Source organism: Lactuca serriola, chromosome 9 (genome assembly GCF_051521515.1).
Source record: "Lactuca serriola cultivar US96UC23 chromosome 9, Lser_US96UC23_V15, whole genome shotgun sequence".
NCBI lineage: Eukaryota > Viridiplantae > Streptophyta > Magnoliopsida > Asterales > Asteraceae > Lactuca > Lactuca serriola.
This window is the reverse complement of record NC_136416.1, coordinates 157,158,392-157,230,480: the sequence shown is the minus strand read 5'-3', so window position 1 is coordinate 157,230,480 and position 72,089 is coordinate 157,158,392. Positions and strand designations below refer to the sequence as shown.

The following is a 72,089-nucleotide window of genomic DNA, read 5'->3' as shown; positions in this document are numbered from 1 at the left end:
TTGCCTTAAATGCTTTTTTCGCCTCATATGTACTACTGTACATTTCGTTTCCTTCTGGTAACATGTTTTTTTTATCAAAACTAATAATTCTGTAAAGCACTTATCTGATACTCCATACTTACTCTTCAAGTTGAGTAGTTGAATGATTGCAGATAACTTTGTGAAATTATGACACCATGTGTATAGGGGCTTCTCGACATCCTCTATCAGTTCTCTAAACTTATCAGGGTTCCCAATAAAATTTTCTTCTACAGCTTCAACCATCTCTACAGTTTCTGCAGCATCTGTTGGCATTTCTGTGTTCATGTTCGTGGAATCTACATCGTTTGACGTATCCGTGTCAAAATTATGTTCATATACATAACTTCTTGGTGGTTCTTCTGTTTCTCCATGCTTATTCCAATTTGTGTATGTTTGATCAATTCCATTCCTGAATAGATGATCATCTACCATATCCACCGAATGACGTATGTGGTTTACACACTTAACACATGGACAGGGAATTATTATCTTTTTTTTGGTATCTGCATGATCCATATGTTTAGAAATCTTGTAATTGTGCACTGCATATTTGATAAATTCTGCAACACCTTTTACGTAGCTTTCCGATGTTCTGTATGCTCCCATCCAAGACTTATCCACATTCAGCTTACAACAGTGTCAACAAGCAATATATGTTTCCTGTTTATTGACCCATTTTAACAAACAGTTGGTGTGCATAAACAAAATAGATCACATTACTAATAAATCCAATATCTTGAAAGAAAAATAATTGTAATTTCCTGTATTAATTAAATGTAGTATTTGTACCTGTATGAATTTGATTTTGACGCATCAATTTCTGGTTGAAGAATAAACGTAGTTGCAGTGCCTTTGTAGTTATCAGAGATTGAATCGATAGGAATTCATATTGTCTAATTTGGGATATTTACGCAATGAGTCTGGATGATCAGGGGCATGTGGGGAAGTGATAAAAAAGTTGATGATCAGGGACGTATCGAGACCTTAAAAAAAAGAAAAAAAAAGTGTTGGTAATTGGTTTCGAACCCATGACACTCCTAAATATACCAATAACTACATTGACACTTACCAAGTGGGGTATCTGGTTATTTGCAAATAATTTTTTTACCAAAAAAACAAAAACATTAACCAAAAGAGAAAGGAATCCAATAAAACTGATCTAATACAAAACACAGTTAGCAAGAAGTTATATAATTTTGTTTGTTTTATCATAATAACAATTAATGGACAGATATACCCTTGCTAAAACAATCTTAATTAACATATAAAACATATAATATATAAATGGCTGTTATACCCCTATGTTAGCATAAATACATGTTACAACTAAGTTTCAAAGTACATTGCCATTTTAATAAAATATTATCTAAAACAGGGACAAAATGCAAGACATGGACATAATTAACATATAAAATATAGAATGATAAGTAATTACCATTTTGCCCATAAGACAATTACATTAAAAATAACATCAAATCTGGACATATAATATATAAATGATTGTTATAACCCTGTGTTAGCATAAATACAGGTTACAACTAAGTTTCAAAGTACATTGCCATTTTAATAAAATATTATCTAAAACAGGGACAAAAATGCAAGACATAGACATAATTAACATATAAAATATGGAATGATAAGTAATTACCATTTTGCCCACAAGACAATTACATTAAAAACAACATCAAATCTGGACATATAATGTATAAATGACTGTTATACCCCTGTGTTAACATAAATATAGGTTACAACTAAGTTTCAAAGTACATTGCCATTTTAATAAAATATTATCTAAAACAGCGACAAAAATGCAAGACATGGACATAATTAACATATAAAATATAGAATGATAAGTAATTACCTTTTTGCCCATAAGATAATTACATTAAAAACAACATCAAATTTGGACATATAATATATAAATGACTGTTATACCCCTGTGTTAGCATAAATATAGGTTACAACTAATTTTGAAAGTAAATTGCCATCTTAATAAAAAAAAATTTAACTATATCAGGGACAAAAATGCATGACAAGGACATAATTAACATATAAAATATAGAATGATAAGTAATTACCATTTTGCCCACAAGACACTTACATTAAAAACAACATCAAATCTGGACATATAATATATAAATGACTGTTATACCCCTATGTTAGCATAAATACAGGTTACAACTAAGTTTCAAAGTACATTGCCATCTTAATAAAAAATTAACTATATTAGGGACAAAAATGCAGGACATAATTAACATATAAAATATAGAATGATAAGTAATTATCATTTTGCCCACAAGACAGTTACATCAGAAACAACATCAAATCTAGACATATAATATATAAATGACTGTTATACCCCTGTGTTAGCATAAATACAGGTTATAACTAATTTTGAAAGTAAATTGACATCTTAATAAAAAATTAACTATATCAGGGACAAAAATGCAAGACATGGACATAATTAACATATAAAATATAGAATGATAAGTAATTACCATTTTGCCCACAAGACAATTACGTTAAAAACAACATCAAATCTGGACATATAATATATAAATGACTGTTATACCCCTGTGTTAGCATAAATATAGGTTACAACTAATTTTGAAAGTAAATTGCCATCTTAATAAAAAAAAATTAACTATATCAGGGACAAAAATGCATGACACGGACATAATTAACATATAAAATATAGAATGATAAGTAATCACCATTTTGCCTACAAGACAATTACATTAAAAAACAACATCAAATCTGGACATATAATATATAAATGACTATTATACCCATGTGTTAGCATAAATACAGGTTACAACTAAGTTTCAAAGTACATTGCCATCTTAATAAAAAAATTAACTATATCAGGGTCAAAAATGCAAGAGATGGACATAATTAACATATAAAATATAGAATGATAAGTAATTACCATTTTGCCCACAAGACAGTTACATCAGAAACAACATCAAATTTAGGCATATAATATATAAATGATTGTTATATCCCTGTGCTAGCATAAATACAGGTTACAACTATGTTTCAAAGTACATTGTCATCTTAATAAAATATTATCTAAAACAGGGATAAATATGACTCAGTTACAAGTTATGCAAAACATGGATATAATTAACATATAAAATTATTATGATAACTAATTTCGATTTTGCCCCTAAGACATTTATATTGCAAACACCATCAAATTTGGGCATATAACATGTAATAGATTGTTAAACCCCTGTGTTAGCAAACAACATTGCCTTTTTCACAACATAATATATCAAAACATAGACATAATGTAAAACATCAAATGTAGACTTACTATATAATCAAAACAATATGACCTATAGACATAATATATAACAATTTGTTAAATAAAAGAGTTTCATATTAAGTACAAAAGTAGAGTATCATATTCACTCTATATTAATCACAAAAAAGATTACAACATAGTTCACCTAGGCTATGTTTTTCCATGCTACGACATTTTCTTTCACCATGTCCATAGCATCCTCCATTTTTTCTCTTGGAATTGTCATGTTTAGCATATGTTGGATGTATGCTATTCCATCATCAACCCAAGCCATTAGATGTTCTATTACAAACATATGAATAAGCTTCTCAACATGTTTGGCTGGAGAGTTCATCAAAAAGTGTGGGAAATTGTTTGGAACAAACACAGGCCTGTGTTCAATATAGAGATGTTCAATCTCTTTGAATTCGTAGGCCCTAACTAACATCTTGAATGGTTCTAAACATTCATCATTTAGTATTGGAACCATTGACAACCCATTGTGTTCTCCGATGGGCATATGATACCAGTTCCCCAAACTGGTATACCCAAGGCTTCTAGAAAAATGCCCAAGCAACTCCATGCCTAACAAATCAATGTTCACATGAGAAGTGAAGTGAACCTTGTTCTGTTGATACGCCTTGCCTGGGTAGTCTGTAAAGAACCCACCATGGACAACACGAATGGTGAAATGTTTGTCGTTTGGCTTCCTGTATTCAACCACCAGCAGGGGCGGAACACAAGCATTCCGACCAAGTGGGCCGAAACCAATGTTTTAAACACCGATTTGAACTGGCCGGTCGGACCAAAAACCAGAGAAGTGAGCTGTTCACACCAGTTTTATGTATATTTCTAAATCAGAACAAACCGCCAGTTTGTACAAAAACTCATTTGAACCGATTTTTAAAACATTGTCCAGAGCCATAACTTCGAATTATAGTTAATTACCTCATGATTGTTACTAACTTCTTACTGTTAAAGATTTATTTAAGCAAATATACTTTAAGGTGGTCTTTCAACAATAAACTAATTATGTTTGTGACTCAGTCTTATAACTATAAAATATATTAATTTTTTGTGATATTATTACCTATAACTAATAAATAAATAAAACATACAAATGTATAAACAATATGTTATATAGAGATACAAAGAGATAAAAGAACGTTTTATAGTTTCAAGGCACTTGACAGTATGATACAAGGACTTGAAGACACTTTATATTTCCTAAGCAAAGTAGGGGTCTATATCACTAAACAAAGGCTGTCAATTTAAAGACATAAAAACAAAATGAAATTGAAATTCTATCAATGTTCAAATGAATATCTAAAAGAAGAGAAGGAGAGGCAAGCTGACTTGTGAAGGAGATCTCTAGATCGGAGAGACTGCCGTAAAACCGAGATGATGAGAGGCAGGATCGTCAACATGAGAACATGGGAAACCTTGAGGAACGGTTTATGAGAATGAGATGGTGACCAGAGGCGGCATCTGGCGTGAGGGTTTAGGAGTTTTTACTTTTTTTTGGAGATTTGTTTGCTTAAGTTTTTGTGTGTTCTATATAAGTTAAATATAGATTTTGAAGATGATTAGAATTTGTTAGTTTATTTGGATAGATAGGGTGGATTTTTCATGGTCCGGTTAGTTATGAATTAAATACTTGGATAATCATCATGAATATATTTTCTGATCAAATATTTTATAAATTGTATATTTTCATCTAATCTCCTCTCGATGTTGTTGATCATCCTCTTATATTTTCTGTTTAAATTCAATTTTAGGTATGAACTAATGAGATCCTTACTATATTAAGGCTGAAAACCTAGGGGGCCATGGCCTCCCCTGGCCCCTTAAAGGTTCCGCCCATGACCACCGGTGTGATTTTTGGTGGTTCTGCGCTTACACTCCAGAGATTGAAGTTTGGATGGGCCCACAGATCAGCATTCATCTTCTTTTCTGAAAATCGACGTATTTTTTTTCAAAGAGGAAGAAGGAGTAATCGAAGTTATCGTAACGTAATGAATATGTGAGAATGACGAAATTGACATAAGCGAATGGTTTATAAGGATCATCAGTCGGAGGTGAAGGGACCTCGAATGAGGCCATCACTTCTCCGATTAATTGCAGTCTATAGAGGTGGATTTTGAACGACAGCTATTCGGCTACGATAATGATTACACATTTTTGTATTACACATTAATATACATATATATATATATATATATAGTATTTACATTAATATGTATTATACTCATGTAAAAAACTATCTACAATATTAATTAAATATAATATCCATACTAGCATTATTTTTTTATCAAACAAAAAAATAAATTCATATATAAATTTTGAATTAATATGTAAAATTAATTTTTTACTTCAATTGATCATGTATGGGTGTTGGTTGTGGGTTTGGACCTCATTTGGTCATGTCCATAGTGTTGGTTATGGGTTTGGACCTCATTTGGTCATGTATGGGTGTTGGTTGTGGGTTTGAACCTCATTTGGTCATGTCCATAGTGTTGGTTGTGGGTTTGGACCTCATTTGGTCATGTATGGGTGTTGGTTGTGGGTTTGGACCTCATTTGGTAATATCCATAATGTTGGTTGTGGGTTTCGACCTCATTTGGTCATGTCCATAATGTTCGTTGTGGGTTTGGACCTCATTAGGTCATGTATGGGTGTTGGTTGTGGGTTTAGACCTCATTTGGTCATGTCGATAGTTTTGGTTGTGGGATTGGACCTCATTAGGTCATGCCCATAGTGTTGGTTGTGGGTTAGGACCTCATTAGGTCATGTATGGGTGTTAGTTGTGGGTTTGGACCTCATTTGGTCATGTCCATAGTGTTGGTTGTGGGTTTGGACCTCATTAGGTCATGTCCATAGTGTTGGTTGTGGGTATGGACCTCATTAGGTCATGTATGGGTGTTGGTTGTGGGTTTAGACCTCATTTGGTCATGTCCATAGTGTTGGTTGTGGGTTTGGACCTCATTTGGTCATATCCATAGTGTTGGTTGTGGGTTTGGACCTCATTTGGTCATGTATGGGTGTTGGTTGTGGGTTTGGACCTCATTTGGTAATGTCTATAGTGTTGGTTGTGGGTTTGGACCTCATTTGGTCATGTCCATAGTGTTGGTTGTGGGTGTGGACCTCATTAGGTCATGTACGGGTGTTGGTTTTGGGTTTGGACCTCATTAGATAATGTACATGTGTTGGTTGTGGGTTTGAACCTCATTAGGTCATTTGGACCTCATTTGGTCATGTATGGGTGTTGGTTGTGGGTTTGGACCTCATTTGGTAATGTCCACAATGTTGGTTGTGGGTTGGACCTCATTTGGTCATGTATGGGTGTTGGTTGTGGGTTTGGACACCATTTGGTCATGTTTGGGTGTTGGTTGTGGGTTTGGACCACATTAGGTCATGTTCATAGTGTTGGTTGTGGGTTTGGACCTCATTAGGTCATGTATGGGTGTTGGTTGTGGGTTTGGACCTCATTTGGTCATGTCCATAGTGTTGGTTGTGGTTTTGGACCTCATTTGGTCATGTATGGCTGTTGGTTGTGGGTTTGGACCTCATTTAGTAATGTCCATAGTGTTGGTTGTGGGTTTGGACCTTATTTGGTCATGTCCATATTGTTGGTTGTGGGTTTGGACCTCATTAGGTAATGTACGGGTGTTGGTTGTGGGTTTAGACCTGATTAGCTAATGTATAGGTGTTGGTTGTGGGTTTGGACCTCATTAGGTCATGTCCATAGTGTTGGTTGTGGGTTTGGACCTCATTTGGTCATGTCCATAGTGTTGGTTGTGGGTTTGGACCTCATCTGGTCATGTATGGGTGTTGGTTGTAGGTTTAGACCTCGTTAGGTCATGTCCATAGTGTTGGTTGTGGGTCTGGACGTCATTAGGTCATTTCCATAGTGTTGGTTGTGGGTTTGGACCTCATTTGGTCATGTATGGGTATTGGTTGTGGGTTTAGACCTCATTTGGTATTGTCCATAGTGTTGGTTGTGGGTTTGGACATCATTTGGTCATGTCCATAGTGTTGGTTGTGGGTTTGGACCTCATTACGTAATGCACGGGTGTTGGTTGTGGGTTTGGACCTCATTAGGTAATGTACAGGTGTTGGTTGTGGTTTTGGAGCTCATTAGCTCATGTCTATAGTATTGGTTATGGGTTTGGACCTCATTTGGTAATGTATGGGTGTTGGTTGTGAGTTTGGACCTCATTTGGTCATGTCCATAGTGTTGGTTGTAGGTTTGGACCTCATTAGGTAATGTCCATAGTGTTGGTTGTGGGTTTGGACCTCATTAGGTCATGTTCATAGTGTTGGTTGTGGGTTTGGACCTCTTTTGGTCTTGTATGGGTGTTGGTTGTGGGTTTGGACCTCATTTGGTAATGTCCATAGTGTTGGTTGTGGGTTTGGACCTCATTTGGTAATGCCCATTGTGTTGGTTGTGGGTTTGGACCTTATTTTGTCATGTCCATAGTGTTGGTTGTGGGTTTGGACCTCATTAGGTCATGTACGGGTGTTGGCTGTGGGTTTGGACCTCATTAGGTAATTTACGGGTGTTGGTTGTGGGTTTGGACCTCATTAGGTCATGTCCATAGTGTTGGTTGTGGGTTTGGACCTCAGTTGGTCATGTATGGGTTTTGGTTGTGGGTTTGGACCTCATTTGGTCATGTCCATAGTGTTGGTTGTGGGTTTGGACCTCGTTAGGTCATGTCCATAGTGTTGCTTGTGGGTTTGGACCTTATTTGGTCATGTATGGGTGTTGGTCGTGGGTTTGGACCTCATTTGGTCATGTTTGGGTGTTGGTTGTGGGTTTGGACCTCATTTAGTCATGTCCATAGTGTTGGTTGTGGGTTTGGACCTCATTAGGTCATGTCTCTAGTGTTGGTTGTGGGTTTGGACCTCATTAGGTCATGTATGGGTGTTGGTTGTGGGTTTCGACCTCATTTGGTCATGTTCATAGTGTTGGTTGTGGTTTTGGACCTCATTTGGTCATGCCCATAGTGTTGGTTGTGGGTTTGGACCTCATTTGGTCATATATGGGTGTTGGTTGTGGGTTTAGACCTCATTTGCTAATGTCCATAGTGTTGGTTGTGGGTTTGGACCTCATTTGGTCATGTCCATAGTGTTGGTTGTGGGTTTGGACCTCATTAGGTCATGTACGGGTGTTGGTTGCGGGTTTGGACCTCATTAGGTAATGTACGGGTGTTGGTTGTGGGTTTGGACCTTATTAGGTCATGTTTATTGTGTTGGTTATGGGTTTGGACCTCATTTGGTCATGTCTATAGTGTTGGTTGTGGGTTTGGACCTCATTTGGTAATGTCTATAGTGTTGGTTGTGGGTTTGGACCTCATTTGGTCATGTATGGGTGTTGGTTGTGAGTTTGGACCTCATTTGGTCATGTTTTGGTGTTGGTTGTGGGTTTAGACCTCATTAGGTCATGTTCATAGTGTTGGTTGTGGGTTTGGACCATATTAGGTCATGTATGGGTGTTGGTTGTGGGTTTGGACCTCATTTGGTCATGTCCATAGTGTTAGTTGTGGTTTTGGACCTCATTTGGTCTTGTCCATAGTGTTGGTTATGGGTTTAGACCTCATTTGGTCATGTATGGGTGTTGGTTGTGAGTTTGGACCTCATTTGGTAATGTCCATAGTGTTGGTTGTGGGTTTGGACCTCATTTGGTCATGTCCATAGTGTTGGTTGTGGGTTTGGACCTCATTAGGTCATGTACGGGTGTTGGTTGTGGGTTTGGACCTCATTAGTTAATGTATGGGTGTTGGTTGTGGGTTTGGACCTCATTAGGTCATGTACATAGTGTTGGTTGTGGGTTTGGACCTCATTTGGTCATGTATGGGTGTTGGTTGTTGGTTTGGACCTCATTTGGTCATGTCCATAGTGTTGGTTGTGGGTTTGGACCTCATTAGGTCATGTCCATAGTGTTGGTTGTGGGTTTGGACCTCATTTGGTCATGTATGGGTGTTGGTTGTGGGTTTGGACCTCATTTGGTCATGTCCATAGTGTTAGTTGTGGGTTTGGACCTCATTTGGTCATGTATGGGTCTTGGTTGTGGGTTTGGACCTCATTTGGTCATGTTTGAATGTTGGTTGTGGGTTTGGATCTCATTAGGTCATGTACGGGTGTTGGTTGTGGGTTTGGATCTCATTATGTAATGTACGGGTGTTGGTTGTGGGTTTGGACCTCATTTGGTCATGTATGGGTGTTGGTTGTGGGTTTGGACCTCATTTGGTCATGTCCATAGTGTTGGTTGTGGGTTTGGACCTGATTAGGTCATGTCCATAGTGTTGGTTGTGGGTTTGGACCTCATTTGGTCATGTATGGATGTTGGTTGTGGGTTTGGACCTCATTTGGTCATGTTTGGGTGTTGGTTGTGGGTTTGGACCTCTTTAGGTCATGTATGGGTCTTGGTTGTGGGTTTGGACCTCATTATGTCATGTACGGGTTGTAAGTGTGTAATACCATAGGATAGTCATTCGTTTATGGAGTTATGACATATAAATTATTATTATAAATAATTACGCCTACTAGACCATATTATTATTTTTGTTACATAAAAATATTTTTCCCTTGTATATATAATTTTTTAACTTTATATATTTTTTATTTCAAATAGTCATAAATGTTTGTCCAAAAAATAAATTGTTAACTTAGAAGGACCGTATATGTAATGTTTATATTCTTACCAAATAAATCATACTAATTTTTGAAAAGGCAGGACATGTTTCCAAACCACAGTTTTTTCTTCTAATCGTGTGGGATTACTATGAGATCAAAATTTGAAACACATTTGAATCTGTCAAACGAATTTAAACAAAAACTAATGAGAGGCAAATATTTTTTTGTATGGTTTTTGGGCTCCAAATCAAAGCGGGAAATCTTCATCTATCACACCGCCAAAACTATGAAGATCAATCCATCGGATGAAGGAAATCCCGATAATTTTTGGTAACCTCCATCAATTTAGGACGTGTTAAATCATTTTAATATTTAATAGACTGTCATTTATTCCACCATTGTTTTGTTTAGCATTTGGTTATATCCCAGAAGGATCATACTTTAGTTCATCATTCATCAAGCTTTCTAGTGTAAGTATATTGTTTGTGTACGTATAGTTTCAATGTTATTAATTGTATTGATCACGAATCATGCGTAACCAAAAGAATTTTTATTCTTCATATTGGTGTGCTTCTTGCACACCAACTGTTCGATGAAATGTATATGTGAGCAATTGTCTGTAATATTATTTATTCATACATTATCATTAAACTTATAAATAATCAAACTTATTTTCAATATGTTTTGTCAACAGAAGAATCATGGAGGTTGACAAGGAACAACATGAGGATATCCCTGACTATAATACAAAATATGAGCTAGATGATGGAAACCAAGAATATGATTCGCATACAGAGAATGGTGAAAATAAAGACATTCACTACAATAGCCAATCAGATTCGGAAGAAGAAATCCACAAAACAGTTCCTACAAAATCAGATAGGAAGAGGGGCATGACTCGATTGCCAAAACTGAAGACTGAATATGTCAATTCTGGTGGAAAAAAACGTGTTAGGTTTGATGAATTTGTTAAGTTTACAGGGAAGAATAATGCAGTCTTTGTTAGCTATTTGGGTGATCTTGTCCGCGAGAAGGTGGGATTAAGTGCTCTTTGCTGGAAAAAAGTTAAACCGGAAATGAAGGACAAACTATGGGAAGAGATAACAGTAAATATTTTCTTCAATTTTTCAATCTGTATAACATAATATATGTAAAAATCAAGTTTTAAATACTAACATTCTCATTGTTTTTTTTAGCGCTATTTTGAGGTTCATGAAAGTGGAAAACAATTTGTGATGAATAGACTTGGTATTCTTCTACGGAATTTCAGAAGAAAGTTGTATGCAGATTACATCAAACCACATCTAGGCGATACCGATATGCTTGAAAAAATCCTAGTTCGTTATCGTGCACTAATCACTGAACAAGATGATTGGAACAAATTTGTGACTTATACACAATCTCAAGAGTTTAATGTTAAAATCTTTTTTCAAAACTTATTCATTTATTTATCATAATCTGGGTTCTAAAAGTTCGTGACAAATATGTTACTTTTAATTCACATAATGTGTCACAAAAGACTATCAAAGCGAGAAAATGTCAAAGTATGATCATCGGATGGGACCCGGGGGGGGGGGGGTATACAACTCTTAGGAGGAAGTTGGTAAGCTACATTAACTTCATATCATTTTATTTAACATGCTTTTTTTCATATTCTTTATAATTTAATTTTTTTATCAAGATTGAAGAGAATGTGATTTCGAAGGAGGAAATTCCCCCAAGGTCAGTTATGTGGTGTAAAGGGCGTGAAAGTAAAGGAGAATTTAAGGATCAAGATGTTAAAATCATGGCTGATAAACTAGTAACTTCAATACACTTTTCTTTTTCTTTTACTTTAAATATTTTAATCATTGATATTAAGACAATAATTATTAATTTTTTGTTTGGTAGATGGAACATGAGAAGCAGATAAAAGAAGGACAAGTAAATGTTGAACCAGGAACGGATGTCATGACCTTAGTTTTTGGAAAGGAAAAGGACGGATTTTTAAAGGGTGTCGGCACGGGAGTCACTTACAACAGATATTTCAATGTTCCTCGCAACAAAGGGTCATCTAAGGAAGAAATTAGAGATCTTAAAGTTGCACTGCATAATGGAAAACTTGAGCTTGAGAAAAAAGATGTTGAACTCAATCTACAAAGGTGAATGAACAAGATCAAACACTAAAGCTAGTTTTGGCTCATCTTAATGCAAAAGGAGCTGACTTTCCAAATCTGTCTCATACAATTGTAAGTAATCTTATTGAAAATATCTGTTGTCAATGTTAGTTCTAAATTGCATTTCTTTTAAACATTTTTCCTATTTCTTTATAATTTCTAGGGTATTTCAAGTGAGAAGATTGTACAGAGTAATGAAACGTCTCCTGTTAATCTCAAAACCAATGAACCTTCAGAACCTGTAACACCAGTATGTTATCGTCTTATTAGGTCATCGTTGATATATATATATATATATATATATATATATATATATATATATATATATATATATATATATATTGATACTGATTTCTAATTTTTCATGTTGGACTTTATATTATGTAGGTTATTCCAAAACCCAACAAAAAACCTGTTCAAACGAAATCTGCAACTGCAACACCCGATGCAATATTGATTTCTATGAAATCTGCAACAGTAGTATATACTAACTTTACAGTTTTCAATACTTTTATTTAATCTTTTTTATTAAAATATATGTTTAAATATGTCTTAAATCTTGATATCAGGCAAATATAAAAACCACCAACAAAACTGTTGAGTCTAAGACTACCACTATCAATCATGACATACCAAAAGTTTCACCAAATAATCCCATTCACCAGGTCAGTGTTTGTTTACATGATGAATATACATTTCTATTTTTTTTCCAGATTATAACATTACTTGTCATTGTAGCCAATCAAGTGTAGTCTATCATATCCGTATAAAATGAACATCATTGCCCGCGGTACCATTCACTTATCATCAAAAAGACAATTGATTCATGGAGTTCCTCTACAATATGATTGCTATAAAGTTTCCATTGATGAAGTGGTTGTAAAAACTGCATTTCTACCCCCATCAAACTGGAGAATTCAAATTAGTTGAGGATGTATATAAAAGTTTTGTTCCATGACCAAAATACCTTGTGCAAACCGAGTCAGAGGTTTGTTTCAATATGTCCAATACTTTTTGCATTAAACTTTATTTTCTTCATAAAGTATTATACTAAGTTTATGATGAATTAATTTTATCGGTTTCAATGTTGTTGTTATAGGTACTGGAAATTATATCACATCAAAAATCAACAAAAAGGAAACCAACTTACATATCATCTGATGTCTTTCTGAAGAAGACAAGGAGAAATACAAACAAAAAGAATGCCTAGCTAGTTATGTTTAGGTTTTGATTTATAATGTGTTTAATTTTTTAACCGTTATATAAATTCTTTAAATTACGCAAATTTTCCTTTCTTTGATATTTTAATTAGGAATGTAATGTATATATGGATTCCGATTTCAATTATTATTAATATAAAATTATGAATTTTGTTTGTGTTTCATATTGTTGTGTTTCGTTACTTTAATTTAAAGTATTTTCATGTGTCTAAAATGTATAAAAAGTAACAGTATATAGTAAGTTATAGTGGATGTATGATTTTTGCCATGTTATATACGTTTTTAATGTCTCTAAAAATACACAATGGTTACTTTACATCAATTTGTAACGTGTGGCTAAATGGTTAACAATAGTCATAATATACAAGAATTATGAGACTACAATTGATTTAAAGTGATGTTTATTAAAAAAATTGTCACTAAGTTAAACAATAACAACATGGAAAACAATATATGTGGCAAATAAATACCATAATTGATTGTTATTGAGACTAAATACTAGGAAATCGTCACATACATCATTAACTATATGTGTCCATTTACAGAACACGGACATGTTTACCGTAAATTATATGTGTCTAAAATATACCCAATAGTCTTAATACGATACCGAATTGTCCTTAATTTTAACAAAATGTGTGACTTTATAATACTTATGATTTTAAGTCACTTCTTCGTTTGTCTCTATACGTTAGGTTATAGTCACAAACGTTGATTGTTTTTGTGACTAATAATTAGCAATTCGTCACATATGAAAGTAAAGTACTTGTGGTCATTTAGCAAACATGGTCACGCTCACCATAATTAAAAGTTTACAAAAGATACACAATAGTCTTACTAAAATTTAAATTGTGTGACCATATGTAAGAAAACAACTACACTAAAACATCATGAATGTCGCATTTTGGTGATATACAGTCACAACGTTAAATAAATATGTGTGACTAATAACTGTTTAACGCTACAATATTAGATATTTAAGGAACAAAATTCCGTACACATTTGCCACACTTTTATACTACGGCCACATATTTTCATAGCATACAGACACTACATTTTAAAGTGACCATAAGACCCATACGATGACGTCACCTTCCGTCACACTTTCAGTGAAAAAAAATGTCACTATACGCATATAGTCACACTTTTTTGGTGTGACTGTAAGTCATTTTTCTTGTAGTGTTATGATCCAACAATTGATTTGGATTATCACTTAATGGACTTTCACATAAGCTTAGTCCAACACAAACCAATCATGGATCATTAGCCCAAACCATATGTCTCACTGATTTACATAATTAGTCCTTGTATATTTAATCAGTCTCTTTTGATCACTAAATTAATTCCAAATTAACTCTTGATTAATACTAATTAAATAATATGATTTCTCAATTAATATATTATTCTTATAATATATTAATAAATCACAAATAACCTCTTTCTCGTATATCCATATTATCAAATTGTTCTGTTGAAGGCAACCCGAGATGGATTATGCTACTAGCGGGTCAAGTACATACCAATTATAGTTATGAGCTTAGACACCTAATCTGACAGTCTCCCACTTGGATAAGCCTAATAACTATAACTGCCAATGTAACTTCAAAATCCGATTAGCAATCATAGCTCTCAAAAAGCCTTTGTCGAACTCTAACGCGTCCATTAGATAAGGGATCATATAATCCTCTGCTCTTCAAGATATCGTGCGGACAAATACATGGAACATAGTCATACTCATTTTCCTACAGTTTGTTTCCCGATTTCTGATTTGTTTGACATAGAACTTAACTGAATACATCAATTTAGCTCTGACCAGGCCCAACACATAAGTCAAAACAAAATGATCGATGGGCCCAAGATATCGCTTTTAATCCTCTTAGGATAAAAGGAACATATAAACTTCGACTTATATGCTTGTACTAACTACTCGTTAAATCATACACAATAATATGTTTTATAATATCAAGTTACTGATGTGGTTTCGTACTATCAATGCACAACTAACTCATATATCTTTTTTTGAAGATTATACGATTTTATCGTCTCACAATCACTCGTGATAAATTCCATGAAGTGATTCATGTGAGCGTGAGTTTAGTCCAATACTCAAATCTTACTTCAAGAGCACTCATGAATGTTTGTAGCAAACTTTTGCAATGTCTAACACCTTTGACAATCTTACGAAAACCCATTCATGACAGTCTACTTTCTTAACCTACTTCCAAAGTATGATCGACTGTGGATAGTTTGAATAATCTTATTATTCTAGAAGTCAAAACATGCAAAAATGAAACAATAGTAAATAATTGACATAAGATAGTATCTTCACTTATAAATAAAAATCCTTTTATTCAATCATCGAATATCAGTTACATTTTAGCTATTACAAGTTTCTAAATGTCTATATAATCATTAAAATTAATATCATCCTTCAGCCCGATAATCCAAGCGTGCTGCAAGTGCTTAACCCTACTCAGTCCCTTTGTAAGGGGATTTGTTGGGTTCTCCTCTGACGATACCCCCTTCATTACAAGGAGTCATTCTTCTACTCGATGTTTTATGAAGTGACATTTTCTATCGATGTGCCTGGATCTGCCATGATCCCTTAATTCCTTGGCTAAGGCGACCGCACTCTCGTTGTCACAAAAAATCTCCATAGGCTCCTTTATAGCTGGTACAACTCCAGGGTCTCAAATGAAGTTCTTTAGCTATATTTCCTCATTCGACGCTTCATTTGCTGCTATGTATTCTGGTTCACACGTTGAATCAACTACAGTCTCCTATTTGGAACTTTTCCAAGTTACTACTCCTCCATTTAAGGTAATATGCAGCCCGACTGAGAGCGGAATTATCTCTGTCGGTCTGAAAGCTGGCGTCACTATATGTGACATCCCCATTTTCACGGCCAAAAAAGACCGATGTTGTTTATGCTTTATAAAAATCAGAGTACTTCATTTTATAAAAATGTTGCGGAATTTGTTCCTAGAAAAACATGGTAAATACGTTATTAAAACATTTTCAAAGAAACGTATTTATTTCATTTTAAAACGTTTGGGATGTCATCGTTAATACAGAAACATAAGCATAAACAGAACTTACAATTATTTACACTAGTGATCTGCATCTCTTTAAATCTCTCAGTGTAGTGTCACTTCATATCAACACCTGTGATATAAATAAACTGAGTGGGTCAGGTTGGGAAACCTGGTGAGTACATAGGGTTTTCAACCCACAATAATATAATTATTATGTTTAAACAATCAAATAATCAACCCAATTACCCATCCCCATTATCTTCTTTATTCTTAAGGATCTACCCTAAGAATCAGCTATTTCTCATTCATTCATTCCTAAGGATCATCCTAAGGAAACAACATGAAGTCCATTGTTGCCAATGACACTTTGGTCAAGCGCAGCTGCTAATCTTGTCACTTAGGCACAGCTGCCAGAATTGGGACATTTCCTATGAGGCGCTTATGCCGGTATTGACCCTTTTAACGCCACTGTCATGGTCATAAGGCTCCCTATTAGGCACAGCTGTTGATATTGTCCTTAGAGCGCAGCTGCTAGGACGTTTACCGTAGATCTAAAACATCTACGGGTTGTGGCGCAGCTGCCAGTGCTCATCTATAGGGTACTTGGTCCACTGCTGCCAATGTATTACCTATAGGGCACTAGGTCCGTACTACTAATGTTCATCTATTTCAGCTTTTATCCCTCATCATTCATCTACCCATGTTTTACGCAACATATTTTGTAGATATAAAATACTTTATACAGTTTAAATCATTTAAAACATGTATAAAAATCTTTCACCAGCATAGACAGCAAGTATTAAGACAATATGCACACATAACACGTAATTTATATTAAAATACTTCATATCTATGTGTAAGATGAAAGGGACCATGCACTCACTTGAGAAGGTGGTGACTCGGTACTCGGACAGCGCTTCGTTTACTTTAAAATAATTTCCTTCGACGAAACCTAGTATTATTACCACTAGATTTTAGTCTAAGATTTACCGTGACTAATTATTAGTCTTATTATTATTATTATATAAGCGTTTAAACAATACTTTCCAACCACTATGTACAGACAGGGGCCAGACATAAAACACCGGAGGGCATGACCATTTTGGCATATAGCACTTCTGAAATCCAACAACCCTATGCGGCCCTTTAAACCAGATTCCCCGTACCGCGAGTAGTTAAAAAGATATTATAACGACACTTATATAAGTCATAATAATAGCTCAAATATTTATTATAAATTTATAATAACAATACTAATTTTAAATATAAACTATATTTAAAATAGGGTAAGCATAACTTACTTACAAGGGGATTTTAGCTAGGAGTCGGGCTCTGTAGGGGCAGAACTTCGTCGCTGAATCTTTCTAAGAAAGATTCGTGCAGCGCTTCAGCGCTCACCTTACTATACTAAAACTACAGAAAGAGAAGTCGAATCACGAGGGACCGAAATGCTCGGGGGATAAGGAGAGAAAGACTCTTGAATCAAGAGAATGGTGCAAGAAATATGAGAGCCCAAGCCTCTTATTTATAGTAATTGAATTTACAAAAACTACCCTCCATAATTACTTAATGACCTTATAGTTATATAAACAACTAAACACCCCTTTATAATACTATTTTAAATAGATTTAATGATATTTGCACTAAACTAATGTCGAAAGAACTCAACATTAGTCTTATAATGACCGCATCGTCGATACCTTTCTAATGATATATACATATGTATATATATGTGTACGTATATATGATTTATACTTTATTTTAATACGTAAATATGCTATTATAATTTGTAACTCGTTCATACGAACTCCGTTTTTGACGTTATTTATATCCACGCGTAGGTGGAGACGTACTCTACAACTTTCGTTTAGACTCCGTCGGCTAATTTTGACTTTATTTTTAAAGTTATATTTTTAACAGATCGGGACAGGATTGGTCCGTTAAAATCTCATAACTTCTTCATCCGATGTCCATTTTCGTCTGTCTTTTTATTGTTACACTACTAATAATGAGATCTTCAATTCTCGTTTAGGTTGTGTCGGCTAAAAATCGCTCGATCTAATATTCGAATTTCGGACTGTACACTGCTAATCCGAAACTTCGAAAAATCGTAACTTCTTCATACGAAGTCAGATTTGGGCGTTCTTTTTATCGAAGTTCTTAGTTTAACATATTCTACGACTTTCGTTTAGATCGCTAAGGCTAAATCTCGCTCTATCATAAATTTACTATTTACGCTTCTCGGCGCCGTGCCGGTTCCGACACGAAACTTCGACGGGTCATAACTTCTTCGTTATAACTCGGATTTCGGCGTTCTTTATATGTACGGAAACCCTATGACATATTCTACAACTTGGTTAAGATTATTTATTCTAAATAATCTTTTTGTCGAAAAGTCGTTTTCGACCCTTATTGCCTCTAAATTGACTAGCCCGGATCTGCATGCGTTACAATTATCTCCCCCTTTGGATGATTACGTCCCGGAATCATCAACGAAATAGGGTCATATAATGACTCCATACGTCATCTCTTCATCCTAGGTAATAATTATAACTTCTACATTCCTTCAATTCTATCTCTTAAACTCATTGACTGTAAGAGTACTCGATCGTGCACCTGCTCTCTACCTCAGGTTAGACTCCAAATTATGACCTTCAAGTCACAATCTCGATCCTTGCTGGATACGGACTTGAGATAAGTTCTTTTATTACTACTATAGATCGATGTGTCATATTCTAATGACCTATCATCGTATGTTGCAACACTTAGACTTAGGTCTCTTAGAGTTAAATTCTAAAACAGACTATGCATTCCTTCATGTTCTAATGTGATATAATCACACTTTAACATTAGGCATTTCTAGCCACCAACTTCCTTAACAACGAGTGTGATACTTCTATTGATCGCTTTGATTTCAACCGTTTGGTTTAAGTCGGACGCTACATCAAACTTGGTTCTCTGAACCACACAACATACTCATCGTAGTCGGACTCGATTCGATACGACCACTAGGGTCGGAATATCAACAATCTTCTTAGTCATTACCGAAACGATGGTAACAACACACACGAAACCAATTACTAGCTTCTTGGTAACCTTGTGACTTTCCCTGATCCAAGTGTGAGTCCTGTGCTTCCGGTAGTATAGGCCTCTACTACCATTCACACCTACTCATACTCGTCTCAGGTATTGTCCCACAGTTTTCCAAGTCACCACACAAGAAAATCATATAACAGCTTAACACATCAGATATCAAAACGAAGGTTTTTATTATTCCTTGAAACTATTACATAGGTGTTCAAGTTCACCCTAGAATATGCCTCTAACAGGCTACATCATACGATTCTATGGCTACCTCATAACTCGATCTTTGGATGTCAAGTTGTCACTCCTGAATCCTCGCATTGTTATCTGCTTCGTCAAGGATCATTTGAAATGCTCTCGCCTTTGGCTTTGGCGGCACATTTGGCTTTGTAGCCCCCTCTCTCTTTGGGCAATCTTGCTTGAAGTGTCCTTCCTCATTACATTCGTAACACACCCTTTTATTGAATTTACACTCGTTGGCATAATGCCCATGCTTCCCACACTTGAAACAAGTTACTTCCTCACTGCATTTTCCAGAGTGTTTCTTTTTGCACTTCTCGCACCATCTTTCTTCACTCCCTCCTCCTCTAAACTTCCTGGTACTTGATTTGCTTCTCTCATCGGGCTTCGCAGACCCCTCAAACTTCCTCTTTTCGCCAACCTCGGTCTTGTTGGCGGCTCTTCCCTTGATCATCTCCTCAACCGACTTGGCAGCCCAGATAGCTGCCTCCAAAGTAGGTGCCTGACGCACTGGCACCGCATATTCCCATGGAAGTCCTTTTGCGTACTTGTCAATTTTTGTCAGCTCATCCGGAACAAGACGTAAGGCGAACTCCATCTTCTCTGTGAAGTTGTTGGTGTATTCATCAATAGACATGCTTCCTTTCTTTAAGGTAAGGAATTGGTTTTCTAGCTCGAGCAGATTTTGGGCTGAGCAGTACCTACGTTTGAAATGCACCAAAAATTCTGCCCATGTCAGTTGTAGGGGCTCATTGGGGCTCAGCGTCTTTCCCAAGGTATTCCACCATCGTACAGCGCCTCCTCGAAACTGACGCACTGCAAACGTGGTCTGTTGTTTTCCCTTGCAACCGCACGTCATGAAAGCTAATTCCATCTCCGAGATCCAATCCATGACCCCGATCGGATCCTCCTTTCCAGTGAAATTCGATGGCTTGCAAGTCAGAAAATCCTTGTACTTGCATCCATTCCTCTCGACTTCGTCATCTTGGTTGTTTTGTCGAACTATTGGTGGGTTGACTTGACCAACAGTCCCACTGTAGTTTCCTTCCTCAGTCTGCCCTTCGTTCAACTTGGGCTGTTAGATCTGAATAGTCGCTTCCTCACGATTTTGCTGGAGCAAACGTCTGGTTTCCTCCATTTGACGATCCAACATTGCTTGGATCATCGCTTGCACTCCTGCCATCGTTATTGGCTCAGCAGCGGCTACCACAACCGGTATTTGCTCAATCGCTGGGGGTTGATCTCGGTTCCCATTTGCATTCACGTTTCCGCTACGGGTTCTCGCCATCTTGATCTATACGCTGAATAAGGTGAATCTAGACCTTTACTTAGGATTGACGTTTAAATCATTCTTATCACTCCGAAACGTTTATATGCTAGTTCTAATATCGTAGTTAAACGCTTAGAATCCTAAACACATAAGGTTTCCAGATCCGGTCGGCAACAAACCATAGATCCGAACAAATAACAGCATATCAGGCACAAACATTTAGCACATAAAAGCATTTTAGGCACAATTCCTAAAATAAGCTAGTGCTCACACCTCACAATCATCGCTTAGCATTCTAAGTTTAAGTCTAGAAATAAATCCATATTCCTAGTTCGCTTAAACTAATGCTCTGATACCAACTGTGACATCCCCATTTTCACGGCCAAAAAAGACCGATGTTGTTTATGCTTTATAAAAATCAGAGTACTTCATTTTATAAAAATGTTGCGGAATTTGTTCCTAGAAAAACATGGTAAATACGTTATTAAAACATTTTCAAAGAAACGTATTTATTTCATTTTAAAACGTTTGGGATGTCATCGTTAATACAGAAACATAAGCATAAACAGAACTTACAATTATTTACACTAGTGATCTACATCTCTTTAAATCTCTCAGTGTAGTGTCACTTCATATCAACACCTGTGATATAAATAAACTGAGTGGGTCAGGTTGGGAAACCTGGTGAGTACATAGGGTTTTCAACCCACAATAATATAATTATTATGTTTAAACAATCAAATAATCAACCCAATTACCCATCCCCATTATCTTCTTTATTCTTAAGGATCTACCCTAAGAATCAGCTATTTCTCATTCATTCATTCCTAAGGATCATCCTAAGGAAACAACATGAAGTCCATTGTTGCCAATGACACTTTGGTCAAGCGCAGCTGCTAATCTTGTCACTTAGGCACAGCTGCCAGAATTGGGACATTTCCTATGAGGCGCTTATGCCGGTATTGACCCTTTTAACGCCACTGTCATGGTCATAAGGCTCCCTATTAGGCACAGCTGTTGATATTGTCCTTAGAGCGCAGCTGCTAGGACGTTTACCGTAGATCTAAAACATCTACGGGTTGTGGCGCAGCTGCCAGTGCTCATCTATAGGGTACTTGGTCCACTGCTGCCAATGTATTACCTATAGGGCACTAGGTCCGTACTACTAATGTTCATCTATTTCAGCTTTTATCCCTCATCATTCATCTACCCATGTTTTACGCAACATATTTTGTAGATATAAAATACTTTATACAGTTTAAATCATTTAAAACATGTATAAAAATCTTTCACCAGCATAGACAGCAAGTATTAAGACAATATGCACACATAACACGTAATTTATATTAAAATACTTCATATCTATGTGTAAGATGAAAGGGACCATGCACTCACTTGAGAAGGTGGTGACTCGGTACTCGGACAGCGCTTCGTTTACTTTAAAATAATTTCCTTCGACGAAACCTAGTATTATTACCACTAGATTTTAGTCTAAGATTTACCGTGACTAATTATTAGTCTTATTATTATTATTATATAAGCGTTTAAACAATACTTTCCAACCACTATGTACAGACAGGGGCCAGACATAAAACACCGGAGGGCATGACCATTTTGGCATATAGCACTTCTGAAATCCAACAACCCTATGCGGCCCTTTAAACCAGATTCCCCGTACCGCGAGTAGTTAAAAAGATATTATAACGACACTTATATAAGTCATAATAATAGCTCAAATATTTATTATAAATTTATAATAACAATACTAATTTTAAATATAAACTATATTTAAAATAGGGTAAGCATAACTTACTTACAAGGGGATTTTAGCTAGGAGTCGGGCTCTGTAGGGGCAGAACTTCGTCGCTGAATCTTTCTAAGAAAGATTCGTGCAGCGCTTCAGCGCTCACCTTACTATACTAAAACTACAGAAAGAGAAGTCGAATCACGAGGGACCGAAATGCTCGGGGGATAAGGAGAGAAAGACTCTTGAATCAAGAGAATGGTGCAAGAAATATGAGAGCCCAAGCCTCTTATTTATAGTAATTGAATTTACAAAAACTACCCTCCATAATTACTTAATGACCTTATAGTTATATAAACAACTAAACACCCCTTTATAATACTATTTTAAATAGATTTAATGATATTTGCACTAAACTAATGTCGAAAGAACTCAACATTAGTCTTATAATGACCGCATCGTCGATACCTTTCTAATGATATATACATATGTATATATATGTGTACGTATATATGATTTATACTTTATTTTAATACGTAAATATGCTATTATAATTTGTAACTCGTTCATACGAACTCCGTTTTTGACGTTATTTATATCCACGCGTAGGTGGAGACGTACTCTACAACTTTCGTTTAGACTCCGTCGGCTAATTTTGACTTTATTTTTAAAGTTATATTTTTAACAGATCGGGACAGGATTGGTCCGTTAAAATCTCATAACTTCTTCATCCGATGTCCATTTTCGTCTGTCTTTTTATTGTTACACTACTAATAATGAGATCTTCAATTCTCGTTTAGGTTGTGTCGGCTAAAAATCGCTCGATCTAATATTCGAATTTCGGACTGTACACTGCTAATCCGAAACTTCGAAAAATCGTAACTTCTTCATACGAAGTCAGATTTGGGCGTTCTTTTTATCGAAGTTCTTAGTTTAACATATTCTACGACTTTCGTTTAGATCGCTAAGGATAAATCTCGCTCTATCATAAATTTACTATTTACGCTTCTCGGCGCCGTGCCGGTTCCGACGCGAAACTTCGACGGGTCATAACTTCTTCGTTATAACTCGGATTTCGGCGTTCTTTATATGTACGGAAACCCTATGACATATTCTACAACTTGGTTAAGATTATTTATTCTAAATAATCTTTTTGTCGAAAAGTCGTTTTCGACCCTTATTGCCTCTAAATTGACTAGTCCGGATCTGCAGGCGTTACACTATACCCTATCACTCTTAAGTCATCACTCCCACCGAGGGTAAAGACCCAATCCTTAGTCCTTTGCAGGTACTTAAGTTGGTGATTTTAGTGTCACCAGGACATTTTGTGTAATTAGAACTTACATGTGAGCTAAGGGGCTTCGTAATTTGTACTCTAATATATGTTTGGTGAATGCGGAGTGCATGCATATATAAGATCGAATTATAAGCCGATATGACAGAAAGGTGGGGTCAAGGGGGCAGCGCCCCAAAAGGTTTTCGGAAATCTGAATTAATTTATTTATGGAAAATCTAAATTCTAGTGGGTAATTATAGTAAACAAATCTCGTCAATTTTGGTAACCATTGATTATGCCATTAATTTCGAGATTTACATAACTATTTTAGAAGATTGAAGATTTAGTAAATCTCGTTAATTTTGATAACCATTAATTATACCATTAATTTCGAGATTTATATAACTAATTTAAAAGATTTAGTCTAATCTGTCAAGTATAAATACATCTCATCTTTTGAGCCACATATAGAACCTTTTAGCCCTCGTTTTCTTCATCCAAACTCAAAATTCTCTAGCAATTTGGCTTACGTTTTCTGTACCTAAATCCGTAAGTGTCCCTTGAGATTATCCTAAGCTTAATTTTTTGTCCAGACATATGGTAAAAATATCAGTCCGGAAAGTGTTCACACAATCCAAGGGGAAAGTGTTTACATTAATTTTCTAACATCTTTCCCATTATTTTCTTTTTTCTTTGCTAAAACTTTGTGTTAACACATAATGACATAATCTTATTCCCTTCAAAGGGCATTAGATTTCATTCTCATGAGTATCCCATTTTCCTTTCATACCATTCCCTCTTTAGAGGAAAATTTCCTAATTTGCCCCTCTATCCCCGTCAAAGTCGGAAGCGTACTAAATTGCTCTAACATATTTTCATTAAGGCAGTGTTTGGTATATGAACCAGATCATAACAGAACTAGACTAGATTGAAATAACTTGATTGATGATTACTTACAAAGTGTTTGGTATGACTAGGCCAAAGTGAAACAAGATGTTTAAATTACTAAATTATCCTTCAACATTAAGTAGATTTTTTCTAATATCTTAATACTTTATAATGTATACATGTTGGTGGACCATTTTTTTTAAGACAATTGTCTTAAAAACAAGGAGAAGTTTTATTGGCCATTGAATTTATGATGGGTGGTGTAGATTAGATAAGTGGTGATCCATCTGAAATGAAACTAACCAATCAAACTTAACCTACCATAAACATTTATAAGAAAATCACACTATAAAACCAGATGACACTTTGAAACCCCATTTTGCTCTCGCCCTCTTCATTAGCATCCTCCGTCAAGTTTGTTAAAAAGCCACGACCTTCATTTGCTCCACAACAATTACTGAAAACCTCAGATCTGAAAAAACTCTATGAAAACCCTAACCAACATGGCCATCACCCCTCACTACCAACAATCGCCGCCAGTGCTACACCGTCTTCACTGTCATCGAGCGCCTCTCTCGCGTCCACCTTTAGTACCACTATCTATTCACTCTTTGGAAAGACCATAAAAACCACCATTAACATAGTCACGAATGCAACACAACACTACCACCGCTACATCGTCATAATCATTGCTACATCTATGCCAACACTATTTAGTCATTGCTTTTAGCCTCACACCATTCACCATGACGTTCATCACCACCATTTACAAGATTTCTCTACAAGATATTGTTGTATTTTTAGACTTGTATGTGTGTATGTTTGTGATAGATAGTACATGTGTGTATGTTTGTTTAAGATCTGGTTCGATCTTTCTTTCTTAGAACCTTTCTATTTTTGATTTTGTAGCACCACCTTCATCAGTATGACCTGAAAGTTCTGATTTGTTAGTTTATGTAATTTGTTAGCATAAAACTTTTCATGTGCCCGTGGAGCTACCTCCGCTGAATGCATGTCTATATCCGGAAACGTCTACTCTTGTGTCTATATTTTGAAAAAGCTCCCCATTTTTTTTTTACTATTATCGGTATTTTCCCAATAAATAAAGGGAGTTTTTACATGCCCTATAATACAGTTAACATGACCTATCAAATTAATTACAGTTGAGCTTTAATAAATATATTTACTTCAATTTAATTGTTTACTAATTTTAAATTTAAGCTTTAACCCTTTTGATTTAAAAAACGTAAATTAGGATACAAAATTTTACTGAAAAAAGACTTATGTAAAAATTTTCATATATAAAATGCTGGAACATATTTACAATATAACAAGAAAAAGATATCTATCAAGAAAAAAAATTCACCATTACTCCTTATGTTATGGTAAACAAAATACATTTTAACGTCGTAGGAATTTAGGATTAAGATTTTTAATAACCATATTTAATTTTTTCTATACGAATATATACTGTTTTTTCTTATTCAATAAAAGGACATTCATATTATTTTTTCTAATCCTATTTAATAAATTGACTAATTTTTGAGAAATAGAAAAAATTATCAACAAAACAACAATGTTGATATAAATGATAACGTTAGTTATTTTTTATATTTTTTTATTTTTAATCTTTATGATGATCCCCAACTTCTTAGTCCAGTTAAGAAATAATGTTATATTGTATAATTAGTATTATAAAACAAATTATATTTTTAAATAAAATAGCCATAACCAATTATTCAAAGTTCGATGACAATTCAAAGTAACTTTAGATGTTAAACCTTTAAAAATTTATGTTCATTAAGTATTAAGTATTATGTTCAAAAAATAAAGGGTTCAGATGAATTTAAAAGTATCTTTTTAGGTTTTTAAATTTGTATATAAGTATTTAAATATGGATATAATTATGAACATATGTTTTGTATAAACAAAAAACATAAATGAAATACTGATTTTGTCGATTCAAACAAGCAAACACTGAAAATATTTATTATAATAATAATATGCATAAGCATTAATATTAATTTGTGTTTCTATTTTTTTAATATTAGTTAATTTATTTGTTTGATATTTCATATTAAATGATTTCTTCATGAACAAGATCTATCAATGTAAGAATTGGAAAAAAAAATCAAAAAATACTATCTAATGTCATTAACGACCATATTCAAAAATGTTTTAGCAAATATTGTCTTTAATTTGTCCACATATAATCTTCATATGCTTAAGGTTATTAATCCTTAGGCTATGAGATATATCCATAACCCCGTAACGTCAAAAGTGAAATCATTCGGCTATGAGATATATTCATAACCCTGTAACATCAAAAGTGAAGTCATCTCAATAACATAAGAACACCACTTTCCAACTACTATCCTAGGAAATACATCACTCTTATCAACCCCAAATTTATTGTATTCTAAGCACATAGACTTGTATAATGAAGAAGCACAATAAGGGTTTCTTGTGTTAAGGAATTTTAGGAAGACCATGCTACGCCACCTCCACATATATGATGGGTGGAGTTCATGGGTTACCAAGTTGCCAAATAATCACCACAAACCCTATGAAACTGAGCTCCCAATATGATGCCAAATTAATTTTACAAAAACACCGGAATACGGTTTACTTTTTCTTTTGATAAATATGTCAGTTACAAATAATAAAATACCAACTAACATGCATACATTGTGGACGTGTTCTTTGAAAAATAAAATGTTTTCAAAAGAAAATTAATCGATACAATGAGACTATTCACCAAAAAATGACGATTCGACACGTCAAAAGGAAATTAATCAGAAAAATGAAATTATTAACCACCATCACATTCGCGTCCCACTGCATCGCGCGGGTTCCCTACTAGTCTTTAATAATATAACAATTACAAATTAGACATGTAATGTGATTATTTTATAATTATATACAATAAATTTAACTGAGACCCATTTATGCTAACAGATTTCGTTTTGGAGGTACACCGATCTGATTCAAACCAGTTTTGCTAGGAAATTGGAAGGAGTTTGGGTCATTGAAGTTTCAATGAAGGGGAAAGAGAGGGGATAGAAGGGTCTTTTTGTCATTGTGCCTTCTGTCCTACTGAAATCAGGTAAAATAGTCCCACTGACTTTGTCCGTATTTGCTTTTGTTCTAATCCTATCTACGCCTAACGTTATATAGAATGTTGTTTTGTCCCGCGTATATTACGCTACCTAATCGAGCTCCAGAAATAGATTCCATCCAAATCGCAAATAATCAACCACCATATCATCGACATGACTTATCGTTTTCTATAAAAGCATAAGGCTTTATTCGATTTTTCTGCCACTGATTATCTCAACTGAAGCTTTTCTTTGAAGCTGAAGTATACTTATCAACGAACGAATTTCAAGGTTAGACCTGCAATTTTATTTATTCAAATTATGTAGGTGTTCTTGTTACTGTGTGTGTTTTATTAAACGGGGATTACAATATCCTCTTTTGGGTTGAATTTGTTTTTCATTTATGTAATTGTATCCGTTTGCAAATCTGATAACTTTTTTTGCAAGGTGATTAGTGTATGAATGCTATTCTGACTTTTTTTGTTTGAATAGATATCAATTGCTTCTGTCGTTCTTGATAATATCGACTTTTTGGTGTATCTCTAATTGAAAGTCACCATGATCAATTTGAAACCCTAAATTAGCAATCGGCTGCCATTGTTGATGAGGGGCTTTTCAGTCTTTTCAGATAGCAGGAAAATACGAACCAAACGCCTCTACAAAAATGGATGTTGAGTTACCAGTTGATAAGTTAATGTTAGTGCCCATTGAGGAAAATGCTTCATCACATTCCAACACAAAGTAAGTCTTACACAATCATCATCTTTAGTGATTACTTTCTAAAATTAATAAACAATGCATAATTACTTTTTCACCCCTCTTACATTCTCACAGGGGAAAAATCCATGTAGTTTTGGTATCCACAGGAAGCTTCAATCCTCCTACATTCATGCATTTACGCCTTTTTGGTATGTATAGTTACTTTCTCATTTTATGTTTTTGGGTTTACACAAATTGTCAATTTTTTATTTTCATTTTTTCATGCTTAGAATTGGCAAGAGATGCTCTTAACGCAAAAGGATTCAATGTGGTTGGAGGTTATATGTCGCCTGTAAACGATGCATACAAAAAAAAGGTACATGAAGAAAAACAAACTTTATCATTATTTTCTTTTACTAAAATCAAAATTCTTTAGCATTATGCATAAAAAGTAAAAACTATAGACTTTGTTATTTTTATAATCTTTGCATAGGGTCTCATACCATCTGAACACCGTATTACAATGTGCCAATTAGTTAGCAAAAGTTCTGATTTTGTAATGGTGGATGCATGGGAGGTTAGTGGATTGATTCAAAAGTATTAACGCCTTTCTTTTTATTCAATATATATTAAATGTTTTGATTATTGTTTTCTTTATTAATTGATGCAGAATTATTTATCTGTTTTAGGCAAAACAAACTTCATTTCAACGCTCATTGACTGTGTTGTCAAGAATCAGAAGCTTCTTTTCTGATAATGGACTCATACCTAATGGTACAAAGTCCACCCTGTTATGACCAAATTACCCTTTTCGAGACCTTTGTTGGGATTCAAAATGTTCTAATTTTTTTGTTTTCTGAATTGAAGCATCTTTAAAGGTGATGCTTGTTTGTGGCTCTGATCTGCTAGAATCATTTGGCATTCCTGGAGCTTGGATACCTGACCAGGTAAATAAGTAAATTATTATTTTTGTGTAATTTTTCATCAGTAATTCTATAAATCTTAACATGAGTTTCTGATTTGTTTTTGTTGACATTTTATTTTAGGTGAGGAGTATATGCAGAGATTATGGTGTTGTTTGTATCCGTAGAGAAGGTCAAGACATTGAGAAAATCATCTCACACATAGACATTTTGACAGAATACAGGGTAGGGGCATTTACGTCTTTTCACCGATCTTGTTGCATATTCTTGAGCTTATCCAATTTTTGTAATTTGAATAATGCAGAATAACATCCAAGTGGTTGATGAAATAGTTCCAAACCGTATTAGCTCAACTTTAGTAAGGTATCCAAATTCCAATCCAATAAAATTCAACACTTTTGCTTTAATTTTTGGAGTTTAATTTTGTTTGTGTGTGATTTTAGAGATTGCATTTTGCGGGGTTTGTCAGTGAAGTATTTGACATCAGATGAAGTTATTGATTACATCAAACGAAACCAGCTCTACACAAACCAACAACAAAACGTGTAGCACATGGTATTATTACCTGGTTACATGGCATTTATAGACTAATTTTTTAATGGAATTGTTGTACATGTTAATAATACTATTATAACTGTTTTTGAATTATTGACAAAAAATTAAAATTTGGGAATGAACTTTGTGTTGCCCTGTGAAATGTGAAATGGTTATTGCGTTTCAAGGAAAAAAATAAAGAGAGAAATTGAAAAAAAAAAACATATTGGACCAAATCCAAAAAAATACAAGTGTTTCTATGGTAGTATTTCTTGCTCAAACGTTTAGTTTGATAAAAATGATTAATAATAGTCTTTCATTTTGTCTTTCATATTAACTTTCATCATTTCCTTTTGGGTTTTCTAAATTTTCATACATTTCATCTCAATTTTCGCAAAGATTTTGGGATTCTTCTTGTATCCACTATCCCGTATCTAATTTTGAATAAAAAAGCGCTACATATAAATGGTTGTGGAGATATATCTCTATTCTCTATTATATACCTTATAAAGCATATTTGGTCGAACGTTTAAAATTAAGTCGTACAAACCATAATGCAATATATACAATCAATTTATACATATAGAAAATGTAAATCTTATCCGTCAAAGCATTGAAAAAGTCAAAGTAATATGTAATTCAAAAGTCATACTCCTGTCGGTTAAAATTCAAATTCATTCACAAATTTTGTTAGTTTGACTCGGCCCATTTTATATCTTGAATTTGTCATCCGCTAACTGAACCCATATTCCCTCATTTTTAGCATTTTCAAATCATCATTATCTCCTAAATCTTAGACCCATCGACACCATATAATTCAAGAAATCAGGTTCTCTGTGAATTATTTTATCTGCTGTTGATTTTCTCCATGTTTGCATCTATTTTTCTTTGAGCTTCGGTCTATTTGAACCCAATCAAACCTCCAAAACCAGGCAAGTTTTACATAAACATATTACACATAAATCTCTTATATTTCTGTACATTAGTCAAATGGAAATTTGTAAGATCACGCCCACCTACAAATTACACAAATGATTTAGGTATTGAAGCAAGTCGTTGTTCTTCTCCCTACCATCGTTACACCACTCATCACCACCACCATAGCAACACAGCAAATGCGCACCACCATTGGTAAGTCGATGTCCCTTCCCTGCCTTTGTTCTGCTATTTATGTGAGTTTATTTTGCTCAGTTTTTGTTTTGGGACAATAGGTTTTCTTATATGTGAGGTCGTATGTGTTGCAGGTTTTACACACATACTTGGAGAACAAGATTTCGACCAGCTGCTTTCATCAGCTATCAATCATTAGCACTATCATCCAACCTTCTCTCTCTCTCTCTCTAGAAACCCTAAGTCGCCTATTATCCAACCATCGTACAACCTCACTACCATTTCACCATTGCATATCGTCGACGGCCTTTAGAATGAAGAAATTTTAAAAAGAAACAAAGAAACAATGATGTTATGGACAGATCAAGTGAAATACAAAATTATAAGGTTTTTGTTGATTGTGTGTTTGAAGCTATTTGAGGTTAAGTGTGTTTCTATGTACTTGATAACAGATTTGGGTGTATTTGTGTGATTACCGGATAAAAACAAACTTAAGTTAGGATTGACTATTCAAATTTAAATATTCAGGTTATCTGACTTCCGATAGCATGTAGATCCTTAACTTAGAGGTTGCAATATTTTGATTTTAGGTAGATACATTTCCTCTCTAGACATCAGTTTCTTTATTTATTTGTTGCTTCCTTTATTATTTTGATTTTGGATTTTTGGTGATGTTTATGTTGATAACAACGACATGATTTTGATTTTTGTGATATTTTGATGTAGGAGTTTCATTTATAGGGTTTATTCCCCAAAAAGTCACCGCATTTGTATCTCCTTCTCCTCTACACCACCACCATCACTCACCACCCTCAATCAGAAGCCGTTGTACCCAACCACTTCTCCTTTCTTAGATTCCTCCTATCCCCTTTATACTCGTTTAAGTTTTGTACTTTTTACTATTTGTTTGTTTTTTATTATGGAATCAATTGAAGTTAATGTTTTGATTTGCAGGTGATGATATTACACAGAGCCAATTCTATTTTTACCCACTGTCCATTATGACATGACTGGGATCCCAACAAATTACCATGGGGATGTATATCCTGATACTTACAACTTGCTATCATTAATAATGTTTCTAATAGTGGTATATTCTATTCACCATTCCTTTTTTGTTGTTTCAGGTTGTTGAAATTAAAGCCTTGAATATAATTTAAAAGGTACATTATTATTATTTATTTTGTTATTTAAGATTAGTGATAAGTGCAAGAAAAAAAAAAGTATGTACATAAATGATGAAATCAGGTCTCTCTCTCTCTCTCTCTCTCTCTCTCTCTATATATATATATATATATATATATATATATATATATATATATATATATATATATATATATATATATATATATATATATATATATATATATATTGAGCTGTAGATGAGTTATTGGTTAGGATAGGAGAATATGTAAAACCATTAAATGAAACCCTGACATATTTATGAATATATTTGGGTTTCCTAACCATTTATATGAACTAAATCTTATTAGGATTAGTTGAAAATTTGTTTGATTTAATATTTCTAGGGTTATGATATTTATCAAGATTTAATTACAAGCCATCCTTTTGTACTGTTGGTAATGACGATGTATCAAGCTTTAGGAATGAAACAAATGCAACCAATAGTCATTAATTCTACCTTACCATTGCAGTGATTGATGTTAGAAAAGAATTTGATAGCATGGAGACTACAATATAAAATAAAAATGGAAGTCAATTCTTTAGAAGCACAGTCAAGGTATGAAAGCGGGCATACATATATAAACATGTAACATTTATTTCTTTATTTTATAGACACCATGGTTGACACTAAGGCTTGTGGTGTTTGGGCAAGTTCTGGAGTTGATTGAGTCATGCAAGAACAGAGAGATAATCCCCTGCTAAAGATGAAAACATAACACTTAAAGGTGAAATCAATGTGGTGCAAGTATATGAGTGTATGTGTGTGGATTTCATAATCAATTGGGTGTGATATTGTGCACGAGTGGATTGAACTGGAATGAGTGATTGTATATTGTGAGAAAAAAAAAAGTTTTTAAGATTTTAAAATTTAGGTGACAAGTTTTTTTTTTTTTTTTTTCAGTTTTTGTGTTTTCTGATCAATAGCCTCTTAGAAGTTGATTTGCAGATTAATTTTACCAAGTATGTTGCTATGAATGAAACAGGTGCTTTCCAACAATATGAAAATTCTACATAGTTGATAACTTTGAAAAATAACATAAAAGTTTAGAATAAATGCAAAATCGAATAAGACTGAAGCAACCATTTGCACCCAATCTTAAATTAAAGAGTAAATATTCTTGAATAATTCCTTCTGATTTCTTCTCATTCAATGAATAAGGAAAAGTGGCAAATACTGATTGTGAATTATATGAAAAGTTTAAAAAACTCTTGAAACTGTGAATCATATGAAAAGTTAAAAAAAAAACTCTTGAAACTTTGAAGATGGTTTCGGTTGTAACAATTAAAATTGTTTAAAAGATGGTTTCGGATTCCTAATAAAACCGTAACCGAACAGCTACATATTAATTAACAAAAAGCAAAACAAAACTTTCGGTTGTAACAATTAAAATTGTTTTGGTTCGGATTTTCTGGTTATTATGATCACCCTAAACAAAATGGTACATTTTCAGGAGGTTGAAAAAAACATATCTTTTAACCCAAAAACCATGCCTTGAAAAAAAATATATAAAAATAGCAAATGGTCTGTATATTATAAATGGCTGGCGCATCGCACATGTAAATTGGGAACTCAACTCACCGATGATTCAGGTGGAAGGGGAAGGCAGACCTCTATTAGTGGAACAATACCTACATTCAATTAACAATGAAATCAAATCAAATGTTAAAGAGTCAGATTAAAATCTTTAAAATTATTGAACATACCATACCCAACTTAGTGGATAAGGACATGGACACTTATCTAGATTAGATTCTGGAAGGTAGTTTTGTCAAAACTTGAGATCATTTCTTGACAGATTGATTCTTTTATCTCCCTTTGATAACTCTATTATGTATGTCCTGAAACAATGAAATGAAATCAAATGTTTCTGAGTCAAATTAAAATTTTAAAATTTTAATCTTGTTCCTTGATAAAATCAAAATCAAAGTCTGCAAGAACAATAATCCTTTAATAATATTAATGCCACTGATACTTTTCATATTTGGATTAAAAAGTGGGCGAGGAGGGAAGCACATGAAGAAAGTTCAACAGGTAGATCTTCAATTGTGTTTCTTGAAATTAAGATCAACTTTTGTGGTGGAACAACACTTAACCCATGCCCTCCTAAAGAAAAGGGTTTATTTTTTTTAAATTATAGTATTTTTTACAAAATCATTCAGATTCTTTAATAATAATCTATATGTTGGATGAAAGAAGTAAGAAAATATAACCTTTGAAGCAAGCGATAAACAGGAGGCCATAGCAATAACTTTTTCCTTGCTCTTAGATGTTCCACTTTCTGCATCATTTTTAATTAGAAATAAATCAAATGAATTTCGAAAAAAACATTCATTTAGGGATTGGATTATCCACTTAAAAGCTAAAGCAATCCCATTTGGAATTGATTGAAGAAAACCTGTTGCAATTTGTGGCATTGAATGCTTCCCCAGATTGGCATATTCCGATTCCGATTCCGGTGGCACAGGGGGCATGGCTAAAACTTGGGGATTCCTATCATAAAATCCAACATCTAAATCTTAATTACAAAATAAATAAAAGATGTTGATCATTTCAAAAACCAAAAACAGAGTTAGTTAGTTAGTTACAAAATCAGAAATGACATCAATCAACTTAACTTGCTCCTCCTCTGTGGAAAATTCCGCTGGTTTGGTTTCTTCTTCTCCAAGACCAATAAAATCCCATGAATGTGTAATGTGCAGCTTCCTTCCTCTTTTTACTCTCAAACACAAACACTCCTTCCATCTCTACAAATAATAGTAACTCCCTATAAAATGTAAAAAAGCAACATATAATTTTATAAAAAAAAAAAAAAAAAGTTAACAGAAATGTAAAGACAAAAAGATGTTACTTTTTGTCATGTTTGACGCAGGAGCGGAAATTTTGAGCATCAATCAAAAACAAAGCATTGGTTACCTGTAGATTTTGCTAAATTGTTTTGTACCAGTTAAATTTTAGGAGTTTTTCTGAAATAGAAAGGTAGATGGTTTATAGTTGTTTGATTTGTTTTTTTTTTCTTTAATAAGGCATTGCATTGTGATATAGACTAGGGAAAAATTGAAGTGTTTTGTACTAGTTAAATTTTAGGAGTTGTTTGATTGTTTTTTTCTTTAATAAGGCATTGCATGGTGTTCTACCACCCCGTTGTGTTGTGGGGAGTAGGGTGCTGTCAACTGCCTCTTAATTCCTTCCTGATTGCAAAACTCAATGAATTCATTAGACGTGAATTGAATTCACCTCCTCGATCTGTGCGCAACATCTTTAATTTGAATTTCCCTTCACTTTCTACTCTTAGTTCTGATCATCGATACCCACATCACATGAACCTGCTGTAGTCATCTATCTACCATGAGAAGGAAATATTGATTTCCTGCTAAGGTTTGGGGGGATATAGGACCCCCCCACATAGATCAGCATGAACCAATTCCACATAGCCTCCATCTTGATTGCCCATGTGGTACAAGTCAGCAGTGGGCACTGGAACGATACTCCACCGTTATCTTTTGTGAGAATCTGTCATGTTATCGTATCTAATGTATTTGGGCATAAACTAGAAAGCTCTGATACCAAGTGTTGGTTCAGGCCTACGCCTTTGTCTGGATCAAAGAAAGTTTACACCCAAACAGAGTAAGTAACAGAGGTTTCTTTTATTTCTGAATACACCTAAACAAAGGAAAGCTACAATACTTGAATAGAGGACAAAACAAAGCTGCAAAGCTAAACTGCAACAAAAGTGTGCTCCTAAAGTGGTGGCAACTAAGCCACTTATTCCTATCGACAAGATCAACACGGGACCAAGTCAGAATTACTTTTCCCACAAACAGTACCTACATTCAAATAACAATTTAAGCATCAGATTAAAATTTTAAAAATTATTAAACATACCACACCCAATTGCTATTTTTGCTAGGACATGGACATGGACACTTATCTAGATTAGATTCTGGAAGGTAGTTTTGTCAAAAACTTGAGAGATAATTCCTTGAAAGATTCATTCATTTATCTCCTTTGATATCTCTATGTATGTCCTGAAACAACAAAATCAAATGTTAAAGAGTCATATTAAATTTTTAAAAATTATTAAATATACTATACCCAACTTAGTTGCTACGACATGAACATGGACACTTATCTAGATTAGATTCTGGAAAATAGTTTTCTCAAAACTTGAGATGATTTCTTGAAAGATTCATTCATTTATCTCCTTTGATAACTCTATGTATGTCCTGAAACAATGAAATCAAATCAAATGTTTCTGAGTGAGTCAGATTAAAATTTAAAAAAATTATTAAACATACCCAGTTGCTAGGAATAACCAACCAACAGAAGAATTTAAAAGAGACAAATAATAAGCAAGACGACTTTTAACTAAATAAAGTACATTATTACCTGCAATTTTGCTTTCTCATGCACAACTTTTCATAATTCAAATCCATACTTTAACATCACAATAAAACTCAAGGAATAATCGTACTTACTGCATAAGAAACACAATTTTTCATTTGAATCCAACGCCAGACCTCCCCTCCTCCTCCTTCTTCTTCCAAGTTTGTACATTGCTACTGCAACAAAAATGTTGCTATTATAGATAAAGAAGGTAAGTAGTATATGTGATGCTTGGTAAAAAGAGTAAGGTATGTTGGTATTATACATACCAGAAGAGATGATAAAACATCATTATAGCGTTTGAATGATGGCTGTAAATTTTGATACTCTCTGGTTTGGGTTGGTGGGATAGGGTTTGAACTTGATTCATTAGATATGGTGGATTCGGAAGGTAGTTTTGTCGGATGATTTTTTGAAAGATTGATTCATTTATCTCCTTTGATAACCACTCTATGTATGTCCTGAAACAATGTAATCAAATGTTTTTGAGTCGCATTAATATTTTAAAAAATTATTAAACATACCACACCCAGTTGTTATCTATTGCTAGGACATGAGCCATTTTTTGCAGTTTTGTTTTTAATCTACTTCATCGGTAAGGTCAAGATTTAGATTTGGATGGAAAAGTAGTAAAATGAATAGGAACAGTGTTCTTTCCAAACCTGCAATGCAATATTGGTGTGGTGTGGTGTGGTGTAACCACAGACACAGACACCATTTAGTAGAGCTTCAAACCCATCTGATGGAATCTACAAATGAAGGAGAATGAGATAACATACGAAAAATGACCAATATTATTCACTTTAAAAAGTCTAATTTACCTGTCTAAGTGGAGTACACACACACACACTAGATGTTGAAGTGACTTCAAGATTGCACTTGTTCCTTGATCAAAATCAAAATCAAAGTCTGCAAGAACAATAATCCTTCAATAGTTAATTACCACTGATACTTTTCATATTTGGATTAAAAAGTGGGTGAGGAGGGAAGAACATGAAGAAAGTTCAACAGGTAGATCTTCAATAGTGTTTCTTGAAATTAAGATCAACTTTTGTGGTGGAACAACACTTAACCCATGCCCTCCTAAAGAAAAGGGTTTATTTTTTTTTTAAATTATACTACTTATAGCCATGCACATAAGCTGTTATGTCCAGAAACTTGGTATTTCTAAAGTCAAAAATCAAAATTTTCGGTTGTAGTATAAAACTGAATCCAATAAGTGCAAATGATCTATCTCTAAGTAGCAAAGAGTAAATGAACTTTTTGACCTAAAATCACATAAAAGGAAATTAAAAGTCATTTCCTCAATTTGATATTTGGACTAAAGATTATCGTTGAAAGTACCTTTCTATTTAGAAGTGATGTCAACTAACAAATAACAAAAACGAAAAAGGGCTGAAAATTCCTTTAAGACTAAAAAAAAAAATACAGCACATTCCTTCACTACATTTGGTTCAGTTGACATATAATACCTACCAAAGATAAGTTCAAGCTATCACCTATCACACAAACAAACAACATGTTAATATTAGCATAATCACTTTTCTTACCATATAACATTATACTTCCATTTTACTATAACATAAAGAAACTAAATGAGAGTGAAAACCCATGGTTTGCTCAAAAATACACCAAATGGTACAGTCAAATCTTAACATGCTGATATAGATACAAGATCCCAGATATCAACTACTTTTTATTATGAAATAGTTGATCTTTCTTTTCTTCCCGGATGAGTAAGCTAACCAAAGTTTATGATTTAACCCAAACAAAATGCAGGAAAGCTAGGAATCACAAACACACACACACACGCGGTAAGTAGCACAAAATTACAGACAATAGTGTGTAATAGTATTTGATAAGAACAAATATCTCATGGGCATTTTATCAAACACATAGAGTGCAACATCAAATGCAAGGTTAAGAAGGCAATCAAATACAGCACACATTCATGATAATAAAAAATCGAATACAATTAATAAAAATTAAGAACATCAGATTAAAGAAGAAACCTGGATGACGAATGAATTGAAGAAGAAAACCAAGGTGTGAATAATAGCCAGAACAGTAATCGAATTTATAGAGTGATTTCAATATGGAATTCATTTTGTTCCACAAAAATTGGGATCTCACGTATCAACAGAGATTAACGACTCGAAAATAGAGCCTATATATGGGAACTCTATCAATTTACTTCATTAAAAATTCAAATTCAAATTGAGGAGACAATTTGATGATTTACCGGAGAGTCAATATGAAAGCAATTCTCCTGTTTACTAAATTGAAGAAAAAATGTTGTGAGAGTAAAATGGATACAGAAAGTATGTTTTATGGGATGTGAATTTGGAATGCAACAATGGTCTGAGGAAAATAAGGCAATTGATTTGAGAAAACAAGTTATAGATTCAATTGGTTGCTGATATGTAGGAACTCAAATAAAGCCCATATTACACACCACAGAGAATCATATTTGTTTAAAAAAAAAAAATTTACACATCAATTTTAGAAGGTAGAAGGAAAAAATTGAAAAATATGAGAAAATGACATTTGTCAAAACACCTAAGAAGTTGACAAGTGGCAAAAGGATTTTTATTTATTAGAACAGACTGCATTGTGTGATATAGGCTAGGGTAGAACTGAATTGAGAGAGACTATTTACTGAATGATTGAAACACTCTGTTAGTAGAATGTGTATTACAAACTGACTGAAATTAGGAACTCACCGTTGAATTCATGTGGAAGGGGAAGGCAGACATCTATTCTATTAATGGAACAACAATACCTACATTCAAATAACAATTTAAGCATCAGATTAAAATTTAACAAAATTATTAGTTGCTATTTTTGCTAGGACATGGACACTTATCTAGATTAGATCCTGGAAGGTAGTTTTGTCAAAACTTGAGATATAACTCCTTGAAAGATTCATTCATTTATGATTTATCTCCTTTGATATCTCTACTTATGTCCTGAAACAACAAAATCAAATGTTAAAATTTAAAAAATTATTAAATATACCATACCCAACTTAGTTGCTAGGACATGGACACTTATCTAGATTAGATTCTGGATCAAAACTTGAGAGATAATTACTTGAAAGATTCATTCATTTATCTCCTTCGATAACTCTATGCATGTCTGATGAAGAACAGAAATTAGGGTTTGATGAAATAGGATCAAACCTCTGAAAGATTGAAAAGAAAGAAGATGATGAAATTGACTAATTGATTACACGATTAACACAATCTAAAAGATTCCCCAGGGAATCTCCCTCTCTCTAAACCGAAAGCTTAAGATTACACTACCAATTTCTCTAGACATCCTTTCTCTCTATTTATTACTTCCTCCGTCCCAAAATTATTGTCCATGGACAAAAAAACACATAGATTAAGAAAAGCAATCATTACTTTTGTCTTTTTGAGTAAAATGACCCTCTTGCCCTTTTCTAAAACCAATGGGAAATGTGTGTTTGTAATTATTCAAGTTTACTTTATTAAATGTTAGGGGTAATATGGTAAAAGTGTATATCTAGTGGACAAAAATTTTGGGACAGAGGGAGTATAATCCTAGCCCACCTAGGTGAATTTCCTGTTTTGCCCTTTACTGGGCCTTCTAGACAAAACCTATAAAATTCTTGCTTAAATGGTATTTGGGCCCAGCAATACCCATTTCCTATCATTTTAAGTGGAACCTTCTATTCATAGAAACAGAGGGTATCCTAAATGAACACTTACAAACATTCTTAATGAATAATCAATTCATATTTCTCTCAATCGATCCTAGCATGTATGTAGCAAAAGGGGGGAAACATATATCTGGAAAATCGTATTAAACTTTTAAGATGAAAAGTAGGGAGGGCAATCCACAGAGGATAGTGAGAAGAGAAAATTACCAATGGCCACAACAGGCCAGTCGATGAGGCGATACAAAATCAGGGAAATTAAATCTCAAATTCAGATTCACGTTTTTTTCAACCCATTTCTTCCCTCCTTTCCCTTCCTCGGAATTCAAAAAAAAAAAGATACCGCTCCTGCCACAATAAGCAACTTCATTCTCTTTTATTTCCATTCGATAGAGAAATTATCATAAAGCTACAGGGTATAGGTCTCGCTTGAATCTGTTGTTTAGAGATAATTCCTTGAAAGATTCATTCATTTATCTCCTTTGATAACTCTATGTATGTCCTGAAACAACGAAATCAAATGTTTCTGAGTCAAATTAAATTTTTAAAAATTATTAAATATACCATACCCAACTTAGTTTCTAGGACATGGACACTTATCTAGATTAGATTCTGGAAGATAGTTTTGTCAAAACTTGAGAGATAACTCCTTGAAAGATTCATTCATTTATCTCCTTTGATATCTCTATGTATGTCCTGAAACAACAAAATCAAATGTTAAAATTTTAAAAATTATTAAACATACCATACCCAACTTAGTTGCTAGGACATGGACACTTATCTAGATTAGATTCTGGAAGGTACTTTTGAGATGATTTCTTGAAAGATTCATTCATTTATCTCCTTCGATAACTCTATGTATGTCCTGAAACAATGAAATCAAATCAAATGTTTCTGAGTGAGTCGGTTTAAAAATTATTAAACATACCCAGCTGCTAGGAATAACCAACCAACAGAAGAATTTAAAAGAGACAAATAATAAGCAAGACGACTTTTAACTAAATAAAGTACATTATTACCTGCAATTTTGCTTTCTCATGCACAACTTTTCATAATTCAAATCCATACTTTAACATCACAATAAAACTAATCAACTGAAGAAATCATAATCATACTTACAAGGGCATAAGAAACACAATTTTTCATTTGAATCCAACCCTAGACCTCTTCTTCTTCTTCTTCCATGTTTGTACACTGCTACTGCAACAAAAAATCAAAATTATATAGAAAAAAATTAACTGCAAGCTAAATATTGAAGGAAAACAAAAAACTCGGTGCCATTTAGTTTTCTTGGCAGCTGAAACTTGCAAGGGCATAATGGTAATTAGAAGTGATTGTAAAAAAAAACAAAACTCTCAATGCCAGTTAGTTTGAAACTTGCAAGGGCAAAATGGTAATCTTTTTTCCTACCGACTAAGAAACATATTTTAACAATTTAAGCCTAGCCTAACCCTTTTCATATTATCAAAGCAGCAGCATATAACATACAGATGATAAGAAATGACACGTGACCTTTTTTTATGCAGCTTTCATGGCCTAGTGTCCATACGGGAGGAGTGATCAGCCAGGTGGACAAACGGGCCCGGAGGTTGCTTAATCCGGTTGGGGTCCTCTGTAATTAAAAAAAAAAAAAAAAAAAAAAAAAGTAAATAGTATTAACTGCAGGGAACAGCAAGCAACATACTTTATTCTCACTACCAAATACCAATATTGGCAATGTTGGTTACTCAAACATAAAACTTGAAACTTATAGAATAGTTTCAGGTAAAAAAATGTTGCTATTATAGATAAAGAAGGTAAGTAGTATATGTGATGCCTGGTAAAAAGAGTAAGGTATGTTGGTATTATACATACCAGATGAGAATGAGATGATAAAACATCATTATAGGCAGCATTGTACTATGACAAACCTACAACATAAGTATATTGTTATTATAGGTAAACAAATAAAGTACGAGTCAGGAATAAAGTAGGAGTATTTAATGATACCTTCCTTCCACATTCCATGTTAGAGATCGAAATTGGCTTGTACAAAAGATGGATAAGCAAGCTGTTCCCATTAATTTACTTTTTATAACATACCTACAATATTCATTTAGATTATGTTAGTTGGAAAGCCAGAACAGAATATTGTCTAGGAGCATTAAATGATACCTTTTCATAACAGGTAGGTAAGGTAATCCATACTTAATTTTGACTCATGGTCAACTCATGAGATGAGCTTTGAGCTTTGAGCTTCCAACATAACTATGACCAATATAACCAACCAACAGGCAAGAGTAAGATATTTAAATGCATATGCTAACAACATCATGTATGTATGTATGTATGTATGTATGTAAATGTAATCATCATTTAGTATCTATCTTTCAACCAAAGAAAATGCTCGGAGGAAAATAGATACATACTAATACTTGCTTCATTATATATGCCAAATGTCCCTGTTCTCTTCAACTTCAACACAGTCAGTCGTTTGATAGTCAACAACTGGCTTGGCTTGGCTTGGCTTGGCTTGTTAGTTGGAAGAGTCCTACTAGACAATGCCATATAAAACAAAATAATCATTCCTAAATCTGGGACAGATGATTGAGGATTAGCGTAAATGTATACACATTACATTACATGTGTTTATTAAGTCATTCTTTTTGCATTGAGTTAAAATAGAAATATCCATGTAGTTTATTATTCCATGTTCTCATTAAGTAGAAAAGAAACAACAATTAAGAAAAAAGTTAATGCTCTTATCTTCATTTAATAGACTCTTTTGTTCACATACAATGGATGCATAAGAATTGTTGCTACATGTCATTGTCAATTCTTTCAATATATATAAAAAAGATGATAAAGACCCTTTTTCTAACAGAAATGAAGAATTATGCGTAAAGTACAACTGGAGTCTGAATTGTACCTTTAGGAGTAACAAGTAACAACAGAATATGATTATTTAACTGTTGCTCAAAATCCCCCACTCTTTTCTGCTAATACTGTAATCACAGAAATTTACAAATTCATATGCAAAAAGAAGAAAACTTAACTGCTACTGGAAGGAATAACTTACTTACTATGTATGTGGTTTTGTTTTTGTGGATGTATGTATGTAACATCTTCAACAGGACTGGAGCAGAATTCTTGTCATCCTTCCTTTACCTCAATTCAATTCCCTCGACGACGATTACTTGGTATTTAAGTTTAAGGAACTAAAACACAGTAATTTAATAGATGAAATTTCTACATTTACCTCTTTATTAAACTCTGAACGACATGCATGCAATGCAGCAGCATCTATTATCAAACAACTAATATTCCATTGAGCCGAATTGCTGTGACATTCTGCTTCATTGGAGCATGAGTATACAAAATCCTAGTTTTCTATTGTTGTATGTTCTACAAAGTCTAGGATCAAATGTTTTTCCTAATAAACTACTTTCAAGGACCTTATAGCCAAATTATATAACCATCTGCCAACTTGCTGCAAAGGAGGCCAAGCCATTTCATCACAAATTAAAAAAAAAAAAAAAAAAAAAAAATCCAAAATTGACCATCTGCATTCACATGTTCATTTGTTGTTAACTTTCAACTAAGAAATGACTAAACTATAAATTCATGACCATATTTTTTTTTTTTTGACTTAATGAAAAAAGAACAAAGCTTAAGTGCTAATGGAATAACTTACTACATGGTTTTCTTTTTGTGGATGTTCAGGCCTCTAGGAACCATTTCCTCCTGCTTTTTTTTTCCTTCCCTTCTTTCTGCTTTTTTCTTTTTTTGCGCCTCGCTATCTCCATCCGAAATGCTTCTTTCTTCCAGTTCCTCTCATTCTCCTGTTTTTCTTGGCGTATTTTTGCAGCCTTAGCTGCCACTAACGCCTTCACTTTAATGTCTCCTCTCCTACCTTCAAAGACAAAAACAAACAATGTCATTTTTTGGTAATTCAAACTTTGGAATAGAGAAAAAATTTAACTACCTGGCCAAACTGCAGCTGCTTGTTTTTGTGGATGTGGAAGAAATGATGTTAACGGATTCTCTGTAGTCGATGTTGACCTGTCCCAGAGATTTCCCAAATCAACAGGAGATGAACAAAAATGCTTTGTTTGCCAAGTATTAAAGGGAGGAAGCGAATCGTCAGTTTGCTGCTGTGTTGGATAAGAATAATCCGCTATGGTCACCGAATCATAATCAGTGCTAGTTGAAATATCCATATCCTCATAATCAATGCTGGTTGAAATATCCATATCCTCATAATCAGTGCTGGTTGAAATATCCATATCCTCATAATAAAAGTCTTCAACATCACCATTGCTTGTTTGATCAGATTCAGAAGCCGCACTTTCCACTTCAGTAAATGCTGCCTGTGTAGAATAAATAATGCATAAGAAAATTCAGGAGAAAAATGTTAAATAAAAGAAGGGAAATGCTATTACAACTTCACTTGACATAATCAGAAAAGAAAACCATATTATTTACTCCTGGTATTGGATATGTAAAGGAATATATCCATCAATATTTGGTATATCTTACACTGATATTTAGAAATGGGTTATATACATATATTCTGTCCAATTTCAAGTAACATCTCATTGGAATGGGTTTCCAGTTACATTCTTGATGGTTGGAATGCAATTGCAAACAGGGTTTGTATTATGATGAGAAACCTCAATGCATGCTAAACTGTTTGTTGAAGAAAAAAAAAACAAAACTAAAGGGAATGGATTTAATGAGAAGTGACACTTACCTCACAGTAAACAGCAGCAGCAGCATCATGCAGGGAAACCTTAGGGTTCACCATTCTGTTCTTGGGAAGCAAACTCTCCTCCACCAATGGATTCAGATCCAAGTCCAAATCGATATTCATTGTCTCTGTACTTGTACACGCATCAAAATCCTCATGAGAACGTATCATTGCAGACTTCAACTGCTGCTCACTGGATTTATCATCTTTTAATGAAGCAGAATCCATATCCATTGAGGGATTGCCCAACAGTTCTCTAATCCTGGAAAGCAGACTACTACCTTTATTTGAATTGCATCCATCCATTTCATCAAACTTCAGTTGCTTAGGTTTAACAAGAATACAGCACTCAGAAGATTGGTTTAAGGCTAAAGCATCTGATTCCCTAGGATCCAACTTCTTTACAGAATTTACTTCAAAGACTGCATCTGATCCAACTTTTGGATTGTAAGAAGCAGAGATGCCCAGTTCTAAGGACCCACTAGTTTGTTGACTTGAACCTCTAGCAGATTTGCAGTCGATTCCTATGTGGTCTTCAACATTCCTATGTGGCCACGTAGCAAAATCCTTGTCTCCTTGTTTGGATAAACATGAACTTGAAGTAAGGGAGACACTTGTAAAATCACCACCAGCATTTTCATCCTGAATATCAACCTATCAGAAAAGACAAGACAGATATGGCATGAATAATGTAGATTTCCCTAATTTTTATTGAATAAAACTGTTTTTTTTCTTGCTAAACCTCCCCAGTTCTTGTTATGAACAATTCAGAAAGTAATACATGTATTAAGATCAGGGAAGTGTGAAAATGGAATGTTTTGTGTTGGTTTTGCAAGTATGTTACCCTAATCAGAAATAAAAAAGCATATTACATTACATATATATATTCTGTCCAATTTCAAGTAACATCTGAATGCATTGCATGCTAAAGTGTTTGTTGAAAAAAACTAAAAGGAATGGATATAACATCTTTTGGGCCTTTGAGCCCCTTCTAACTTGAGATGCAGAGGAAACTAATGGCTTGTTTACCTCGCTAGAGAGCACAGCAATTTGCTGATGTGTTGTTGGTAAAGAATAATCCTCCTCGTCATACAAATCTTCAACTCCCTGTTCAAAGAAAAAAACAAAAAAGTAAGAAAAAATCAAGAAAATTCGCAATACTAATATCGCCCCAAGAACACCAGAATCAATAGTAACGTCGACACTAAAGTTGTCGAATGATGAGTGTGAAGTCGGTGCAAGTGCGACTGTGAGAAGGAACAAGAAAATTATGAATTTTCCTGCCATTATCGATCCATAAAGTAAGTCTTCAACTCCCTGTTCAAAGAAAAAAACAAAAAGGTAAGAAAAAATCAAGAAAATTGGCAATACTAATATCGCCCCAAGAACACCAGAATCAACAGTAACGTCGACGCTAAAGTTGTGGAATTGTAAGTGTGAAGTCGGTGCAAGTGCGAGGAACAAGAAAACTATGAATTTTCCTGCCATCATCGATCCATGAAGTAAGTCTTCAACTCCCTGTTCAAAGAAAAAAACAAAAAGGTAAGAAAAAATCAAGAAAATTGGCAATACTAATATCGCCCCAAGAACACCAGAATCAACAGTAACGTCGACGCTAAAGTTGTGGAATTGTAAGTGTGAAGTCGGTGCAAGTGCGAGGAACAAGAAAACTATGAATTTTCCTGCCATCATCGATCCATGAAGTAAGTCTGCAACTCCCTGTTCAAAGAAAAAAACAAAAAGGTAAGAAAAAATCAAGAAAATTCGCGATACTAATATCGCCCCCAAAACATCAGAATCAATCGGGTCGTCGTCGAGAGTAAAGTTGTGGGATGATGAGTGTGAAGTCAGTGAAAGTGCGACTGCGAGAAGGAACAAGAAAACCCTGAGTTTTCCTGCCATCATCGATCGATGAAGTTTTCGTTTTCGTGGATTTCGTCGTTTGCTGTAAAAAAAATAAGCGCGGTTTGGAATTCGTTGTATGCTGTAAAAAGTAAAAGGTGAAATGAAATAAAAGGGAGAATGGCTTTTAAATAGGATGACACCGACACACCGTCATTATTTTAGAGTTTGGAACCATTTTTTATTTTTCTTTCATAAAAACCATACGTATTTCTTAATTTTTTCATATAAAAAAATTAAAAAGAAAAAAACAATCTTTTTCTAACAAAAGAATAACATCAGTATTAGTAAATAAATTATTTATTTTGATCTAATTTTGTCCCTAGTTATTATTAAGCAACATCCAACCCAAAACCCAAGAAAGAAAAGTAAATAAATAAATAAACCAACAGTTTGGGCTTCATTTTCAAAAACCGAAAATTATAATTTGGTTTCGGTTTTTAGATATGGTAAACCAAAGCGGGAAACGGACAGTTCATATGAAATATTTACAAAAACATATATTTTATGTATTAAATATAAATAAACTATACGCAACTATAACACAAACAACAGATAGTCCAAAAATAAAAATTACAACATGTGGTCGAGATGGAAAATTTAAAGACATAATTTATATATGTATCATATGATATTGTATATTTTAGAGGACGAAGGAAAGTCCATATGACGAAAACAAAATCGTTGAAGTGTCTATACCAAAAAGAGGTTGGTAAGTGGAAAGAAAAATGGAAATATGTGATTGCGAAACAGATTACAAACCGAATTCATCATGGCACAAAACCCGTAGACGAATTGGAGGAATTTATTGATTTCTATTGTAATTTTAAATACCCTTAGTTATTGTTATGCTTTGAATTTATTGAGAAGTAATTATCTTGGTTTTAATCATATTAAGGTTAATCCCAACTCTCAAGGAAAAATTATACTTAAACTCTAATCATGAGCAGGAAATGTTCCTTTAAGCGATAAGTTAACCTTAGTTTAATGGTATTAAAACACTAAAAATTATGTGTGGTTTAGGGTTCTTACAACTTAAAAGGGGTAAAAATGGTCGGTATGAAGTGGGAAGAATCAAAATGTTGAGCTAAAATCTATATGAAATGTTAATGACTTTTTCATGTAAAATTGAACCTTAAAGTGTGTTGACTCTTGTTAAAATGACCATCATGTCCTCCATCTTGTGTTTTCCATTAATTATTATTATTATTATTAGCAAAAAGCTAAATAACAAGGGGAAAATGGTCATTTTAAAAGGTTTAACGGACTTAAACTCACGGTGTGAATGAAACCAAAATGAAAGTAAAAAAAAAAATATTCCTTTTTAGACCTGAACCAAAAGAAATCACTAATCACAAGGACCGAATTTGCATTTCACTCAAACATTTGACTAAAGTGTGAAAAAGAAAGTCATACCTTTTGTTAGTTAGCAGCTGACATCAACAACATAATGTGGTTGTAGCCCCGGAGGCAGGAGAGCTGCAAAAGCACATAACCAATGATTATTAAAACATCAAATCAAACAACTTTATATTTAAAAAGTTACATTATTAGCCCCACCCCAACCCGATCAACAAAGAAAAAGTTATTAGTTACCTTCGTCCATACTGCAAAAGCTTCATGTTGGAAATACTGTTTCAGGGTCAAGCTCCTGCTTCAATGGCAGAACCATGGCTACAGCCGTTTTTCTGTAGAAAATGAACCCAAAATTAAAAAATAGAAATAAAAAAACAAAGAATAAAGATGATGACAAAAGTAAAACCTGGCCCATGATGGAATAAATCTCTTGGTGGGTAGTTCATCTCCATCTTCATCTTCATCATCAGAACATTGATATGGGGAAATGTGGTACGAATTTTCTTCAACTGCTCCAACTTGTCCAGGTGACTTTTCAAATATTTTTGTTTCCTATGCAGATTACTATAATCTTGGTCATGCCAATGGTAGGAAGGAAAATACAGGTAGTACTATAAGTTGCAGAGAATAGCAATGTACTTTACTCATAATATAGGGTAAAAAAATAAAGTATAATGATGCCCCTATATTTGTAAAAAAAGAGTAAAGTGCATTGCTATTACTCCAAATCGTCTCAATATTTGTACACACATCAAAATCCCCATGAGAATGTGTCCTTGCTCAAAAAAATCCAGTAAAGTACCACTGGATTTATGATCTTTTAATATTATTGAAGGATTCCTATACCAACTTTCTCTTCATGGAATGGAAAGAAAGCAGACTACTAAATTAACTACTGGCCTAAACCATGGATTGTGTACCAACAAAAGAAAAGAAAAGGGACATGTGGAGGGCTAGGATAGGAGGAAGTATTTGTTGCATGTGAAGAGTATAAATAAATGGGGGGTGTGCATGTTTTTGGGACCATGGCAATATTGCTTGGGCAAGAGGGCAATCGTCAGATTACCTTACCTAATCTTTTGATTTCTCCTTGTTGCTCTTCTCTTCGTTTATCAGTAATAATAGAAAGAAAGAAATTCCTCTTTGAATCCATATGTTTCATCCATTTTTCAGATCCTATCTTCTATTACAATTCAACATTCTTATCAGAATCACATTCTGATTCATCTTGCTCATTAACACGGTTTAAGCTGCATTGACACCTTTGTTAGGACTTAGGAGCATGGCATTGCTTTCCATGCACATTTCATTTCCCAGCAAGTAACAACAACTCATAACATCCACCAACAGTATCTTGTAATAGGAGCTTGGAGATGATCTCTTCTTTTTTCAACTCTGCAAAATAACACTCATCTTTCAACAATTAATCATCATGACACCATACCACAGATCATTGGCACAAAGATAAATTAGATCAAAAGGTTTCACGTGTTACAAAAACTCCTTTCCACAATAAATACCATGCCCATTGACAAACACTTCAAAATCGGTGATTTTAAAACTTCAAAATACAAAAATACAAATAAGCATATCATTATCATTATCCCCTCCTATGAATTTCAATGAGAAAACAACGTGATGAAGGCTCTAAACACAGTGTGTAGATAAAAAGGGGAACCATGCATGTATAACCAAAGTTTCTACCTTGAAAACTACTACAGGTATGTTACCAAAATGAGAAATGAAAACCATATATGATATGGTATTTTAGATATATACCTGTGTTTGGTACATACTTAGAAATTCTTTTTTTTTTTACAAAAATATAAAAAAAATCAAACTAATGTTTCAACCAAGTACAAATCCTACATAAATATCATGAGTATAACTTTTCAAATGCAAGTTTTGGTTTGGGTTTATTGATATTAAGATTATCAAACTTAAGGGAGGTAAATTATAACTATGAGTGGATAAGCAATCGGTTAACCTTATTCATATGAAGCACTAAATTAACCAAAAATGATAAAAGTGTCTATGAAGTAGGAAGAATCAAAATGTTAAGTTAGAATTCCCATACGGACTTTATGTTAATGGCTTTTTATCCTTAAATGAATGGAAAAAAATTTAGTTTTTGATGAAATTTTATCTAATTTACGAATTTTAAAAAGAAAACTATTTATTTTATAGGGATGCATAATCTTTCATTCATCAAATCAAAATGTTTACTAGATGTTTTTCTTCATAGAGGAGATGTATACTTACCTCACAAAGATGAGTAATGAGAGAACAACAAAATCGCCATCATGTATGGATTGGATACTTTACAGTTATGTCCAAACCAATGTTAATCATCACATCAAACTTGCCATATGCCTCCATGATTTTTAGCTTATAATTGATGAACAGAAGAATGAAACCTGCAACAACATCAAAAATAATCATCAATCTTCTCAAGGTCAAATGCAACCTACTTCAACTTATATTCATTTCTTCTTATTCCTATTACAACATTAGACTTGGAAAAAATATATACCAGATTATTGCAATGTCATTAAAATACCATACCAAGTATAGGAAGACAACCAGCTGACAAAAAGATACTGATTTTGCACAAAGCCATGGAATTTTTTTTCTTCCGGAACTGTATATCTACAGAAAAAAGAACAATTGTAAAAATGGATAAGAAGTTGCTTATTCCCAGAATAAAAGAAAAATATATGACTTTTTCAAATTTAACATGGTTCTGTGGTTAGCACCAAGTGGACATTCTTTCATAGAACCCCTAGGCCTGGACCTTGTAGCGATATAGAAGAAAATTACTGGCTTCTTTACAGATAACTTGTGTGTGTCTCCCTAATTCTCTATCACTACTCACCTGAAAAGTGTAAATAAGTTTACACTGCATCTAGCAAGTAACTTCACTTGCAGGAGGCATCAACTCCAAGCTTCAAATCACCAATAGAATAATAACAAACTGCACCTAGAGTAGACTACCTTTTTTTTGGCTCCATTACTTCCCAAAGAGATTGACTCCTTCCATAACACCATATTGTAATTCTTCCTTATCATTGGTATTGGAAATATCACAGAACTTACTCCACTGATATCATCGCATTTGCCTGGTTTTGATTTCTGAAGGGCACTTATCTTTGATTCAGTGACTTGATGGAAATCACTTTTGGATACTTGGTCTCCAGTAAAAGAAACATGGATGTTCTAATTTCATCACCTAAACAACTTTTATCTACATTTTTTGCATTGGTTCGAAGCTCTCAAGCTTTTTTCCTTGAAAGTGAAATGTCTGGTGCAACATAAATACTTGATATTCAAGCATCCATCTCATTCTCATTCCGAGGGTTTAAGTTGCATCCTATGTCATCATCAGGACAAGCCCATTGGTCACATTGCCACCTTTGTTAGGAGCATGGGTTTCCATTGGAAACAACTGGTCTGTCATACAGAAAAGAGCCACCAGTTAAATGGCAAACAGAATCCCATGGATGTTCAAGTAAGAGCTTGGAGATGATCTCTTCTTTTTTCAACTCTATAAAACAACACCATAGTACCACATATCATTGGCAGAAGGATAATGTACCAGGAGTCAAAACTATACAATACACAGTGTAAAAGTCTGATGCTCCTTGTTCTTAATATGCTCCTGGGTTTAGGGTTTATACCTCATAAATCATAAAATTGTAGCTAATTCTACTCATACATCAAGGAACCCCCTTCCAACTAGAAAAAAAAACCTATATAAAGATGGAGAAAACTTCTGAGTGATTATTAGCTCCATCCGAGAGCTTTCCACTATGAATACCAATCTCGCATGCCCATTGACAAACAATTCAAAATCGGTGATTTTAAAACGTCAAAATACATAAACAGAAGTAAGCATATCATTATCATTATGGCATCCTATGAATTTCAATGAGAAAACAACAGGATGAAAGCGAAACACAGTATGCAAATAAAAAGGGGATGCATGCATGTATAACCTAAGTTTCTACCTTGAAAACTACTATAATCCCCTGGTTTAATCTGAAATTTAACTGAAGATGCCTACTTAAAACGATAACTTAATGCCTACCATGAAATTGAAGAACTAGAGTTAAATCTCGACTTCAGAAGGCCTGGAGAAGGTGTAATTTCATCGATAAGAAGCCTAGAAGCAATTTTCTCGTAGTACACTGCGTTTGCCGCTGGGATTTTTTGATGATCCAGTCTTTGCGATCGAAGATTTGAACGAACAACTTCTCCAACGTCATGTTCACCGGCGATGAACCAAATCCATTAAGGCGCTCTTTTTTCCTGATTTATTTGTTATTGAAGCGCGGATTTGAACTCAAATTGTTGGATCCGGCGTTGGAGAGTGTGGCGCTGTCGGAGCTTGGGGTGTCTGACCTTGGTGGTGGGAGCGATATCAGGAGGCTCCGGCATGCTGTGCAACGTCGAACAACTGAGCGAGGGCGTCGAGGTGCTCCGTGACGTCGGAGATGCAAATGCAAAGAGAGTGGAAGCTAAGAAGAGAGACGAGGGTGGGGGTTGGGCAAAAAGGGAAACGTCGTGTTCTTTTTTTTTTCTTTCAGACGAGGCTTTGAGTTTGAGCGGGATATTTTCATATTCGGTTGCAAAAGTTCAGGACCTCATATGGAATCAATATTCCTTCTATTATTTTAGCATGCTCTTTGTCGCTGGTTTTTATGTGTGTTTTTTTTTGTATATTACAATTTCAAAAAACATTAAATGTTTAAAAGAAATGAGCGTTGGATGATTTATGAAAGTTGAGAAGAATTTAGTGATTATTTTTGTAAGTTTGATGTTTCTAAATAATCCATAAGAATATATGGGCCATACCCGTAAAAAGAAGTAGTATAATGCGCATTATAAATAAAATTGAGAAGAGTTTATAGACTATTTTTGTAAGTTCGATCGTTTTGAATAATCCATAAAAATATAGGGCCATAACTATAAAAAAGAAGTTGTATATTGTGCATTTTAAGCAACACTTTTATCCATAGTGATTTTGTAAGATTTTGTGAGAGGCATTATAAATTATAATTTATATATAGTTTTTTGTCAATCATGCATTGCGACAGGTCCGGTCTGTTTTTTAATTGAATTTAACAATTGTATTGATAAAAGATAGGTACCGTTGCATTTGTTGGTATAAAAAATATATAAGATCAGTAGCATTATATATACCGACCTTGCAATATGTATTTACAAAAATATATATTTTAGGATAAAAAAAAAAGTTAAAGGTCCATAAATGATGGTAAGTAAGAAAAAATGTATCTATTGTGAAGACCGTAAGAACATATGTATTATAAGGGTAAAAAGCAAAAAAGAAAAAAGATAAAGGTTTCAGTTGCAAGTTAATTAGATTGTAAGGGTAAAAGGTGAAACAAAAGAAAGAAAAAGGGATTTAAGTTGTTATAATAAAACGTGTAAGGGGCTAAGTTAAATTCAAAACAATTAAAATACACCTTAGTGAAAGCGCAACCCATATTTGAACAGTAATATGTGTATTCTAAGTATGGAGGGTAATTGTACAGTGCACATTACAAATTATACTTTTAGCTACAGTAGATTTGTGAGAGACGACCTTAGTTGCTTTTTGTATATATTTACAATAAAACTTAATTGTTAAATATAGAGAAAATGAATAAAAAGACTAAATTGCAAAAATGGTCCTTGTTGTTGTTAAAATTATGTGATTTTGGTCCAAAAAAGTTTTGTGGTGCGAGAGTGGTCCAATTTTGGATAGTTTGTGTGGTTTTAGTCTTTATGGTTGTCATTTTTGTGTGATTTTAGCTCATACTCTACTTGCAATGACAAATATACCCTTAAGTGGTTTTTTTTTTTAATTTCTTTTAATTGTTTTCTTATTATTTAATTTAAAAATAAATAAAAAAAATAAAAATCTCATCACTCTTAAAGACACTAACCCCCTCTCTCTCTCTCACTCTCTCTCTCTCTCACACACACACTCTCTCCGCTCTCTCGTTTTGTCATAAACCTGAAGAAACACACACCAACCATTTCCTGACCAGAAGACTTAGAGTCTGTTTTCATCAGCTTCATCGTCTTCATCTTTCAAGCAAACAGTACATCGATCATCATACTCCACTACAACTTTCTACAAAAGAGGCTCATGGACTAGTTACGGCTCAGTAACCACCATCATCACACAAAACACCACCATCTCCACCCCGGTCTTTATCTCTCCATCACAGACCCACCATCAGCTCCTAACATACCTTCACCAGCCATTAAAATTCGCAAATTAATTACATTTTCCAAACTCCAACCTTTCTAAAACCTTCCCACGTACAAATCAAAGTCAATACCATTATTACATCAAAGCTACAAACATACTTTTGGATTCAAACATGAGAGCTTGACTTACATATTTCAGGTTAGCCAAGCAAAGTAGAGAAGGTCAGTCTCATATAACCACTAGAGTCGTCGGAACCCATTGCTATTTAGCGTTGGGATAAAAGCCATAGATTTGTCTAAGATTTCTTGGCTACGATGCCTTTTTCTTTCAATTGTGTGGATTTTTAGACGTCACGACTACCTTCGCAATAGTTTTTAGATCTCCTAGCGCCGCCACCATTCTTATTTTCTGAAACCCTAACGTCGCCACCCTTCCCATATGGATGAGGGTTTTGGTTCGATTTTTGGTTAAGGTTCTCCACATGGATGTGATGGTACTTGGTGGGGATTGCCATTGATGGAGATTTCCGAAATCCTAGTGCCGCTGGCCTGTTCTTTAAACCCGTTGATCTGTTTGATTTAGTTAAGGACTAGATTCAAACTCAAGTCTTCATGGATGGTGAGAAGATGGTGGAGCTTGACAAATGGTGGTGGTGGAGGGTTATCAGGTTAAGGAAGTAGATGTGAGGGTAAATGTGGGGAGATGGAGGTGGTTGACGGCGACTGGTGGTGGATAACGACGATGGTGACGGCGAAGGTGGCAGCTGGATGGTGGGTGTTATTGAAAGGGTTGTACTATGTATAAGAGAGAGAGAGAGAGAGAGAGAGAGAGAGAGAATATATGTCAAAAAATGGTAACAAGCCTTTTGTTTTGTTCAAAAAATTATATATATATATATATATATATATATATATATATATATATATATGTAGAGAGAGAGGGGGGGGGAGGGTTCAACTGAGAAACAAAAAAAGATTTACAATGGGGGGAACCATTCTCAGTCAATCATTTAATGAGCTTAAAAAACATAAACACGCGGTGACAAACTTGTAAATAATCCAAAACATTAAACTGTCCAGGGGCACTTTTGTAATTTTATCGCACATGAAATCTCAACAGCAAAACCATCATTTCCCTTTTCGAACACATCATCGTTTTCATAACACGAAAACCATTTGCAGAGGGGTCACGATGACTTGGGAACAGTTCTCGGAGATGTTTCGTGAAAGGTATGTTCCCATGGTAGAGAGGGAGATACTGACCCAGGAGTACCTGGATCTGAGATAGACGATCCAGTCGGTGATGGTGATCAACACGATGTTCACTGAGAGGGCCTTGTTCAATCATGAGTTCGTTGCTTTAGAGCAGGCTCAGATGACTCAGTATCTGAGCATGCTCAAGACGGATATTCGACAGTTCATATCCATCCAGCGCTATGGTTCTCTCGTTGTACTTCAGGATGCCGTGAGGAGGCGAGAGATTGAGATAGAGACTCATATGAGGGAGTAGTGTCAGGATCCAAATCAATCCCAACCTGCACCGAAGCGGTTCAAGTCCGCCGGCTAGAGTTCGGGATCAGTTGGAAGGATGTGCATATTTGTTTCATGTCGTCGGTGTGGCGATGAGGGTTATTTTGGAAGAGACTGCGGGTGAAGTGTGCGAGTTTGTTTTCATTACGGTCAAAAAGGCCATATTAGAGCTCATTGTCCTTTTTCTCAGTGAAGTGTTGGATCCTACACCCTTAACTTGGCAGTTACCTGATGGTCGTCAGGGGACCGCTAGGGTCCCGAGGACTGAGATTTGAGTTGGCAGCTCTTCTATTTAGCAATTGTGGTAGTATTGGTATTTATCTGTAATTTTTGTTTCTCTTTCAGGGTTCAGTTGTAATTTTGGATGATCAGTTAAATGGAATTATCTTATTTAGCTTGTTTCAGTTGATCTCTTGTTATGTATGGATTAATTATCTTTGGCCTCGATTGTATGTGAGTTGGAATGTATAAATGTTGTGTGAAACCAGATTCTCCTATGTATGTAAATATCAGTGGTTGAGATCAAGTAATAGAGTTTGGGTTAGTCGGAGTGTTGAAGAACTATGAAGTTCTCAGTTTCTAGCATATTTCAAGAGGGGGAGAGTAGAACCTCACAGCAGGAAGACTCTTAGCCAGGATTCGATTCTCTTTCAGATTTCTCTAAGTTCCAAATTTCGACGCAACTGCTAAATCTTTGGGTTTCGTGTCAAATCATCATCAACTGTTGGATATTCCCTTCGATTCGTATTAGTCTTAGTTGTGATAGCATATGAAGGGAGTGTTTTCGCTTAGAACCTAAGGTGTTAGGAGCTCAGGTCAGGGGGTTTGCTTGTCTGTTATCGTCTGATTGGGGGAGCCCCAATGTTGATAGTGGATAATTCAGTTGGGCTATCAGGGCAAAGTTAGAGTGTGGTTCAGTTTAACATGAGAACAATTAGTTTTCATTGTGGTGATGCCCTTTTGGTGCGGGATTAGAGTGTCGGTGTTGGGTCGAGAAGCTCGGAGACCGATTAATTTTGTGGATTTTAGTTCATCTTGGTTGTCGTGGGGAGTGCTCATAAAGTAGACGCGAGAGCTGATTTCAAGGATGAAATCTAATTTAAGTGAGGGAGAATTGTAACATTCCATTAAAAATAAATAAATAAAATAAAATATAGTAAATAAATAATAATAATAATACATAAATAAATAAATAAAAATAAATAAATAAGCCATAAAACCCCGATATGTATTTTATATTTTATTTTAGTTTAGCCTTGAATCTATAATAATTTATCAGTTTTAGCCATAAGGAGTTAAATGTTGTAATTTATGGAAATTAGGATCTATATTGTAACTTTCGAACTTGTATTGTAATAGATTCTTAAAGCTGGGGGCTATTTTGTAACTAGTGGATTTGTTTTGAAATGAATGGGGAAGGAGGGACTTAAAATGGAAAATGGACATAAGTTGAAAGGAGAGGTGGGGCTAAAACCCGTCATCCCTCCCTTGCCTCTCATTCAAACCCCACACTCCAAAACCCTAATCCTAATAATCTCTAAGTCACCACCTTTATACCTCTCGGCCTCTGCCACCACTCCCTTGAAGACATCGTCAACCACGGAAGCCAACCAACATAACTATCCTACTGCCGGCAACGACTAGCGTCGTTAGGGGGAGTTTTCGATACCGAAGACGACATCGAACGACTTCCGCCACCATTCATCCGCTATCTGCAGTTACTGCCGCTCGATGACTCTCCTTTCGTTGCTCTGGTGAACGTCACCACTCTGAGGGAGGCTATTGGGTGTGTTTTGGCATGTGTGTCGCATGTGTGTGTGCTGGCGTGTGTTGCTTGATCGTGAATCAAAAGAGAAGCCACCACCACCATCGTGAGGTGGTGGCTATCATCTCCGGGCACCGCCGCATGCTATCGTGAAATGGTGGTTGTGTTCATGTTTCACAAATTGGGTGTTTGTGTTTTTGTTGTAACGTGATGGATGCGTGTGTATTGGAGTTTTGTTGGCCGGATTCGTAAGGAGGACCACCTTAGTGGCTATCGCCCTTAATGCTTTTCTGCCACCACCAACCACCGTGTATGGGTGGTTATGTGTGTGTATATTGGTGTGTGTGTGTGTTTTCAATGATGAGATGTTGTATGAATGTGCTTGGCCGAAAAATAATCAAAGAAAACCCGTCACCACCACCGTGAGGTGGTGGCTGCCACCTTCTACCATCATAGACCACCGCCGACCACCACTGCCTGAGGTGGTAGTGGGTGGTGCCTGATATATATATATATATATATATATATATATATATATATATATATATATATATATATATATATATATATATATATATATATAATCTAATTTTAGGGGGTGGGAAACCTTAATTAGGATTTAGAAAACCCTAACATCAAGAAACCCTAATTTCGGAGTTGGTCGGGACCCACATTAAAATTATTAATTAAACTTAAAATAATAATTAATAATCCTATACAATTATCTTAATGCAATATTGGAATTAATGGCTTTAGTCCTTAACGGGGTAAGTGTGGAACACTAACCCTAGTTTATCATTTTATGTGAAACCCTAATCGTAATTTCATGTGAGGAGGTCACTGTGCAAGTGACTATGACATGTGGTCGAGTATTGACTCAAGTATCTTCTTGTAGGTGATTGGAAATGAGTTGAAGCTGGTAGAGTCCTTCATTGCTAGAATTGTTATATGTGCGATCATCGAGGTGAGTTTCGCCTCATTGTACCTGTAGGTCGAAGGCACCAATGCCAGTCCACTAGTTTTGGTTATCAGTTAGTAGAGGTATCCCCTATGGACTATATATAGTCATGTAGGATAGAATTGAGGACTCTTGACCTAACCTCTCTTACCTGTTCCTTGTTTGGTTGTGGTTCTAGAGTAGTGATGTGCACAAAATTACCCACTATTTTTATTATTTATAACCTAACTAACTTAACTAACTAAAATGCACCTAGGCAGTGTACCTAGTTGAATTATAAAATAGTTGGGTAAGTCGGGTGTCGATCACAGGGAACGGTGTTAACTAATTAATTTTTCTACTACTAAATTAACCTAATTTTAGAGCAAAGATGGGGTTTTATCTAATTTTGCAAGACTAGACGAACTTAAATCACAAAATTCAATCAATTAATTAAAAACACTCCTGTCTAGTTTGAATCCACTTCTTTATTTATGTTTAGCTAATAATTATGAATTATCAAAGTTGGTCACCAATTATTATGTAATTAGCAATTCAAGTCCAAATTTACTAATCTTTTTACCAATTCATGAACTACCTTGTATGGTCACATATAAGCAAAACACATAATTAGTTATTAATTATATGTGACATCCCCAAAATCACGGCCAGAAAAGACCGGTTTGTTTATGCTTTGTTTAAAAATCAGAGTTACATTTTTAAATGAAAGTGTTGCGGAATTTGTCCCAAAACAAAAATATGATAAAGATTTATCAAAAGCATTTCCATAGAAATGTATTTCATTAAAAGACTCGGGATGTCATGTTCGTACAGATCAAAAGCATAAACAGTACAATATAAGCCTTACTACATTATTTCATATCTACAGGCCTATATCCGTAATCCCTCGTCCAAAACATCACACCTATGCTCATGCGCCACTACCTGTAATACAAGAAACTGAGTGGGTCAGGCTTGGGAGCCTGGTGAGCACATAGGGTTTTCAACCCACAATAAATAAGTTTATTAATTTCATCGATCAACAATGACCTGATTACCCGTTCCCGTTATCCTCACTTTACGTCCCTAAACACCTATCATAAGGGACCTAGCCTAAGGATCATCATCGGGACGGACACTACTGCTAAGGGGATTCCTTGGCAATAAATGTCCTAAAGGCAACCATGTGGGGGATGGAGTACACCGGTGAACACATCGTTCACAAACACCTACAGGTTGCGAGCCTGCTAGTGTTCCACTGGACTGTCTAGAAGAGTCCGTGGTCGTCATCCATACTCCGCTAGATGACAGAAACAACAACATCAACATCGAGGCCTCTCATCATTTTATCACACATCACCTATTGCATCTACCCATGTTTTACCCCAACATTTTCGTAGATATAAAATACATATACAGTTTAAATCATTGAAAACATGTATAACAACGTTCATCTAGCATAGATAGCAAGTATTCAAATAATATGCACACATAGCACGTAATTTATATAAAATACTTCATATCTATGTGTAAGTTGAAAGTAACTATGCACTCACCTGGTAAGGTGGTGACTCGGCACTCGGACAGCTCTTCGTTACTTCTTAAAACAATTTTTCCTTGACCAAACCTTGTATTAATACCACTAGAGTTTAGTTTTAACGTTAATCGCGACTAATTAATAGTCTAGCTATTATTACTATTATATAAGCGTTAAATAACACTCAATATAACTCATAATAATAGCCCAAATAATTATTTTAATGTCCTAATAATGTTACTATAATTAAATAAAAGCTATATTAAATATAGTATAGGCGTAACTCACTTACAATGGGTTTTTATTAAAAACTGGACTTCGCTGGAGCAGCGTTTCCGAGCCGAAAGCTTTTCTTCTCGGAGCCGTCGGGCGCTCCGGGGCTTTCTTCTCGTGATAGGGATGTTCCCTAGACTTGGGAGGGGTTTAGGGAGGCTAGAGAGAAGTTAGAGAGAGAAAGAGAGGCTTATGGTGTGAAGAAAATATGAGGAGTTCACCCTTGTATTTATAGGAGTTTTATAGTAAAGTAGTCTCTATGCTTTGTCCGTAACTTTTGCATACGAGCTCTGTTTTTGTCTGTCTTTTTACCGTTGAGTTCCTATTAATGAGATCTTCAACTTTCATTTAGACCTCGTTAGCTAATTCTCATTCTATCTCGGATTTACAAAACTGTATCGAATTCGCCGCGCTCGAAAAGTAGAGACTAAGCTTCGTCCATAACTTTCGCATACGAGTTCCGTTTTTGTCTGTCTTTTTACCGTTGAGTTCCTATTAATGAGATCTTCAACTCTCATTTAGACCTCGTTGGCTAATTCTCATTCTATCTCGGATTTACAAAACTGTATCGAATTCGCCGCGCTCGAAAAGTAGGGACTAAGCTTCGTCCATATCTTTCGCATACGAGCTCTATTATCAACGTTCTTTATATCCACGCGTTGGTATTTACGAGTACTACAACTTTCATTTAGATCCCGTCGGCTAAAAATCGACCGATCTAAAATTCAGATTTCGGGCTGTGCACTGCTATGCTAAATCTTAGAAAAACCATAACTTCCTCATACGAAGTCAGATTTGGGCGTTCTTTTTATCGATGTTCTTAGTTTAACATATTCTACGACTTTCGTTTAGATCACTAAGGCTAAATCTCACTCTATCATAAATTCACTATTCACGCTTCCCAGTATCGTGCCGGTTCTGTCGTGAAACTTCGACGGGTCATAACTTCTTCGTTATAACTCGGATTTCGGCGTTCCTTATATGCACGGAAACCTTGAGAGATATTCTACAACTTTATGTAGAGATATCGGGATTATCTCACACTTTAATTTTGACGCTCATTTTTATTCTTTATTAATTATACATTTATAATTAAATAATAAACACATATAATTCACATAATACTCAAATATTTCATCTTTATTACTTCAAAAAGAGTTACAAGAGTTGATCTAGACTATTACATTGACAAAAATGCTTAGCCCTGAAACCCGGGCGTTACATTATAGGTGAGCTATGTAAGATTTATCTAAGCAAACACAATTATGGTCATAAATTATGTCCTCTAGCACAACTAAATTAGTTACTTTTATCACTTATCTAAGATTTTGGTCGATCCTAGCTCTAGAAATTCAATGTTCACTAAGCTACACAGAACATGAATTTAAGCAACTAAGAAACTAAAATAACATGCCAGGTAATGATAATCAAACACAAGCAATTTACCAACTAATCAAATTCAATAGTCATTAAGCTAAAACATAATTCAGAAGCTTCATCTAGCTAAACAAGAGCTGCTAGATTCAGCTACTCATAGTAACAAGTAAGCAAAGACAAATCAAATTATCAAACATGTTCATAACTATCAAACTAACTAACTAATTATGAACCTTTACTCATTTTGATGTTGAAAACCTTTTCCATAACTCTTTTTCTACTTAAAATTGTCTTCAATTAACCTTTCAATCAGCTAAAAACTTCTCAAGTCGTAATGGTCAAGGGAACTTACAGTTTTCTAATTTCCCGAGTTCATGTCGTGAACCATAAAGATTCACGTCATGAATATCGGATAAGCGTGTTCGGCAAGGAATCTTTCACCCGCATACATATCTTCTAGAATTCTCCACTCACGTCGTGAATCATGAATTATTCACGTCGTGAGTGCGTCTTTTGTTGACTTTTCCCGTTCTTCTTTTCTTCAATCTCCAAAGTTCCATATTCTGTCAATTTCAGTCTCTATCTTCGAAAATGCTTCACTTTGGCTGCAAATAACAATTTAAACTTATAAGTACCATAATTCTATGCAAATAGCCAAAATGTTAATAAAAATGTAAATAAATATTGCCTTAAAATATGTATAAATATGACAATATCAAGTAGGATCACATGCTCAGGTGACTATCTCACCTATAGGCATATACGACCATGCATTCCTTGGATTATTGATATTTAGTATACTGCTATGTTGTAGTGATCTGTTAGATATGTGTTATGGTATTAAGTATGTTGTTATGCTGTAGTGATCTGTTAGATCTGTGTTCTGGTATCGAGTATGTTGCTATGCTATAGTGATCAATTAGATCTGTCTCCTAGTATTGAGTATGTTGCTTTTATGGTAATAACCTATAGAACCGTATGTTATCTGTGTTGTTGGTAATGTTTTATGGAGTGCCCTTAGGGACTATCAGTGGTCATGTAGGATAGCTTGAGAACTCTTGGTCTAGGCTCTCTTGTATGTTCATTGTTTGGTTGTGGCTCTAGAGTAGGAACATCTGTTCAGGTGGCTATCTCACCTCTGGTTATTTATGGTTACGCATTCAATGGGGGTTAGCTGGTAGTAGGGCTGTATGTTGTGAGAGGATTAGTAGGCAATAGTGAGATGTATGATTGTTGTTTGCTTGTATTATGTGCCTACTTGATCCTGATTGTTTATATGTCGACATATGTGTTTGGTTTGGGTTGAGGCGGTCCTGCTTTGTGCAGTAGGCCAAGATACCCGGTGTGGGTCGGATATAAGCCGTAGGCACGGAGGCTTGGGCAGAGAGGTGGGGTTGAGGCGGTAGGCCAACAAACCCTGGGTATTCCAGCCCGATGGCTTATTGGACCTGTTGTATATTGGCATTCCAACCTGGGGTATTCCAACCTGATGGTTGACTGGACCCAACATGTTCGATTGTATTTGTGATTTGTTTATATGGGGGTATTTTGGTGGAAAACTCACTAAGCTTTATGCTTATCCAGTTGTTTATGGTTTCAGGTATCATCGGTTATTGTTGGAAGGCGAAGACGGGATTATACACACTCATTAGCAACACTGAAGATTTTTTGTTTCTACAATACTCTAATTTTTAATAAATGTAACTCAGAATAAATGGTTTTCTTAATTAATGGGCTAATAAATCGGGAAGTTTTATCTTAATAAAAATGAAAATTTTTGGTTGTGGAAATAGGCCGTTACACATTTTATGATTATCATTAACTAAAGGCTTCTTTAGGAAATGAATACACCATATTTATATCTTAAATTTGTGGAAGTCCAGTACCAAAGCAAACTGGAAAATAAAATCTATAACAAAAGTAATAAAAATTATAGATAAAAAAAATATGATAACATAAAATTCTGACTAACAATTTACCTTATCAAGTAAGAAATCTAATATTTGGAGTTAAGACTATGAAAGAATCAAATTAGAAACAAACATATGAAATTTGGAACATAAAACTACTGATTATAATCATTATACAATTAACATACAACGTCTACAAGCATTTTACCTTGATGGGTGAAAAATCTGAAGCTTAGGGCATCTTGTTTCACTATTTATGTAATAATCACCTTCAGAAATCTGATGTAGAAACAAAATTCAGAAAAACAATTATAATCTTCAAGAAAAAGAAATCTGATATACAAACTTAGATTGAGAATACAAAATCGGAAACAAAATTTAAAAATAGAAAAGTGATATACAAATCTATAAGTTTTCAGGAACAAAAATCATACCTTAAAGTTATCTACATGAGTCCTAACGATTATGAAATCAACATAAAGTCAAAAGGGGATGGCGTGGTCAAGAATCGAGATTGAGAGGCAGAAGTGGAATGATAGATTTCGAGACTCTGAGAGAAACGAGAGTGAGAAGCAGAGTCTGAGGGAGAAAAACGGCGATACTTGAATATGTTTCTGAGTTCTGATGTCGAGTGGCAGTCAAGATGTCGACAATGCACGAGTTCCTGCTAGATGTAGACGACGATTCAACTATCGATGATGTCGATTCGAATCCCATTCCCAATTTGGATCTTCATTCGTTCCCACCCCTCCCAAAAGCACTTTTGTTTAGCATCAGACTAATTTCTTTATTTTCGTGGGCTAATATTAATTTAGGCTATATTAGGATTTCGGCAATTAGGCCCCCTAAAAAATATGTGCAATTTTTTTAATATATTGTAACGACCCAAAAATCACGACTAAAAATTTCTTTTAAAACATTACTAAAACTGGATTTATAAAAACGTATCATAAGTCAAACATAACTTTCGAGTATTAAATTCAAAACATAATATCATTATCAGAGTCAAACATTCCCAGGCTAACTGACTATGGTGTGTGCTCTGCAATCTTCCCGAGCTCCTCTTTTGAAAACCGAGTACCTGAAACCAAAACTGAAAACCGTAAGCACGAAGCTTAGTGAGCTCCCCCAATCTACCACATACCACACAATAACATATGAAGCACATATTGGGCCTTGCCCACTGCATCGGACCGAAGTCCGGACTAACTGGGGCCTTGCCCCCTACATCAAACCGAAGTCCGAAGCTGACTGGGACCTTGTCCCCTACATCGGACCGAAGTCCGAAGCTGACATCGGACCGAAGTCCGAAGCTGACTGGGACCTTGTCCCCTACATCGGACCGAAGTCCGAAGCTGACATCGGACCGAAGTCCGAACCTGACTGGGACCTTGTCCCTTACATCGGACCGAAGTCCAAAGCTGACATCGGACCGAAGTCCGAAGCTGACTGGGACCTTGTCCCCTACATCGGACCGAAGTCTGAAGCTGACTGAACATAGCATAAACATATCAACTAGCATAAACACATAAATCCTGTCTGAGCCACGAAGGCATTAAACATACTAACTACTACATCGGACCGAAGTCCAAAGCTGATTGGGACCTTGTCCCCTACATCGAACCGAAGTCCGAAGCTGACTGAACATATCATAAACATATCTACTAGCATGAACACACATAAATCCTGTCTGAGCCACGAAGGCATCAAACATGCTAACTACTGCATCGGATCAAAATCCGGATACTACTGCTAGCTAAACGGGCCGACATTATGGCCTTAGACCCGTTCCTACTGGAAGGAAACTCACCTGAACTGCTGAGCTCTGCTGATAAACCTCTGGCTGCTACTCGACAATCCCCTGAACCGCTGCTCCTCTAGCTCTCCGAGTTATCAATATACATATAACACTTAGTCTGACAATCTACTAAGTCAACTCTGGTCAAAGTCAACCTTCCAGGTCAACCCTACTTGCCGAGTCCTCCTAATGACTCGCCGAGTTCATAAGCTCAGGGTCTTTCTATTCGCGACTCCACTCGCCGAGTCATTCTATGACTCGCCGAGTCCAACTAGTTCCAAGTCCTGTCCTGTCCAACTCGCTGAGTCACCACCCGACTCACCGATTCGAGTCTCAACTCGAAGGGTTTGAGGTTTCGCGACCTGACTCGCCGAGTCCACTAATAGACTCGCCGAGTCCAAGGCAATCTTCAACCAACTCGTTGAGTTGATGCCTAACTTCATCCAACTTGACGAGCTGTTCATCCCACTCGTCGAGTTCCTCCTCATCTTCAAGATACTCGCCGAGTTCACTCGAAGGACTCGTCGAGTCTATTCAGTCCTTAATCCATGCAGTGGCTTTTCGAGCAAAGCAGGGCTTCCAACTCATAGATCCATACTTCTAAGGCCTATCTCCCACGTAAAGTGGCAAACTTTACATGTAGATCAAGAGATCTAGGCTTAAAATACATTCAAACTAGGGTTTATGGCTACATACTTCTTCAACATACCAAGGGCTGATACTTTAGGGTATTCTAGACCAAAACAAACATGGATCTGAGGTAGCAACCTCAGATCTGGACCTCTAACTCGAAATGGTTACTTATCAAGCCAAAATGTCCAAAACTCACACATGAGAATTGATCTAGGTGCAAAGGGATTCCAAGCAACAACTTATTACCTCCAATTGATCTGAAATGTCTTCTCAATCCCGGATCTACAGTCCCTTCTTGCACCTCCAAAGCCTTTCTTCCTTTTCCAAGCTTTAGTGCACTCTTCAAGGCAAGATCTAGCTCTAAGACTAATATGGTGGCTAGGGTTTGGTGTTCTGGGGTAGAGAGGCAGTAAAGGAACCCTAGGAAGGAGATTGAGACGCTTAAATAGGCTCCAAGTCCCGGATTTAGGGTTTTCCTCATTCAGACCCAACTCGTCGAGTCTCCTTGGCCAACTCGCCGAGTCGGTCGCTTACACCTCGACCCGGATCCCGCTCGGACTCGCCGAGTCCCTCCATGGACTCGCCGAGTCTCCCCTTAAAATTGAGGTCTTCTTTCTTTTCTTGACTTTCCAAACTTTGGGGTGTTACATATATAGAATATATAGCCATATATTTTGGGCCCCTTAGAGACGTGGACCCTGGACGGTTGCCCGGGTTGTCCACCGTCTGAGCCAACCCTAAAATGACTGCTTATCATATTTGACCGCCGACATATGCGACACTGACCTCTAGGGGTGGCAAACATGCCTCCACCTCTTGGTAGGGTGTTTGCTACGCCGAGATGGTGAAGTTGGATCCAATTAGCTGGTGGTCCTAGTCCAATTGACAAAACCTAAGGCTAAAGTACAATTATGTATCTATTTGTAACCCTTAATAATTTTGATAATAAGATTTAATAATTATAATCAGGGAAAATGACTTATATGGGTAACTATGTTTCAAAATCATTCAAAAAATATCATTCAAGTTTGGTGTGTCCAAAAAACACCATCCAAGTAAAGCATTTGTACAAAAACACCAACGAAGTACCTTCTTTGTTCAAATTTGACCTTATGGTAACCGGCAATTACCGGTAAAAAATAAGTAAAGGAAAAAAACAATAAGAAATGACTCAAAGGGGTAACTATATCTCAAAATCATTCAAAAAACACCATCCAAATTTGGTATGTTCAAAAAACACCATCCAAGTAAACTTTTTATACAAAAAACACCAACAAACTATATGTTTTGTTCAAATATTACCCACCAGTAACTGGCTCTTATAGGTTAGATGATGAATTGGCTTAACTATTATGACATGACATAATAATTATTGACGAAACAATAAATGATATAATCCTCCTTTAAAAATCGATTTAGGTTTTCTTCATGACCGAATGACTTCTTCTTCTCCTATGATTGCTCTTTATTTTCTAAAGTGATGATCTCGAACTCAAGTCCAAAACCCTAATTATTGACTTAAGGCAAAAGGGGCTCCTTTACCCCTACCTCAACGAGCCTCCCTCCTCCTAAGGCCCAAATCCATAAAAAGCCCAAAAAGGCATCCAAGCCCAACTACAAGCATGGCCGGCCCATAGGTCTGGGCAAGCTGGGCGACCGCCTCGGGCCCCCAAATGCCAAAGGGCCCCATTTTATACATGTTATAATGTTATATTGGCCCATTATTTTTAAGCCTTGTGGACTAGTTTCTAAAGCCCAATTCTCTAATCCAAAGAGGAGCGGGAGCGGGAGCCGGATTTTGAGCAGGCGTGCGTCCGACTTCCAAGGCTTCATCAATCATACCTCCTCATGAATCATGTCTATAGAAAATCCAAACGACACAACCAATTCTCCATGATCCAACAATTAGCTCTTCTCCACTATTTCTTCTTCAAGAGTTCAAGTTAATCAGTTTATTCCTCATAGTTCAAGTTAATCAATTTATTCATCAGAGTTCAAGTTAATCAATTTATTCCTCTTTTTTTTTTCCTGATTTACTGAATTCGTATAATCTACCACTGAAATGACCGAACCAGACTGATTCGTGACAAATCGAGAGTCGTTGAATCGAAATCTATTTTAGAAACGATAGTCTGATTATTTTTCCTTTTTTCACGATTTCAGAAAAGTGAAACTCGATTCTTTTGTATCCTTCTTATTTTCGCTTTCTTCCTTTTTTTCTCATGAAACGACACTGTTGAATGGGAAATTATTTTATTTACTTTCTGAATCAAACCTTCTAGCGACTATAATCAAGAGCTACAGTCGTTGCGACGCTGCCTAAGTTCGATATTTCGATTTCTTTCTCAATCGCCAAAAATTTCGATTCATTCAGAATCGAGGACTGTTGACAAAATTGACTTATGATAATCTGATTTTGAATCTGTGTAAGTTCTAGCCTTTTTGAAATCTCTTTTTCTTTTGTGAAATTCAATTTTTTATGAAGTTGTGAAAGTTACAGAAGAAATCGACTTTTAATCTGTTTAAATTAGAGACATTCTTGAACTTAATTTTCTTGTTTATGGTTTCCGGAATTTCTATTTCTCTGTATTTCAGGAATCAAAATTTTATGTTGTACTGGGCACTTTTCAACTACGTTATTAACAAAACAACCAACAACAAAGTCAGCACTAATATTTTTTTTGTTAATCTAATTGTTAATATGTTATTACCTATTTCTATTTAATATGCATCAAAAAGCCCCTGAATGTAACTTTCTTTATTTTTTCTTTGTTGCCTTTATGTATTAAGGTTCATTATGTTCTGTGTTCTTGCATTTTTTTCTATATTAATAGTTGTAATGTTTGTTTGGCTTTCGGTGCTTGTCTTGAAGTTTTTTTTCTTTTTCATAGGTTCAGAGTTCCTAGCTTGTAATTATATTGTTTATTTCTAATTAACCAAATATTTGCGAGGTGTTGTCTTTCTTTACAAAAAAAAGTTATAAGAGCCCCATTTTTTCTTGTCGCCCCGGGTCTCAATTTGACTTGGACCGGCCCTGACTACAAGACCTCTAAGGCCCAAGAACCCCCAACATGGCCTTAAGCCCAAAAAATGACCTGCTACAATCAGGTGGGCCCGAGGCCTAACTTAAACAAGTCCATGCATACGCCCAACATATGTTGAAGCCTCTGCGATTCGGATGTCGATCTAGTACGCCTGACGTACTCCTAGCGTACGCTAGCATACTCGGCTATGGTCAAGAACCGCCAATCTTTAGAAGGCCAATCTTCCTAGCGTACTCCTAACGTACACCCAACGTACTTGGCAGTTCTTGACCCTCTTTGAGTACGCTGGGCGTACGCTAGGATTACGCCATACATACTGGCTCGAAATCTGGATTGCAGAGACTTCAACATATGCTGGGCGTATAGATGGACTTGTTTAAGTTAGGCCTCGGGCCCACCTGATTATAGCAGGTCATTTTTTGGGCTTAAGGCCATGTTGGGGGTTCTTGGGCCATATTGGGCCTTAGATGCCTTGTAGTTGGGCCTTAGATGCCTTGTAGTTAGGCTTTGATGCCTTTTTGGGCTTTTTATGGATTTAGGCCTTAGGAGGAAAGAGGCCCATTAAGGCACGGGTAAAGGAGCCCTTTTTGCCTTACGTCAAAAATTAGGGTTTTAGACTTGAGTTCGAGATCATCACTTTAGAAGAAAAAGAGCAATCATAGGAGAAGAAGAAGTCATTCGTTCATGAAGAAACCCTAAATCGATTTTTAAAGAAGGAATATATTATTTATTGTTTTGTCAATAATTATTATGTCATGTCATAATAGTTAAGTCAAATCATCATTTAACTTGTAAGAGCCAGTGTGTAATATTTGAACAAAACATATAGTTTGTTGGTGTTTTTTGTACAAAAAAGTTTACTTAGATGGTGTTTTTTGAACATACCAAACTGGATGGTGGTTTTTGAACGAATTTGAAACATAGTTACCATTTTGAGTCATTTCCTCTTATAATCAATGACAAAGTTTAAGGAAACAAATACTCCCTCCGTCCTAAAATTATAATTATATTTCCTTTTTGGTTTGTCCCAAAATAATAGTCCACTTCTAAAAATAAATAACATTTTTACCAAAATATTTCTCATTATTACTTAACCAACTAACATTAAATGCAAAGTAATGACAAAACTGTCATTTTATTAAATAAAAGAAGTGGTAATTAATATTTTTCTTAATCTATATGTTTTTCTTAATCTATTTGTCTGTGAATAATAATATTTGTACGGAGTAATTACAGTGTCTTTTGTGTATAGTGAAAAAAATGGACGATGTGTTAAAAAATCGAAAATTTTGATTTTCTTTTTTAACTGTCATAAATCATAGTAATAAACAAATGTAGGTTGTAATCACGTGGCATCCTCCATCGATCCTTAGGCCATCTCCAATGCCATTTAATGGGGAGTTTAATGGGAAAAAAAAATCTAGGTGGCAGTTGAATGAACATAGAAACCATTGTGGATGAGGTTTATTAAATGAGGGGTTTAATCCCCATTCAACTGTGGTATGGCTTTTGTTATGTTATGTTTTTTTTTTTTTTTTTTTTTTTTTTTTTTTTTTTTTTTTCAATTTATTATATAAGCTTATTTTTTCTTTCTTTTTTTTTTTCTCATTTTATTGTAAACACTTTTTTTTTTGTTTTTCTTTCTCAATAAAAAGTAATATTTAATATTTTTTTTACAATAAACTATATATATATATATATATATATATATATATATATATATATATATATATATATATATATATATATATATATATATATCATACTTTATTTTATTTTATATTCAATAATTTAATTTATTAAGTTACTTCATATTTTTTATTCTAAACAATAAAAAAAATATATAAATCTTAAAAACATTTTAAAAAAATAACATCTTATTTATTATAATACAACATAGTGATATTACATATTAATAAAACGTTCCCAAATATGCTCCATTAAATCATGTCGAAGAGCATGATGTACGGCATTATCGCGTAGTTCAGAGTTTCTTTGAATTTGACATTGAACTTCTTCGACAGGTCCTCGATTCACACGTATAGGAGGATCAACATCATCTGACCAATTACTAATTGCATTTCCTTCATTTTCTACGATCATATTATGTAATATAATGCATGTATACATTATATCCTTTATGTTTTTAAGTTGCCACGATCTTGCTGGACCTCGTACAATTGCCCAACGAGATTGCAGAACACCAAATGCTCTCTCCACATCCTTTCTTGCAGCCTCTTGCATTTCTTTAAACTTGATCCTTTTTGGGTCGGCCGGATGTGGAAAACTTTTAACCATTGTAGCCCATTCAGGATATATACCATCTGCAAGATAATATCCTTTTGTGTATGTTCTTCCATTAACAGTAAAATTGCATTCAGGAGCATAACCTTGTAATACATCATTGAATAACGGTGACTGGTTAAGTACATTAATGTCATTGTTAGACCCGGCAACCCCGAAATATGCATGCCATATCCAAAGGTCTTGTGATGCAACTGCTTCCAACATAATTGTTGGACAACCTTGATCACCTCGAGTATATTGACCTTGCCATGCAACCGGGCAATTTTTCCAAGGCCAATGCATGCAATCAATACTTCCA

At 34.9% G+C, this 72,089-nt stretch overlaps 3 protein-coding genes across 5 annotated transcripts in view; 1 reads left to right on the top strand and 2 right to left on the bottom strand.

The window, feature by feature from the left end:
- LOC145076193 (uncharacterized) overlaps positions 1-453 on the bottom strand; it is a 10,419-nt gene extending 9,966 nt beyond the window's left edge. The window contains exons 1-2 of the mRNA XM_079022154.1: positions 123-453; positions 1-54 (exon numbers count right to left, since the gene is read on the bottom strand). The exon at positions 1-54 is cut by the window's left edge and continues 110 nt beyond it. Coding sequence (XP_078878280.1) covers positions 1-54; positions 123-453 — 385 coding nt within the window. The remainder of the gene's footprint in view (positions 55-122) is intronic.
- A 27,560-nt stretch (positions 454-28,013) lies between these two features.
- Positions 28,014-30,266, top strand: LOC145074775 (nicotinamide/nicotinic acid mononucleotide adenylyltransferase-like). Of its 3 annotated transcripts, none has more exons than XM_079021103.1 (10): positions 28,014-28,248; positions 28,586-28,698; positions 28,792-28,865; positions 28,947-29,032; positions 29,150-29,233; positions 29,346-29,430; positions 29,524-29,603; positions 29,703-29,804; positions 29,884-29,942; positions 30,023-30,266. In XM_079021103.1, the coding sequence occupies exons 2-10, from the start codon at positions 28,622-28,624 to the stop codon at positions 30,126-30,128; spliced, it is 753 nt and encodes a 250-aa protein (XP_078877229.1). In that variant the 5' UTR covers positions 28,014-28,248; positions 28,586-28,621; the 3' UTR covers positions 30,129-30,266. The 3 variants fall into 3 exon arrangements, with proteins under 3 accessions (XP_078877229.1, XP_078877230.1, XP_078877228.1); XM_079021104.1 differs by having other exon boundaries at positions 28,542-28,698; XM_079021102.1 differs by having other exon boundaries at positions 28,015-28,248; positions 28,577-28,698.
- A 2,656-nt stretch (positions 30,267-32,922) lies between these two features.
- Positions 32,923-47,200, bottom strand: LOC145074773 (uncharacterized). The gene is made up of 22 exons (XM_079021101.1): positions 46,233-47,200; positions 45,207-45,857; positions 44,439-44,823; positions 43,537-44,366; positions 43,383-43,458; positions 42,883-43,007; positions 42,629-42,721; positions 42,464-42,556; positions 42,329-42,384; positions 41,594-42,086; positions 40,685-41,339; positions 39,886-39,930; positions 37,614-39,761; positions 37,455-37,541; positions 37,062-37,253; positions 36,885-36,968; positions 35,258-36,632; positions 35,025-35,173; positions 34,805-34,899; positions 34,620-34,687; positions 33,988-34,247; positions 32,923-33,103 (listed from the first exon to the last, which is right to left on the bottom strand). The coding sequence occupies exons 1-4, from the start codon at positions 47,106-47,108 to the stop codon at positions 44,173-44,175; spliced, it is 2,106 nt and encodes a 701-aa protein (XP_078877227.1). The 5' UTR covers positions 47,109-47,200; the 3' UTR covers positions 32,923-33,103; positions 33,988-34,247; positions 34,620-34,687; positions 34,805-34,899; positions 35,025-35,173; positions 35,258-36,632; positions 36,885-36,968; positions 37,062-37,253; positions 37,455-37,541; positions 37,614-39,761; positions 39,886-39,930; positions 40,685-41,339; positions 41,594-42,086; positions 42,329-42,384; positions 42,464-42,556; positions 42,629-42,721; positions 42,883-43,007; positions 43,383-43,458; positions 43,537-44,172.
- Positions 47,201-72,089: the final 24,889 nt, after the last annotated feature.

Bases quoted from the DNA above. Each gene is read 5' to 3' on its own strand.
- LOC145074775 (XM_079021103.1), top strand. From the start codon at position 28,622: ATGGATGTTGAGTTACCAGTTGATAAGTTAATGTTAGTGCCCATTGAG. The intron at 29,604-29,702 runs GTAAATAAGTAA...ATTTTATTTTAG, and splicing joins GAGCTTGGATACCTGACCAG to GTGAGGAGTATATGCAGAGA. The intron at 29,943-30,022 runs GTATCCAAATTC...GTGTGATTTTAG, and splicing joins ATTAGCTCAACTTTAGTAAG to AGATTGCATTTTGCGGGGTT.
- LOC145074773 (XM_079021101.1), bottom strand. From the start codon at position 47,108: ATGATGGCAGGAAAACTCAGGGTTTTCTTGTTCCTTCTCGCAGTCGCA. The intron at 44,824-45,206 runs GTAAGTGTCACT...TATTCTACACAG, and splicing joins CTGCTGCTGTTTACTGTGAG to GCAGCATTTACTGAAGTGGA. The intron at 44,367-44,438 runs GTAGTTAAATTT...TTGTCTTTGAAG, and splicing joins AGCAGCTGCAGTTTGGCCAG to GTAGGAGAGGAGACATTAAA.